The sequence below is a fragment of the Schistocerca piceifrons genome, chromosome 9 (assembly GCF_021461385.2).
Source record: "Schistocerca piceifrons isolate TAMUIC-IGC-003096 chromosome 9, iqSchPice1.1, whole genome shotgun sequence".
Lineage (NCBI taxonomy): Eukaryota > Metazoa > Arthropoda > Insecta > Orthoptera > Acrididae > Schistocerca > Schistocerca piceifrons.
The window spans coordinates 225,330,364-225,402,452 of NC_060146.1; the positions used below are offsets into that span (position 1 = coordinate 225,330,364).

At 44.6% G+C, this 72,089-nt stretch overlaps 1 long non-coding RNA gene across 1 annotated transcript; it reads right to left on the bottom strand.

Moving 5' to 3' along the window:
* Positions 1-7,870: 7,870 nt before the first annotated feature.
* LOC124717181 lies at positions 7,871-41,016 on the bottom strand. The gene is made up of 3 exons (XR_007005715.1): positions 40,979-41,016; positions 26,252-26,302; positions 7,871-7,978 (listed from the first exon to the last, which is right to left on the bottom strand). It is a non-coding gene; the product is annotated as an uncharacterized LOC124717181 (long non-coding RNA).
* Between the last annotated feature and the right edge of the window lie 31,073 nt (positions 41,017-72,089).

Sequence of the window (72,089 nt, forward strand, 5' to 3'; positions counted from 1 at the left end):
CATGTCAGGGGTGTACGTGGGTCGTACACGTACTACATATTCCCCAAAAGGATTGCCGTCATAGCGGATTTATGAACTTTCGACGCACAAAATTCTGGTTTTAGTGGGAAATAAACTTTAGCGACTTTTCAGGGGGAGTCAAACAGACACAAAATTTCTTAGTTTAGAAATTAATAATGTGCGACTAACCAAACACAAATAAATAAATAAATAAAATATAATTACTACATTCACGCAGTCATCCGATTTTCAACTTCTGATACTGGGAACTTCAACATCGAATCAAATAAAACGGGGATCCTCGGTACCAGGAACATTCTTTCAAAAACTATGGAACCTGTACAGGGAAAACAACGCAAGCTTTTTAGAGCCGCAGTGATGCTAGCGCTCGACTGTAGTGCCGGGTGAATGGCATCGGATAAGCCGAGAAACAGCTTGGGGCTGCTTTGGAAGACCAGTGTTCGCAATAGTTGGAAAATGTATTTAAAACTGAATACCGTATCCTGTTAATTTCAACACATAATAATGATATCTCACAGAAATAAATCACGTGCTGTTCACAGTAGCAGAGGCGTAATCCTATCATCGAAAATGCTCTTAGACGAGAAGTGCATTGTAACCTGACTTGTTTAGGTTTAAAAGGAACTGACTGTGAGTGTGTCAGCGAGCCTGGTACGAATTTCGTGATGCACTGCGCCGACTGCAGTTTGTCTAGCGTCTTCCTTTGCTGATTTCAGACTCTCGGCACAACTTCCACATTCAGCGACACTAGCTGCTACTTCTTCTTGCAGCCGCCCTCCTGCCATTGTTCTTGCTTCTATGCCTTACGAGTATCTATTCTACTTCCCAGGTATCAAAATGTGTATAGCCTTCCGATTCTGTTTCCCATCGGTGACATTTAGTTCTCCTGCAAGTCTACCTGTAACGCTTTCGTCTTATTTAGCCTACGTCCATTTCTTAAATTACACTTAGCACACGTTACCATATAAACACCAAAAAATGCAATTCTTCTTCACTTTCAGCTATACAACGCCTCTACATGCTCAGTGTTGTGCTAACTTCCTGTTCCTAATAAATATTAACAGCCTTTTACTTCCCTAATTCCACTTCTGGGAACGGAAAATAAAAGATTACTCCGCAGGGAACAACTCAACGCAGGGTTATTGTACCGCAAAACAATTTTACACCACCAATATCCGCTAGAGAATTCAATTAACTCTCCGTTTATATTCACATAATTTAAACTAATGCGATCCAAAACGCTTCCTTGCGTTCATGAAATTTCTTATGCTCTGTTAATTTTTACGATTTCTTGGCAATTTATACACGGCTATCTTAATTACGCACAAAAAGATCTACATACTTCCTTACTCAATCTACTATATACACCAAAATACGCAGATCTATCTGATTTTCTCTTTTAATGAAACTGAACTATTTTAGTAGGTACGGCTTGAAACTGGTGTCCAATAACATGCTTATTTGCATTGGAGAAACGGTCAGCCATTTACGCAGTAGTAACACCATGAAAAGATGGTGAAGATTTTCCAGTCTCGTTCAAAGTTCTGACAGTAAGAGTGAATCGAAATGTTAAACATTTTCTTGCAAGTCTAAAAGTGTAAATACGTTAAAATCAACGTTCTTTTAAATTCCTATAATAATTATTTACTTTCTCTCAAAAAAGTGATATTTCTTACCGCTGATGCAATTTATAGTGGCATTATAAGTCCGAAATACGGCCGCTTTTTGTTCTGAATGTGCTTCTCCACCTCATTTACACAACGCACAATTGTTTCGCTGTGTTTATCAAGGCCAGCCGCTTGGTGGCACTGCAGTAGCGAACCTGCACAAAAGCTGCGAAGCTGCGGAAGCTTCGTGACTCAACAATGAGCGAGAACAACAACAATGTAATGGAGCTCGACTGTTTGGAAGGTTGTGTCGATGTGTCGTTAGTTATTACTGTTTTTTACAGATCATCTGTTCTGACTGTGTAACGATAGTTGTGTGGAATTAACGCAGTTACGAAAAAACAATGGGAGTGCCGCCTAGAAGAAAAGCCTACAGCCAAAGTTATAGAAAAGATGGGAATACTATACGGAGTTCAAACACTCATTAAAGCCTGTGCCAGGTAACTCAACTAAAGCCCATTCTGTCCGAAAAGTATGCAAAAAATTTACGACTTGAAGAAGCATTTGGGAACGAAAACACAGACAAAAATATTAACTAATTTCTCAAAATAAGCAACTAACATGTTCCCCGGTACCAGTAGAAACATGTAAATCTTGTGGAAGAGCTGAGTGTGCGTTAGCTTTGCACACTACTAACGTAGCACAATTTACAACATCGACCACTTGACTGTAAAAATGCTTTAAGGATTCGGAAAATGACATGAAAAAATGACTTGTCATGACATGAAATTACATACAACCAAACGCACACAACTAATAAATTATATTCTAGCTCCTCATTTCAAAAAGGAACTCTTTAAGTATCATAGCATCAAAAATATATTTTATTATTAGAAGAGCTAACAGGTGTAAGCATTAGGAAATATCTCGGGATCGTCGTAAGATATTTTAATTTTAAAAAAAGATAGTGCCTGCGTTTTTAGCTTGCAGTAGCTGGAGACTTCTGATGCCGTTGTTGTGGTATCGGCACTGATGCGAGTGTTTAAGAGTTCGAGACCTCAAACTACAAAATTTAATTGCAGTACGAACCATAATGCGCCTGTCACGACCGGTTCCAGGCACAGCGTGTATACAATTCTGAAAATGCAACATAATCCTCCATATGTGATAATAGTACCTATTGTCTGTCTGTCACTCAATACGGCTGGCAGTAACGCACGCATCAGGAATCACTCTGTCACGAAACGCAGCGTTTCTGGTCCGTGAAACCTACACCTGGTTCTCATACTCGACAACGCGCAAACTTGGTATAAAATGTTTTTGAGCTAATTAATTGGGGTGATGCACTGAAGGCGTGCGACACACGATGGTTATCTGTCTAACCGGCTATAGCAAGAATTCTGTCGCAGTGGAATGAATTAAAATTGCATTTTATGACTACTGAAGATCGACGTTACACAGCGGAGATGCTTTATAATAGGTACTCGGCTCTAGATTCTATATGTAACTTTTGAAAACCATTCTCGGTGAGGTGCGACAGACAATCGAAATCTTTGAGAGTCACAAAGCAAAACCCGCAAAACTTAAGTTCTTTCATGTCTTTGCCACGTTCAGTCTGCCAAAGAATTCTGTTGCCGACGGCAGGAACAACTGACCGAGACCACATGCATTTCAAAATTAGAAATAACATCAAACCCGTCCCCTACTTCGGATATCTTTCTGAGTCATACGTACAGAAACTTTCAGTAAATCATAATGTCAGTATTGCAGGAATAAAAGAACGGTGTATTGATTTTAATGTGACATTAGGAGACGAAATCCGAAAACGACTCCCAGGCAATTAGAAAGCTTTAGAAAAAATGAAACTCTTGAGAGGGGAAGAAGCTTTGAAACAGTCAAGACACTTCATTAGTTTATCTTTTACGGGAAATGGGATACGCCGACGAAAAAACTCACAAAATCTTGCAACAGTGGCAAACTATTTACTTCGTTGACTGAAATCCGCTAAACGGGGACACTATTAGCTTTTGGACTAAAGTAGCCGAATATAGGAATGCGCTACTGCTGTTCTACCCTCACCACATTATTGCTGTTCTATCCTTACCACATTGTGACGCCGAGGTATAAAGTGTGTTTAGCTCCGTGAATGTTGTGGAAAATAAACTACGCAACAGACTGTAAATTATATTCTTCTCATCAGAAACGAAGTGAAGATTAAAAACATGAGTTGCTCGAATTATGAACTCTCAGAAGATGTTATTAACCATGCAGGTAAAGCAATACCAAGAGAAACTGGAGAGACTTAAACTACTTCTTCAGTTAAGGCAGTTTATGATCCTGGAGACTTATTATATGATTTTGAGAACAGGTAAAAGCATCTAGCTAATAATTATAATTTATTTTATGAAAGCGTAGTGTGATACCTACACCGTGACATGTTACATCAAAAGTCAAATCAACGTATATCCACCGCGAACAACTTTTACTATGGGACCAGCCCTGAAATCGCAAAAAAATTGTCTGTTTCATACATTTTTTGGGCAGCATTGACCTTTTTATATGGAACATACGATTTTTTTCGATTTTAGGATTGGTCTCATAATAAAAGTTGGGTAATGATTGCATTATCTGGGCTTTCAATGTAAAACGTTTAAAATACCACAGTGTATATATTTTATTTTATTAGTAATCTCATGCACATAATTACAACTAGATAATTTTAAACGCTACAAGTACACTTTTTATTTTCTCTTTTCACATTCAAACGCCTGAGACACAAATAATTTACAGTTCCGCTTGGGTGGAGCATTTAAGGGGGCATCGTTCACGAATTTAATTTTCTTTCGGATTTTTGTAACTGTGCTTATGTTAGGATTAATTTTGTTGTTAAAAACAGCAATACACTTTCAGTACCATACATCAATAAATTAATGTGATTTTTAGTGTTTCATACCAAGCTTGTAAAATAACGCTCGAATAAAAGCAAAATAGTATAATTAAAAAATCTTGTACCACGTGATTGTCTGGCAATAACTAAGAGTTGAAAATGATATAATTTCCCGACCCCACTCTACCTTTGCCCTTAAGAAAGTTTATCGAGACCTAGCGGATTTTTGGTGAACGTTATTTTACATGTATAACGGAATTTTTAACACCAGCTAGTGACTTTAAATTTTATACAACGGTACCACTGACTCCCATGAACGCAGTAAAGAAATACACTTAGTCGTAAGTATACCTGTACTTCCTGCAGCCGGTGAAAGGGTAAACAGTATTATTACTGTATTTGAATTAATTTTAACAGTTTCTGTGAAGATACACTTAAGTGGAGTAGGAGATGACCAGTAGAGAGTTGTTTAATTCAGTCTATAACACCGCCATATTACCCCCAGGACACTTTATACGCTCTGTGCAGTCACTTTTCCCGCACCCTACTCCTTTCAGTGCTAATGTCGAGATCTCGGAGTCTTTGAAGAGATTATTTTCGGCCTTATTGTTGAATTGACACTTCCCACCATTTTTTGAGAAAATGCAAATACTGGCGGCTATAAAGCGATACTAATGAAAATTTGTGTTGTGAAGCTGTTGCTAAATACCAAGTTTTTTGAAGATGTCCGTGCAGGATGCTCTAGAAGTAAACCATATTTTGTAAATACTATCCCTGACCCAAGTTTGTATATTCTGACATTGCAAATGAAAGATCATTCGTGTATATCAAAAACAAATGACGAACAAAAAATGAACCTTGTGGTTTATCATTTCTGATTACTTCAGTTCTGAATGCTTATAGCAATATGTCCAATAAGGAATTTACACCCTCTGTTCTCTGTCATACAGGTAAGGCGAGAACCACAGAACTCGTGAGTCAATTACTCCGTATGCGTGAGTATATCACGGATTACATTTTCATAACAATTATCCAAGCAAAAAACTATTTATACTGGAAATAAATTCACGCTTAATTGGTTATGCTTAATCATCTATCGATGTGTGGGTCGGTGGCTCAGTGTGTAAGTACTAGAAAACAAATAAAACGGTCTCGGGGTTCGATCCCCAGTTCTACCTAGGATTATTTCTGCCACTGGTCGCTTGTTTCACCTTTGGCCAACGATATGTTAACGTGAAACGTTCCAAGCTGCACCATATTCGAGGGTCCATGTTACACTGTTGGTCTCCGTACAACTTGCTAACTAAACCACTTGGTAGGTCGGAGGAAGAGAAGGGAAGGGAAGATGGCTTCCAAGAAGACTGTGTCTACTAAAGCACTGTGGTGTTGAAACCATCCTCAGGTCGATGACAGCTTTACTTTTTACAGTATATCCATGTCCATCATTGTATGCCTCTCATATAGAGCTTCATTTTATTGAGCACGAGGACTTACTGACAGTACAATCTATCACTGAGGGCCGAGGATGGTAATAGCTGGTAGGTCTCCTGTATGGACAGAACTGGTAAGTACCTGGTAGTTCTCCTGTATGGACAGAGCCAGCAAATGCCTGGTAGGTCTCCTGTATGGACAGAGCTGGTAAGTGCCCCCAGTAGCTGAGTGGTTTGCCGGCACTGTAGCTCAGAGAGCTGGCTGGTCTCTGTAATAAAAAAACTGAGTGAAGGGCTCAATAACGAACTTCAACGGATGTCGTGTGACGTCAGCTACGATCAAATGCAACGAAAAAAAAAAGAAGTGGTCAGCGTGACAGAATGTCAATTCTAAGGGTCCGGGTTCGATTCCCAGCTGGGTCAGAGATTTTCTCCGCTCAGGGACTGAGTGCTGTGTTGTCCTAATCATCATCATTTCATCCCCATCGACGCGCAAGTCGCCGAAGTGGCGTCAAATCGAAAGACTTGCACCAGGCGAGCGGTCTACCCGACGGGAGCCCTACTCACACGACATTTACATTTTACATTTAGCTGGTAAGTACCTGGTAGGTCTCCTGTATGCACAGAGCCAGTAAGTACCTGGTAGGTCTCCTGTATGAACAGAGCTGGTAAGTACCTCATAGGTCTCCAGTATGGACAGAGCTGGTAAGTACTTGGTAGGTCTCCTGTATGGACAAAGCTGGTAAGTACTTTGTAGGTCTCGTGTATGGATAGAGCCAGTAAGCACCTGGTAGGTCTCCTCTATGGATAGAGCCGATAAGTACTCGTAGGTCTCCTGTATGGACAGAGGCAGTAAGCACATGGTAGGTCTCCTGTATGGATAGAGCCAGTAAGTAGGTCTCCTGTATGGACAGAGCCGGTAAGGTCCTGGTAGGTCTCCTGTACGTATGGAGCCGCTAAGTACCTGTAGGTCTCCTGTATGGATAGAGCCGATAAGTACCCGTAGGTCTCCTGTATGGACAGAGGCAGTAAGCACCTGGTAGGTCTCATGTATGGATAGAGCCAGTAAGTAGGTCTCCTGTATGGACAGAGCCGGTAAGGTCCTGGTAGGTCTCCTGTACGTATAGAGCCGGTAAGTACCTGTAGGTCTCCTGTATGGATAGAGCCGATAAGTACCCGTAGGTCTCCTGTATGGACAGAGGCAGTAAGCACCTGGTAGGTCTCCTGTATGGATAGAGCCAGTAAGTAGGTCTCCTGTATGGACAGAGCCGGTAAGGTCCTGGTAGGTCTCCTGTATGTATAGAGCCGGTAAGTACCTGTAGGTCTCCTGTATGGATAGAGCCGATAAGTACACGTAGGTCTCCTGTATGGACAGAGGCAGTAAGCACCTGGTAGGTCTCCTGTATGGATAGAGCCAGTAAGTATGTCTCCTGTATGGACAGAGCCGGTAAGGTCCTGGTAGGTCTCCTGTATGTATAGAGCCGGTAAGTACCTGTAGGTCTCCTGTATGGATAGAGCCGATATGTACCCGTAGGTCTCCTGTATGGACAGAGGCAGTAAGCACCTGGTAGGTCTCATGTATGGATAGAGCCAGTAAGTAGGTCTCCTGTATGGACAGAGCCGGTAAGGTCCTGGTAGGTCTCCTGTATGTATAGAGCCGGTAAGTACCTGTAGGTCTCCTGTATGGATAGAGCCGATAAGTACCCGTAGGTCTCCTGTATGGACAGAGGCAGTAAGCACCTGGTAGGTCTCCTGTATGGATAGAGCCAGTAAGTAGGTCTCCTGTATGGACAGAGCCGGTAAGGTCCTGGTAGGTCTCCTGTGTGTATAGAGCCGGTAAGTACCTGTAGGTCTCCTGTATGGATAGAGCCGATAAGTACCCGTAGGTCTCCTGTATGGACAGGGCCAGTAAGTACCTGGTAGGTCTCCTGTATGGATAGAGCGAGCGTCGCCAGGCGCAGAGCAGACAGCCGATAAGCTGAGTCTCCGGACAGCAGCCTCACATTTCTAGCCCGTTCTGCACGCAGCCTCCTCTGGAACAACACAATACTTGGCTTTACTAGAGACAACATGGTCCAAAACAACTGTATGGGTGATGGAATACTATCCAGTCTGCGGGTTTCTTATCTATAGCCGGCCGGAGTGGACGAGCGGTTCTAGGCGCTACAGTCTGGAACCGCGCGACCACTACGGTCGCAGGTTCGAATCCTGCCTAGGGCATGGATGTGTGTGATGTCCCTAGGTTAGTTAGGTTTAAGTAGTTCTAAGTTCTAGGGGACTGATGACCTCAGCAGTTAAGTCCCATAGTGCTCAGAGCCATTTGAACCATCTTTCCTATAGTGGAAATTTCCCATCACACTACTTCCAAGCGATGCAGTGCCCTCAGAGTTTAGATTTGACACGGATTATTATATTTAGTAAAATAATGCTACATCTTCAATTACATTTCATCAGAATAGTGAAAAATTCGAAACTGAAAGAGGAGCATGGCAAAGAGATTCCACGTCACCAAAAGTATTCTCATCAATCCGCGAGGAAGCTTTCAGATCCCTTCACTGGGTACACAAAGAAGGAACAGAGGTTACTGCCACGTATCTGAAGCACCTCCGACGTGCGTTTGGCCTGTGGTGCAGGCAGCGCTCCAACAACGTGCTGGGACTGCTGAACCACTGAGGCAGACGCCGCCGCCCATTTGTACACTCTGCTGCGGCACCGTCGTTGGTGTTTTGAACAATTCTTGTAAGAGAATATTTCTGCTTTTGTTACGTACCGTGCTGTACACTGAAGCGACAGAATGAACATACTGTTATTGAAACGTACATGTTTCGGCTGAAGGTTGTCGCAATATTCTGTGTTTTGTGAAGCACATTTTGGTGACTGCATATTACAGGATTAAAAAAAAAAAATGGTTCAAATGGCTTTGAGCACTATGGGACTCAACTGCTGAGGTCATTAGTCCCCTAGAACTTAGAACTAGTTAAACCTAACTAACCTAAGGACATCACACACATCCATGCCCGAAGCAAGATTCGAACCTGCGACCGTAGCGGTCTCGCGGTTCCAGACTGCAGCGCCAGAACCGCGCGGCCACTTCGGCCGGCCGTATTACAGGAGTCGTCGCTGTTCTCCATCTACATCTACATGCATAATGGGCAAGCCACCGTATGGTGCGTGGCGAATGCTACCCAGCAGCACCGTAGCAGTCATTGCCTTTCCTGTTCCTCTCGTAAATGGAACGAGGGGGAATCGACTGTGAAAATGTCTCAGTACGAGCCGTGTTTTCTCTGATCTAGTCTTCGCAGTCCTAGCACGAGATGTATGTTGGCGGAAGTAGAATCATTCCCCAGACTGTTGCAGGTATTTACACAAAAACAAATGTAACTGGGGTAACGAACCAAATAAACGATAATTACGTTACTACTTTGTAACGAGCCACCAGAGACAGTGGATTCCTTAAGCAAAATACTCAGAAAATATTAGTGAACAAGATCCGAAATTTTATCGGTCGAGCTGGATTTCACCCTGCTGAGATGTTCACGTCTCACTTTGAGGAACAACTGACAGCGACAGGGGGAACCCGCTGGTGATCAGGGAGAAAACAGTTACCACCCAAGGTGCTCCAGGGGAGCAAGCAGACCACTGTCCTCACCTGAGCAGACTGGCATCCAAGTGCGATTCTTACGAACAAGCTGTGGAGCAGACTACACGCGCAGCTCCCGCAGCCTTCGGGAAACAGACACACCGTGCACTGACAGACAGAGATGTGACTGCGCTCCCATATCGCACTCACTAACAGGTAGTTGCCAAGTTGTCACTTCATCACTATTCCACTAACTAGTTCCTTACGACCAAAATGAGAAACAAATCTCCGTGGTCTTGCAACGTCAGTATATGAAATTAACACCAGAAAATTTAATAACTGACAAAATAAAATCCACACGAATCCTATGCAGGTGAAAATCTGCTGAGTACATATTGATATAACCAATACTATACCCCAGGTTTGTTCTAATTTTTTTTTTCTAAGAAAATTGCCGACTGAACAGAAGGAGTAATCCATGAGGAAATTCTTTGGTTTATTCTTAAAAGTGCGAGGATTACAGCTAAGGTATTTTTAATTCCTGTGGTAGCCTAATGAAAATGAATGCAGCAGAATACTGAACGTCTTTATCCACAAGAGTCAACAAGGTGCGATCCAAATGCAGGCTGCATTTCCATCTCAAATTAACTGAGTTCAATCTGTTAATTCTTGGGAATAAGCTCAAATTTTAGTAGTATGCGGAGAGTTCTGGAAGGACATGCATTGTTAACAGATTTGCTCCCTCTGTTCTTTTACATCATCAATGATGTCATACAGTGCTGTCGATTCCCCCATCTGACACAGGCCAGTTACGATAGGTATAAAAGACCGGAATTTCTTTTTTAAAAAAGCAGTAAGTTAAAAAATGCGGGACATTCAAAATAGTCCAACTGTGTTTCCCTCACCTGTACAGGTCAGATACAAGATGGCGATCCAAGGTGACTGACCTGGGGTACTGGCACACATCCTATGATGTCTAAAAAGAAGATGGCGATCCAAGATGGTTGACCTGGAGTCACGGTACAACTGCCTACGTGCCAGATCACTTGTGCTAAATATAAAACCTGGTGCTAAATTTACAATGGCAGGAAATTTTGAGTTTCCAATGATCTTCCAGTTCCATTGCCCAAAGTTAAAGTCCAGTGGCCAACAGCTTACACGTATTTCATTCAGCCTCGTGTTATTTTAAATTCAGATCAGTTCAATTCATTTCAATTTAGTTCAAATTCAATTAAATTAAAAAATCGGGAGCCCACTAGTCCAAAATTTAAAAATGTTGCTAGACATTTCCCTGTGCGCAATACAGTGTCGATTCTCTGTTATATAGAAATGGGGAGCCCCTGATAGATTGAAAGACACTGAAGTCTGCGATTTTTAAACCAGTAAACTATTGATCACCGAAATATATTCAGATGAAAACTTGTTCTGTTTAATCCGACATATGCATTTAAGATGAGAATGCAGAACTCACACTGTGCATGTGATAATATTTAATGGTCACTCAGCAGATACACGCAACTAAAAGGCTATATCGCTAACGTCGGTTGGCTGCGAAATTTTTAAATATGTTTTACGATAAAATATTATGAACTATCTGTGAGGGGGAGGGGGAGGGTAGAATATCAAAATGCATACATATTCCGTAATCAATGTTCGTGTGAAGCTCAGATTGCTCCGTTCATCCACGAGACCCAGAAGGCAGTGGATGCTTTGTTTCCTGGCTTTTGGTCAGTGTCTGACACAGTTCCATGATGCCATCACAAGAGTAAAATACAGAATATCACACCAAGGTTATGACTGTTTTGGAGAATTTCCAGCGAGCCGCTGTTCTAAAATCGATCCGTGATGAAGACCTTAGGAATGCGCCTGTGTAAGAACCTGCTGTGCGAGGCCCTATGTTGGAATGTGCTGTATGTTCCAACACGGCCAAGACAGACCTCGTGACGATATTGTACTGGGAGCTGGGATTCGAGGGCGAAGTACGCACTGAGGGGGTCCGGCACACAGCACAACAGAACGCCAGCCAGTTACACCGCATTTTTGGTAGAGGAAATTGTTTAAACTATGATGTCAGAGGCTGGAGGGTGGCGCAAATTATCTGAACTGTAATGTCAGAATGCCAATGGTTAAACTTTGGACAGCTGGGCTAGCAACATTTGTAAACTTACGGGACGTGGGCTGCCAATTCTTGGACAGAGCTGGATTGTCCGCCCCTGGTAACTGAGTGGTCAGCGCCACGGAATGTCATACCTAACGGCCCGGGTTCGATTCCCGATTGGGTCGGAGATTTTCTCCGCTCAGGGACTGGGTGTTGTGTTGTCCTTACCATCATCATTTCATCCGCATCGACACGCAAGTCGCCGAAGTGGCGTCAACTCGAAAGACTTACACCAGGCAAACGATCTACCCGACAGGGAGGCCCCAGCCATGGGGCATTTCCATTTCCAACAGAACCGAATTGAATTTAAAATAATACGATACTGTATGACATACGTGTCAGCTGTTGGCCATTGGCAAGCGAAGTGTAACAACGTAGGAAAGGCAATCCTTTTTGGAATTCCTGCCACTTTAAACTTTATAATTAACATTTTACTTACAAATGGTTCAAATGGCTCTGAGCACTATGGGACTTAACATCTGAGGTCATCAATCCCCTAGAACCATTTAAACCTAACTAACCTAAGGACCTCACACACATCCATGCCCTAGGCAGAATTCGAACCCGCGACCGTAGCGGTCGCGCGGTTCCAGACTGAAGCACCTAGAACCGCTCGGCCACACCGGCATGGCCTTTAACTTACACAGAAAGGGCATGTGCTTAGCGAGTCTGAACAATCCAAAGGCCTAGGTGTTCACATAGACGGTAAGTTCTCGTGCAAAGTTCATGTTTAGGATCTTGAGCAAAAACTAAATGCTGCTGCCTTTAACTTTAGAACAGTACCTACAGTAAGTAGTAGTTCAACTCGAAAGGGAGTATGCTTTGCATATAAGAAACCACTGAACAGTCAAGTTCGCATTAAATATGTCTGTGTTTAAGGCAATCAGTTTGAACAGTATTTCCTGTCATCTTCCGGTCATAAACGTCTTTTGATATAAAACATTTTCATTTTACGAGGAAGGTCATGCACACGATATCAAGTGGATAAAACTCAGCACATTATAAAAGTTTGTCATAATGTGCTGAGTTTTGTCCACTTGACATCTCATGCGTGAGGTTAACCATAAAATGAACATGTTTTGCATCAAAAGGTGTTTAAGAGCTGAAGACGGCAGCAAAGACCGTTGAAACCGGTTGTCTTAAATAAAGAAATATTATGTGAGCTTGGATTTTGAGTGGTTTTTAACAAAGAAAACAGATCGTCGTTCAGTACTCTCAAAATCAGAAAATTGAATATAGTTTGCATATTTTCATTTACTTATGACATACGACATTATTCTGCGGAAGCTCTTCCCGTTGACAAACGGTATTTTTGGCTCACTACCGAACAGTTCAAGCAATGTGCGGTGTTAAGTTTGCGAGTATCTTGTCTACCCCTGTTCAGGAGTCTGAGCGCTCTGACACTGGCCTCGCAATACACATTTCCTTTAATGTCGTTTGATGTGAACTATAGTAGTGTGAGTTCTGGTAGCACTTTCATTATTGTCAGAACTCACGAACAAAAATGGTTCAAATGGCTCTGAGCACTATGGGACTTAACTTCTGAGGTCATCAGTCCCCTAGAACTTAGAACTACTTAAACCTAACTAACCTAAGGACATCACACACATCCATGCCCGAGGCAGGATTCGAACCTGCGACCGCAGCGGTCGCGCGGTTCCGGACCTCACGAACAGAACAGAGTGCTGGCTCACGTCGATCTCGGCACAGACACCCAGCCTGCTGGAAGACGCAACACAGCTGCTTGTACTGGACCGCGAATGTCCCACATCTTAAAGACAAACACAGCCATCAAGTTATTCCCACGGATTTCTTAATCATTTGTGATGAACACCGGCGTTGCTTGGTTCGGTCTGCAGGAGCACCATTGAGTCTTATACCTTAGTCCATAGACGAAAATTCTCCAGCACATTTCTTATGGTAATGTCGTATGGGATTTAACATTAGGTGGACCTGTGAGTATCATCACAATATAGCGCTGCGCAGAAAACTCTCCAAACTGACTGTTATCGACATGTATATGCACAGTTCGTAACAAGGGGTGTGAGAGGGAAATTTTCTGGTACAGCTTCCCACGGTTTCATCCAACAGATGGTTACAGTCGAGCTCTTCTCTGGTGTGTAATTTACGATTACATGTAAGCACTAAAACTGCTTTTTGAAGGGATTTTTAGGTGATTCCTCACATCAGTTGTAAATGTTTTTACCTTATTCTTAAGACTTTAACATTCCATCGGATTTCTAAATAGTTCCAGTAAAGGAATCTGACGATGTGAGTGATATCTGAATGATGTTGGCCGGCAGGCCTGCAGAGGCGCTGGCCGCTGGAGCGTGTGGCTCGGCTTTCTGGAGACCGGACAGCATCACGCATTCCATAAACACTGACTGTCTGGAATACAGCTCGCGCCGTTCGTCCACGAGACCCAGGTGGCGGTAGGCACACTGTCCATGACGTCCAGCCGGTGCTCAGTACAGTTCCGAGATGTCACCGCATGAGCAAAATACGGAATATCACACGACATTTGTAACTGAATTTCAGAGTTGCTAGCAGACAGCATGTTGTTCTTAACGGTGAGGAACCTCGCTCTGTTCACTCACTAACCTGGATGGCGTCAGTTACAGTTGTCTATGCCGATACTTTGTTCGAGTCCGCAGCTCGTGGTCGTGCAGTAGCGTTCTCGCTTCCCACGCCCGGGTTCGATTCTCAGCAGGGTCAGAGATTTTCTCTGCCTCGTGATGACTGGGTGTTGTGTGCTGTCCTTAGGTTAGTTAGGTTTAAGTAGTTCTAAGTTCTAGGGGATTGATGACCACAGATGTTAAATCCCATAGTGCTCAGAGCCACTTGAACTACTTTTGATACTTTGTTCGACATAGTTGTGCACTGTCATCATACTAATAGAATACAGAACATCAAACTACATCTACGGTCAGGTTGGAGATTTAGAAACAAATGGCGCGTGGTTCCTCACACAGAGGGAAGTAGTTTTATACACTACTTTAGTGAGTGTTAACACAGCTCCTGACACCAGTGCCGCCTGGTGCAGCGTGCGTGATGGTGTTGGCCCGTGTCTCAGTGCTCTGTCTGGACGTTCGTCGACATCGTAAGCTGCTGTGCAGTCTCAAAAGTAAGGCCTTAGGAACACCTCTGTGTAGGCGCCTGCTAAGTGACGTTATCTGCTGGAATGTACTGCGTGCCCCAACCAACACCTTCTGATACACAGGCCTCACGGCGGAACTATGACGTCATCAGCGCTAGGGTGACACCTTCTGCCGCTGCAAGACAGCCTGTCCGCTGGAGCCGGTGAACGTGTATTTCTTTCGTGAAACCGTAACAAATTCACTGACCGTTAAATTTGCCCTTTACAGAAAAATTGTGCCGCCCTTGTATGATACCGCGCGCAATGTGGCACACTGATTACAACACAGTATGATCTCCTTCTGTTGTGTTTAAAATCGTATGCAAAATCTGACTTACTTGTTAAGGAAAACGTCGTTACAGAAACCTAGATCCATTAGTCAGTAAATGACACTAACGGAGATACTTCGTAACAGTTAACAGACAGGATGACGAAATTATTGTAGAGATCATAAGTTTATTACGGGGACAAAACTGTAATTCACTGCGGCATGAATGGCTCATCAATGATCGCATAGATATTGGAGATATTGTCACAGTGAAAAGTTTAATTACAAACGCTCATTTAACCAATGCAAAAGCGTGAAATAAGCCTAATTTGTGGTGTAAATTCAAGAACATAAAGTATAAATCTACTCAAAGAACTGGGTATTCTAACCATTGCTTCTCAGTATATTTATTCCTTAATGCAATTTGTTGCAAACAATATGTCTTTACTTCCAACCAATAGCTCAATACATAGTACCAATACTAGGAAAAAGAACAATCTACATAAAGACCTAAAATCACTTACCTTGGTCCAATATTCAGGAACACAAATTTTCAATAAATTATCAGCAATAATTAAAAACTTGATTTAAGATAAAGCACAGGTTGAAAAGCTTCTTGGTAGGTAACTCCTTTTGTACTCTACAGATGAATTTTTTTAACAGGGACTGTTAGAATAGCTGAAGTAAAAATGTCTGTTTGGTTTAAGCTCTGAGAGCACTTGGCCACAACAGTCAAGATTAGGTAATTTGTGTATGATATATTTAATAAAAGTTTATAATTATGTTTCGTTCTAACTGTGTACATTCTGTAGATATTAGCAGTTTCAGTTTACTGTAAAGTACTTGGATATCTTGACAATCTACTGGCAAAATGATCAGAGAAGTGAGTATTATATTAAAGTGTCCTATGTTTTTGTATTATATCTTCTGACATGTCCCACACCCATGAGACTCATATCATTTTTGAGTCTACAGTACAAAAACTGAATCTACTCTAACCTTTAACCCACAAAGCACAATCAGGGATTTTGTCTCTCTCATCAAAACTCTCAAATATGTAATAGAATATTCTTGATAATGATATGACATCATTATAAATAGAATATAGGCCTAATTTTATGCACATTCATTTTAAGCAATGCAGCTACACACATCAAGTAGAGAAAAGTAGGAATTAGGAGAGAATGACAAATGTAAATGTTTGTTAACCTGTCACAAAATTTATTCTAAACTACTTTACAGTTGACAGTTTTCTCTTTTTCATTTTACTGCCAATATGGCTGTCATTAATTTTTGTAACATAATTATTGAGAAATATATTACATGCTACTTCTACTACAGACTGAAGAATTTTGTCATCAGTGTGATCTACCTGACTACAAGAAAACTCCCTTAGGAAAAAGTCTTCCCTTTTAATTACATCAACAGCTAATCTTATAACTAGATTTCTCTGGGATGTGCATCTCATGAAGGAGAGCTCATGTTCTCCAGACACCAAGTTTTTAACAATCAAATGAGTGAAAATAACAGCATTAATGACCTCATTATTAGGGCAATACAATCCACCTCTATCTACCTTTCTTATAAGTTCATAGCTTTCGTCACTTCCTATTACTCATAATATTTTATCAAGCACTAACTATGTTTTACATGTTTCACACCTCAGCTTCTTAAGAACAGCTGTGGCACAGTATCCTGACAAGTATGTGAAAACAGGGAAGTGTTCCTGAACAGACTGAACTTGTTCTTCACAGAAATCCATTTTGCTTGAAATTTTCAAGGAAAGCAGAGTCTGAATTCTTAGCTTGGATTCAATTTCAAATACCTGTCTCAAAGATACCAAATACTGAGATCCTGCCATTGTTCAATATTTTCCAAATCTGCCTTCTAGAGCATCTGTCTGAACCTTACCTGGCAAAAGATATTTAAAATTCAGCTCCTCAGTGCAATACTTGGTCAGTTCTAGAAGGGCATGAGTGGTATGTGATATGGCCAAATGTGTATCACTGGATAATCCAAATGTACTATCAGAAATATGTTTCCATTTATCCAGCCATGATAGAAATCTTTCTAAATATCTGATATTTTCATTACTTGTGCTCGAGAGTGGTTTCAGCATTGCATCCTTGAAACAGATATCTTTACCAGGTGGCCTAACATTAACAATGTTCCACCATGAACAAATTAATTTAATGAATTTAGCAGTGCTCTCAAAACTTTCAATATGATGATGTTCCCCCAAGGCTAGTAAACCTTGGACAGTCATCTCATTGAAAACATTAAGCACAAGTTTGACATTTTGTCACTCCAGGTTACTTGGAAAAAGAGACTTTAAATTAAGCTTATTGGCAAATTTTACTATCTGTGTACACTCTATATCATGAAGTTTTTTAACTGAAGAGAATCTGGTCATACACAGCTGTGTATTTTCTGAATCTGTTTCAAACTGGGGGTACATAATTGTCTGATCAGGATCTTTTTTTATTAATCCAATTGTTTCTGACACATTTTAAAGTGTGAACAGAATCTAAAACATAAAAAAGAGAATCAGTTTCATCACAGGGGTGTTTGTACACAATTGACAGTTGAGGAGGGGAAGCAAAGAATGACATTGCCCTTTTGTTAACTGAATTGTTGTCACTAACAACACAGACTACCTTAAAACCTATTGCATGCAGTCCGGAAATTGTTTTCTTTATTACAGTGAAAAGTCCTTCACCATTTATATTTTTTACTGGAAGAATGTGGACTACATCTTTATATGAAGACAACAAACTCTGTATCATAAAAACCTGAGCACTAGTTGCCACACTTTTAGAATTGAATGCAGCACCCAAACATTACCTCCTGTGAAGTCTAAATAAGGTTTCAAGTGTATTTCATCTAACATTAGTGAAACAACATGAGCTGATTCACAAAGAAACTGGAATTTCTGTTTTATATACATCAGAAAATTGCCACCTAGCTGCTCAGCTGCTGGGTTTGTTTGAAAATGTGAACAGATTTTATGCAGGGTATTAGAATGAGGTAGCACAAGATACTGTGTAGTTCTTATAAACTTATAAGCATGTGGTGATATTGAAAATATGAGGGTCGGTCAAAAAGTAATGCCTCCCATTTTTTTTCTACTTAAAGAAATTAAGTTAAGTGAAAAATTTGAATTTGGCGCCATTCCTCAAACCTTCTTCTGCAATCCACTGCAGTAGTAACTTTCTGTGTCAACAGGTGGCAGCACAGCAGAAGTTTGTAAGATGGCCGACATCGATGTTCGTTTGAGACAGCGTTGTGTGATTGAATTCTTGAATGCAGAAGGTGAAACGCCCATACGCATTCATGAAAGACTGAAGAAGGTGTATGGTGTTGTGACAGTGGATGTCAGCACTGTTAGACGATGGGTTCGTCGTTGTAAGGAAGCTGAAGGGCAAACACCGTTGACTGACGAAAAGCGGAGCGGCAGGCCGGTGAGTGCAGTGACTCCACACAACATTCAGCAAGTTGATGACATCATTCGTGGTGACCGTCGGGTGACTGCAGATGAAGTGTGTCGCATTATTTCTCTTAGTAAAGGCAGTGTGATCACGATTATTAAACAATTGGGGTACTCAAAAGTTTGTGCACGGTGGGTTCCAAGAATGTTAACCGATCAGAATAAAGAGGCAAGGAAAACAATAGCCTCCCAACACCTGCAGCGCTTCCGTTTGGAGGGAGATGAGTTTCTGAAAAAAATTGTGACCGGGGACGAAACATGGGTGCATTTTTTTGAACCCGAATCAAAGAGGCAGTCAATGGAGTGGCGTCACACAAGCTCGCCGAGGAAGAAAGAATTCAAAACTGTGCGATCGGCAGGGAAAGTTATGGCAACAGTTTTCTGGGATACAGAAGGTGTGATTCTGGTTGATTTTTTGGAGCAGGGATGCACAATAAATTCTGTTCAATACGTCACAACCCTCAACAAACTTAAATCACGTCTTCAGCGAGTTCGCCCAACAAAATCAATGGCAGATGTTCTTCTTTTGCATGACAATGCAAGACCACACACCAGTCGTCACACCTCTGACGAGATTGTCAAAATTGGATGGGAAGTTTTGCCTCATCCCCCATACAGCCCTGACCTGGCACCATCAGACTTCCATCTGTTCGGGCCACTAAAAGAAGCTCATCGTGGGATTCATTTTGAAGATGAGGAGGCCGTCAAAACATCCGTGCGTCAATGGCTTAGGAAGCAGAGCTGTGATTTTTACCGTGCTGGGATACATGCCCTTGTTCAAAGATGGACCAAAACTGTAGAGATGGGCGGAGATTACATTGAAAAATGACAAAATGATCCTCAATGTTGTGGTTTTCAACCTATGTAATTGCATTTAAATTTCCTGACAATTAAACGTAGAAAAAAAAATAGGAGGCATTACTTTTTGACTGACCCTCGTAGAATACTACAAAATATAATACAGTCTGTTGAGTATCTGTAATGGCTCTTGTGGACTCCCATTAGATTCAATTGCTCACATAAAAAATTTATTTACTTTCACCCTCATCAAAATGTTTTGCCATATCTTTCAAATAATCAGTAACGAATAGCAAGTGGTCTTTTCCAGTGCTACCACTGTTTTTCCTAGTAAAGTTCTCCAAGTTATCAATAGTGTTAAGTCATTTAAATTGTTTATAGTTAAAGGGAACTTTCTTGTACCAAGTTTTGAGATTACACTTTTACCTTCATATAAAGACATACTCAGGTCAGTAGTCACCACAACAGAACACCAAAGTGTAGGAATATCTTTGACGTCTATTAGCACAAAAGTTACGGAACTTACTGACTTCTTCAGATGCCAGTCATTAGGCAGCTTGATAACCACGAAACACTTAACAAAACCATTAAAGTCCACAAAATGTCTTTCCTGTACTGAGCATGAGTTGCTACTCTCGCTGCAATAGCTATTTCTAAGTCTCTACTTTCTAGACGCTTTCGTCTCTCATCTCCACTTTCCCTCGAATAAGAAGCCGACGAAAGATACTTCGGACAGTTAGGCAGAATGGATAGTATGGCTCCTGTTTTAGGGCGAGGTTTTGAAAGTGGCACAGAATATTTCTTCCCTGTGGAACTGTCGAAATATTCTCTACGTTTCAGAATGAGGTCTTCAGTGAAGTGGAGCTCGCAGACCTTGAAATGATGAGAAAATCTTTTATCAGCTACATGTAATAATCCCGAGGGGAACTAATGCTAACACATGGGATTAGTGTCAGTTATCTTCAGATCAAATCGATTATTGTTCACTCTGTATTTCAGGTTAAAAGGCTAAAGCTATTCTTGCATAAGTAAATCACAGTTTTCTAGTGACTCAGTAATGTATGTAACGTAGTTGATCTTCTAGAGAAGGGCATCAAATCAATCGAATTCACGTTGTTAATGAACATCTAAAGAGCGTGCTACTTAAATATGTGATTAGTTGCTCCCGCTCTCTAAATTAAAGAACACACACCCTGAGACAATCTAACTGAGTTGTAAAGAACCTGAGCTTACCTTCGAATTCTGTGTAACCTGGAAATTTTTACGATGTATTGCAGATATCCATTTCTGCTGTAGTTTAGAGCTTTTGGGGAAAGAAAACACCGCTACTCGTGGCCCATTTTCGTAATTTCCTTTGCAACGTGGAACACAACGCTTATAGGGTCGACCGAAGCGTCCGATCCCACCCGTCGGCTTTGACCCGTGACGTAAGGCTGTTGTGTGTGACGTCAAGACGGCGCGGAATTTAGTTTTTGAGAGTGGCGTGTTTGTAGGTGTCGTTTTGATGCGATCGGTGGTGCTCTCTGGTGGTGTTAGGTTATGTTTTTGGTCTAGTTTGCGAGTGTAGCGTCGTGTGTGAATTTTGGTAAATTGCTTTTTTTATGTCTTTGGTAGGCGTGGATATGACTGACAGGGTCAACAGTTTTCGGTTGTCGGCTATGAAGGGGGACAGTGCGTTGTCTCTAATAAAATTTCTTCAACTATTCGGATTTTTGGATGAAGTCGTGAAGAGTTCAGTATGTCGTGAATAAATGAGGCTTACTTAAAGTTCCGGCGTCTAGGACGATGGACGGCTGTATGTGAAGATGTAAGGATAACAGATCAAAAGAAGTGTTCGATCCCAATGTGTGGCCGTGAATGTTGGGAGCTGCTGTTGAGCTATGTAGGTCAAGGGAAGTGTTCGATCCCAATTTATGGAATCGGGAGCTGCTGTTGAGCTATATAGGTCAAGGGAAGTGTCCGATTCCAGATGATATTGTGTTTAGTGGTATTTGGGGAGTTTTGTGATGTCGGTTTTTTCGACTTTTGCGTGGTTTTGTATGGGGGTGGGTGTCTAAATTTGTTTATATTTAGTTTGTCGCCACCCAAAAACCCCCTATTTCCCGCGCTTGTCCCGCTAGCGTCATTAGGCTTTTTGTGGAACGTGTGTGTGTTTCTTTTTCGACGTATTTTCGTCCTCATAATGTGTACATAACGACTTTATATGCGCCATATTGGAATCGTAGTTTATGGTCGTTTCCGCCATATTTGTGACGTCATGGGTCAAAACAGACGGCCGGGATCGGACGCTTCCGTATTTCCCACTTATACACCATTTCGAACGATTAAATCAAATCTCAGAGTTAAACGGAGATGTAATTTCGACGAATCAAGCACTATACTTTGAAAGTAAACAGAACACAAGTTTTGTTTCCCGGGTAGGTTAGCCAGCATAAACACAGAATTTCGAATTGCTTATAAAGGGAAATCCACACAAATTTAGCACATCATCTCACGGTGCAGATTTCTTATCGCATTTTGCTTTGTAAACGGCGCTACTTTTTCTTGCAGTGCTTCATATGCTCATTTTCAATTAAACGAACAATGTATTCTACCGGTATGGCTATTAGATCCAGTTTTGGCCACCAGCAGCGCTAGTTGTAGCAAAATCTGGCTTTGCACCCGTGGCCTAGTGGAAGTGACGTCACATGGCCTACTCGTCTTGGCTGGGAGGCCTGTATGTGAGAAGGTGTTGGCCCCAACACAAATACACCGTGAGGGGACTGTCGTTGGCGAATGTCGGCAGACGGGAGCGCGGAGTGCTGGAGGCAGATACGTAGCGTGAAGGAGAAAGCTGTTGCTGATGTCGTGTGGGGCCAGAAGGGCTGAGGCTGATGTGGTCAGCTGGCCTCAGGGGGCGCCACTGGCACAGCACAGCTGGAGTTGACCCGAGGGCTCCAGTCAGAGCGCAGCAGCCGTGGTGCTTGAGTGAAAGAACACGCCTCACGCTTCTTTACCAACTACACATCGCAATGACGAGTGCTGGACAAGTGTACAGGCCGCATCAGTGAGTTATACAGATTTAAACTTTACACCTAGTAGTCTACAATTTTGACAGCGAGCAGACTGTCCATCAGTTTAAACTTGTGGTAAGTGAATTTTCTCACAATTTTTAAGTTACAATAATTGGTATGGAGGAGGAATAGTTTAATCTATAATGTCAGGGGGTGGGAAGGAAATCGTTTAAACATAGCACAACTGGACTTCGGGAGAGTGTAGGGTCCTCATTTTTGAATTGAAATAACATGATGCCGTATGATATTAGGTGTCGGTGGTTTTGAACTTTGAAAAACAATTGTTTGAATGGTGAGGTCATACGGGAATTGTTTAACTTAGGACAGGCAGCATGGAAATCCACACTTTGATCAAGTGACTGCAATAAACAGCCCTACATATCTCTACAGTACTGGGCTCTTTCTAGTAGGTCAGCATCTTGGTTTCTGACACCAAAGAGCTGTGGCAATAGTCCCTGGTCATCTATCTTGGATGATGATCTTTATAGTGAGGCTGCACCAGTATCCCAGGTCCATCATCTCGCATCCTGATGTGACAGAGTTCTCTGAGTGTGCCCTGCATTTTCGACATTTTAGTAGGGCTGCACCCGTATTCCGGTTCAGCCATTTCTTATTCTATAATCAGCACCAGTCACCTATTTCTACCACCACGACAATCTTTGGTTTTTGAATTTCCAGCCAAATTTATACTTAGGACAACAGTAGAACTTCCAGAGTGACATCACAGATGAGGGGCAAAACGCTGGGTATTTATGAATTTCTTGCCAAAATCTGAACTTCCCGCCAAAAAAAAAATTGCACTTCCTGTCATTATATGGCAATTTACTTGAAACAGCGGCGTGCAGGGGGAAGGGGTCAATGATGTCATTGATCCACTAATTTGGCCCAAGACCAGCCCAGTGTAGCTGCTTATGAACTTGATGAGAGTGTGAGAGAGGTGAAATTCTGCCATTGTCTTAGGGAGGCACAATGTCGTTTCTGTGAGAGTAGCCATCGTATAGGACTCCAGGTAATGGCTGGCAGGGGTAGCAGGAACTGTGACGGCGCTACGACATGTACCGACATTCAGCAGCCTCGTGTGTTACCTCTCATGCGACACACATGGCTTCTGCCTCCACGAACTGTCTGCGTTATGAGGAGATATTCCTGTGGTTGTCCCGGATGGAGCGTGTATGCGACCAGCTGTCCCAGCGTCAGTATCCGGGGTATTAAGAATAAGTTACAAGACTTGTGGACCAGCTTGCCTCAGGAGGGGATGAGACACAAGGCCACAAGGGGTGAAGTGTGACACTGATAAGTGGCCTCATGTAGTCAAGTTCTTTGCAAATTTGACGTGGTTTTGTTACCTCTGAAATAAAACCACATAGCCTCTCAACCTGTGGATCATTCCGGATCCTCGTCGCCTTCTGGGAGATTGTCATTCTTTGTCAGGTAGTGTGTGTGACATGCGTCAACAGTAATTTCACCCACATCACTACGATGGTAGTGGTGCCATATCGAGGCCGTAAAGCTCTTGGCCAATGAACGTTTGTGGCCTACCCATCACTTTGTGAGCACGCTGCCACTGAGGGGTCTCTAGAGCATTGTGACGTTGCAAAACGGCTCTGAGCACTATGGGACTTAACATCTGAGGCCATCAGTCCCCTAGTACTTAGAACTAGTTAAAGGTAACTAACCTAAGGACATCACACACATCCATGCCCGAGGCAGGATTCGAACATGCGACCGTAGCGGTCACGTGGTTCCAAACGGTAGCGCCTAGAACCGCTCGGCCACCCCGGCCGACTGTGACGTTGCACTGTGTTTTTACATACACATAATTAACCTACATCCAGATACAGCTGTCTAGCATTTGCTGGTAGATGAACCATACTAAATTGGGACGTGTCGAACGTGTCCATTAGTTCGAAAACCTAAGGCACTATTGCAGAGAATAATATACCAACATGTTGACATTTTACACTAGTAAGCCACCTTTTTTTTACATGTGCTACTTCATACTGCACTGAATATATATGCAAACCAATTGTTCAGAAGTATCTGTATATATACTGATGGACTTACATGCGGGGTGCGTCTGACCTTCAAAGGTGTGTGTGAATTCCAAGGGACGAAACTGCTGAGGTCGTCGTCCCTAGACTTGCACACTACTTAAACTAACTTATGCTAACAACAACACACACCTATGTCCGAGAGAGGTCTCGAACCTCCGACGGGAGGGGCCGCGCAATCCGTGACATGGCGCCTAAACCACGCGGTCACTCTGCGAGGCTCTGCCCTTCACAATTATACTGGCTTGAACTGTATTCAAGACAATTTTAATGAAATATCTGAATCTGCGGAGGAGTTTCAGGTCATTCTTCCTCAAGAGTCGAAACTAGAGAAGTTGGTGGTGTTGAATGCTGACGTCAAAGTCACTGTCGAAATTCTAACTCCGTTGGGTTGATGTCGGGACTCCAGGCAGAGAACAGTTCATTTCGCGAACGTTATTGTGCCGATTTATGAAGGGATGCATTGTCATGCTAATACAATCCCAGTTGTTCCTGTACTGCACGTATTACACGACAGAGAAATATGTGTACATATCCTTCCGCGTTTAGTGTTTTCTTAAGTATGGTGACGGACCATTTCCTAAGCACGAGAAACATCCCCATGCCGTAAGACCACCTCTTCCATACTTCACTGCTCACATTTTCCAGGCATTTTCGCCCAACTCAGACCCTTCCATTGGATCGCCACAGTGTGCAGCGTGGTTCGCCTCTCCACAGCACTCGCTTCCAGCCGTGCACTGCCCACTGGCGTCGCTCACCACTGACTACAGAAACCTGTGACTTTTTGGGAGCTGCCCTCTGTAACGTCCTGCGCTCAGTCACCGTGCTAGTGGACTGTTGATCTCAAGCGAATTCTGCCAACGCTCGGCGGTCCCTGTCTGCCACTATGTGTGCCCTGCCTGGTCCCGGTTCAGCTGCGGCCGTTCCTTCGCGTTTCCATTTGACAACAGTCTACTTTGGCAGCTTTAGAAGGGTTGAACTTTCTCTGACCAGTGAGTGTCTGGTCCACGGTCGAAATCACCGAGTTCCGACGACCGCCCCTTTTCTGCTGTTACTGACTGTTTCTCTGTTCACAACAGGCTGACACTCTACGCCTCGTTTTACACTGGCAGGTCCACCTCCCGTGACATCTAGTGGCCAATTCCGCATTACGTAGGGGTGTTCGGACGCTTTTGAGCAGATACTGTGTATATTCATATTCGTAGGCTGATAGCAGTATTATATATTCACAAATACTTCTATGCATCTGAAGGAGTTGTGAAGGAGATTCAGTTTCCGTTTGCATTTAAAGTAAACTCAGTATTCCCAACTATCTACAGAACTGTGCGTAGGACGCTCTGCAGCGTGCACTGCAATACGCCTCAGTGCAACGCTTTCTTCCTCAGTGGCGAGTTGTCCCAGTATATTATGCCCTTAGATACTGAATGAAAACAGGAAACGTAAGTCAACTTGTAAGAAGAGAAGGACGACAGTTAAAAAAGTAAAGACGATAAAACCACTTTTCGAGCTCAGAGAATTTTTGTGTAGCCATTCCGCTCGTTGGGAGTCCCTGTCCTAACGCAGTCTACTTCTTAAACTAAACGGTCTCAATCAACAACTGCTTGACTGCCTTCACACATCATCTTAGATACACGATCACGATTCCGTCAACCCAATCGCCGTGACATTTTTTCAGCTATCACTGAAAATTTCCAAGTTTTGTGTAGAAGCTGCGAATGGATTTTACAGACTGAATTGCATGAGACAAGACCTATTTTCTTAATTACCTTGCTTACCTTAAGGACGTCGGTCTTTCTTTTCAGACGCTGGTATTCTCTGTGTGGCACCTGGAAAAGAAAGAAAGTAAGAAACTTTGACTGAGACGTGATGTATAGCGTGAACGATTATGCGAATGCCAAGAACCGCAAAGACGGCAACATGGAGGAAATCACGAGACGGCACAAGACATTGGCAATTAAAGTAGTGTGAAGTAGCCCAGTTCGTAGGCACAGCAGAAGAAAACGTACAGCAGAGAGTTAACCGCGAGAAATATTTATACAAGGTGGATTGCTGGTGGATGCTGATTGAAGCAAATGTGCAATGAATTTCCCAGTCCGTTTTGAACCGTCCGATTGATTTTGTGCGCCGTTGATTTAATGTGGGTGTGATTTGAGTGCAGCACATCAGGCCGGAGATGAAACCACAAGCAAAGCAAAGCGTGGAAGGAGCAAAGTCTTGGCGATCTCATCTGCTGGAAAAGTTGTGGTCTGTGCTTTCTGGGTAGCACTGAAGACTCGCCTGGACGAACTGAACGGAAAAAAGGGCGAAGAGAGGACTGGTTTGCAAAGGAAACTAAAATAATTTTTCTTCGGCACAACGTACCACCACAAAGTTGCTCTTTGCAGTGAGGAAAAAGTATGGATCTGACGTACCAATTGAAAACATGCGCGGAAAAACGGGCTAACCCTCAAACGTAAAAAGTAATGTGGTATTTAGGCGTGAGGCCAATGTCAATTTTGATAGTTCCCGTACACAGCAACAGATGGCATCACTTACCTCTAAGCTTTTACGTTTGAGGGTCAGCCCGTTTTCCGCGCATGTCTTCAATTATTGGCCCAACCAACGTTTCGACTACGTTTCCAGTCCACTGATTTACGCTTATTGCTACATCTACAGAAATTACTGGCTGGGAAACATTTTGATTCCAATATAATGGACCCGCGGGCGATTATTTTAGACAAAAAGCGCGCACCAGGAACGGAGTTTGGCCACTGGAAAAGCTGTACACTGTGCATTCAGCTAAAAGCGGACTGTGTCGAGAAATAAGCGCGTTCTCATCTATGAGGCCGACAACTTGAATGTATACATTTATTAAAATCACTGTATGTACGTTCCATATCTCCAACGAAACCACTAGATCGATTTCAACCTAACTTGGTAAGTTTATCTATTACTGTCTGGAAATAACTACTGTAAGAAAAAGAACCCCGTTCCTCTCACAGGGGCTGGGGTGGCAGTGAAGTGACATATAAGCATAGCTGAGGAATGTCTGGAGCAGTTTCAACCAAATCTTGTACATGTATGACTCATTATCTGTGCAAAAAGCACTGTGGCTGCAATACACCCTTGACAGCCCTAAGGATGCGGTGTGAACGAGAAGCCGTAATACGTAAAAATATTCCATAACGACCGACATTACTATCGAATCCCTAGTTTTCAGGTTCGGTAGGCTCTTTGCGACAGTGCCGATGACAGGCAAAGAAAGCGACATAAAAGCACACATGTGTAATGCCTGAAGCAATCTCAACAGAGCTTGGCGCACCAACACTCGCTGCCTGGAGAAAATTAGTGTTACACTAAGACGCCCCTCGCACCGTTGTGGCTGAGGTACGGGGTGACGTAAAAGTATAACTAAGGGACGCGTTGGGCAACGACATATGCGTAGATGCGGAAGCCGTGATGCGGTTTGCCGCATCCTTACCGTGAATGTTCTGACTTAACAACTATCTTGCTTATACCATTTCTTTGCGTCTGAACCTATTTTACATCGCCACAAAAAAGGAAAAAAGCACACAAAATGTCACATACATACGATATAAGACCCAAAGCTCCTGAAGATGGATTTACAGGATCCGAAATGCCGCAGTAATAATTTAAATAACTGTACTTTGTGAGTGATGCCGGAATTCGTACATGGGCCTACATCCATTTAAATGGACACAGTCAACGCTATTTCCAATATAAACCAACAAGACCTACTTACTCTCGTACCGATTTGAAAAAATTGTTACTAATGAGAAATCCTCTGCCTGCAAGAACGGGACCAACGACGACTGAAGAGAATCGTTCAGCTTGACAGAAGTGCAACCCTTCCGCCAACTGCTGCAGATTACAATGCTGGGATATCAACAAGCGTTAACCTGAGAACCATTCAACGAAACATCACCGACATGGGCTTTCGGAGCCGAAGGCCCACTCGTGTACCCTTGATGACTGCACGACACGAAGCTTTACGCCTCGCCTGGATCCGTCAACACCGAAATCGGACTTTTGGTGACTGGAAACATGTTGCCTGGTCGGTTTCAAATTGTATCAAGCGGATGGACGTGTACGGGTATGCTCATGAAATCATTGACCCTGGATGTCAGCAGGTGACTGTTCAAGCTGGTGGGCTCTGTAATGTTATAGGGGGCATGTGTAGGTGGAGTGATGCGGAACCCCTGATACGTCTAGACAGGGCTGTGACACGTGATGCATACTGTCTGCACACCTGCATCCATTCATGTCCATTGTGCATTCCGACGGACTTGGGCAGTTACAGCAGGACAATGCGACACCCCACACATCCAGACTTGCTGCAGAGTGGCTCCAGGAACACTCTTCTGAGTATAAACACTTCAGCTGGCCACGAAACTCCCCAGACGTGAACGTTACTGAGCATATCTGAGATGCCTTGCAACGTAGTGTTCAGAAGAGGTCTCCACCCCCCTGTACTCCTACGGCTTAATGGACAGCCCTGCAGGTTTCGTGGTGTCAGTTCTCTCCAGCACTACTTCAGACATTAGTCGAGTCCATGCCACGTCGTGTTGCGGCACTTCTGCGGGCCCTACACGATATCAGGCAGGCGTACCAGTTTGTGTGGCTCTTCAGAGTACAAGCCGTGACACTGAACCGTAATGGCGGCCACAATTTCAAACATATATAGCATTGTTCAACACTGTAATTAACTAACAACATTCGTTACACACGGGAATTCGTTATTATATGCCTCAGTTCTGCATGAGCGGCCACAAGCTGGACGTGGGCCAGATTCCTGGAGGCCGGACTTCTGAGGGCCGGCTTAGCGGCTGATTACTGTGCTAACACAGACAGTTTTTTCTTGCATGTACATACATTAGTTCGTCAGAAGAAGATAACTTTCCGGATTAAAATTGCGACTATAACATACATTTGTTTACACTCAAGCTAATACAGAGAACAGGAACTTAAATACATTTTCCACTTTTCAGTGAACACATAGTCCGTAGTGGGGCGATCACTCTGTTGTAGAAATAATTCAAAAGCCAAGATCGCTTAAATACTGTTTACTGTATAACCGGTTTCAACACAATAAAGGTGCCATCATCGGATCTGAATGTAGCTTAACCATTTGGATATAACGATACATGAGGCAGACCAGCTGATATAAAAATCATTGTCACAAACATTAAGAAACAACTGCTCTCCTGGTCATTCTTTTCCATAAGACATGTAAAACCGAAGTCACAAGGTCAAACTATTTGGTACATGGCCGTTGCTCGACTGACAGCGGTCGGCATGTGACAATGATTTTATATCAGCTGGCCTGTCTCATGTATCGTTGTATCCAAATGGTTTATAAGCGTTAATCTACTTCCAGATCCGATGATGGCACCTTTAGTGTGCTGAAACCGGTTATCCAGTAAACAGTATTTAAGCGATCTTGGCTTTTGAATTATTTCTATTTTTCATTTTATTTCTATTAGGTTGGAGCATAAGTTGGTACAGTTTTTCTGTAAGTTTAATAAACACAACAAATACACATAACAGACACTCTAGTCATCAATAGCATATGCTCCTTCACTATTTATAACAGTCTGCCAACACTGGGGTAACTTTTGAATTCTGCGACTTAGAAATCATGTGGTTCTGAAACGAAGAATTTGTCGAGCCGTTTACGGAGCATATTTTCATCCGCAAAAGGTTTTCCTTGAAGGCTGTTCGATAGGGAGCAGAAAAGGTGAAATTCTGAGAGTGCAAGATCAGGTGAATAACGCAGACGCGCAATGACTTCTCACACCAACTCCCGTGTAGAGTTTTCTGTCCGTCTAGCAGGATGCCAGCGGGCTTTGTCGTGGAGCGGTGTCACTTCACGCAGTCTTCCTGGTCGTTGTTCTCGGATTACGTCTCAGCTGCTGACAATGAATGCCAGCAGTGGTGGTTACACGCTCGACACTGCCACTGTTCCACCAGATGCATGACATTATCTTTTGTGGATGCGCGCAGGTCTTTGTATGAGTGGAGTCTGGAGAGGTCCCGAACAGACAGACTTCGTGAACTGCACTGAAACATCGGCCATCTCTGCAGTGACTATTCCTTCACTGAAGATGGTGACCACCTGAAATTTGGCCTGGTGCTGCAATCTCTTGCACCATGACACCCATCCCACCAGTACGCTAAATGAATTTTGTGATATTCTCTAACATTTTGCATGGTTTTCCCGCAATTTGAATTGTTCATAAACTTGTAATAAACTGTTTGAACATGATACGTTTTGAGAGCCCTGTGTTCAGTGATTACTCTTTCAGCCAGTAACGCTGCTTGAAGGAGATTCCACAGGTGACACTAACAAGTTGATCCTTGGTCTCAGACATTGCTGGAGGTTTCTGCAATGAAGAAGATGTCGCTGTTTGTTGCCCAGCGTTGTGAACAATTTCGGAATGGAACTGTTTAGGGTACTAGGCGCACCAGAAATTGTAGCAAGTCACTGTGCACGTCATACAGACGAGTGGGGTAAGTCGGTTATACCTCCAGAGCACATCCCTCACCAGCATCTGCAGCAACATCGTGGATATTTGCCTTCAATCTGGTGACTTCCCCTTTGGACACCCGTACTCATCCTCACTCATTCAGGGGTTATTTGCCTTAGTGTACCTATGCATGCACTGGCTGCAAATCCCGAGCAGCCTGTCAAATAGTAAAGCATAAAGTAGTCTGACCCTTCTACTATTCAAAATTAGCCAGTCAGTGCCCCAATCACTTAGACTGTTGCTACTCTCCCAGGGCGAGAAGAAAGACTACATGTCGATAAAAAATCACGTCCTGCCTACTTTCTGTCCTAATGTCGAAATATTACGGTACATGCCGTTTTTCTCGTAGATGTCTCGATTCGTTTACCAAGCGTAATTATCTTGAAATGCACGTCACTGACTGCTGGTACATTTGGAAACACTTATCGAGGATAAACAGTATTAAAGTTTAAGACTGACCGCCGCTGGGAGCGATGGCTCTTCGTCCAGTACGCTGACTTGGAGTGCCTTCTGGCTCCTGTGCTGTGCTTTGAAGACGACGCCACCTCCTCCCAGACTAACTGCACAGGACTGCACGTACCGCATACAGCATCATATCAAGTTGTATGCTCGAATGACTCCAGTAACAATAAATTCGAATCATATGTCGCGGATAATGCAGCAAGATGGTTGCTCGATGAGCTCGAAAGAAGTGCATGGGAAGTTGACGGGATTTATCGCAATAATTCCCTACGATCAGCTTGCAGGAAAATGGTGGCTTGTACGAGCAAGTGGTCGAGTCGAGACGCCAATGTCATCTAAAGGGGAAGTTCCTCACAATGCTTGCAACTTGAAGCAGCAACCGCCACAGCAGCTAGCCGTCTGCTACCACAATTCACCACTTGGGTGACTTTGTTCACCAGGGTCACGTATACTGATGACGAGGAAGGAGGCCTTCCCAAACAAATACCTGGGTTCGATGGAGAGGCTCCACGAAACCACATTACTTGACATATCGCATTCTCCAATAAACTAACAGGCAGCAACATAATCACTGCAGAGTATGAGCACGCTGTGAATGTTTACCAGTGTTCGGCATCCCTAATTTAGGAGAATACGCAATATTATGCATGAAAGCAGATGTAAACCAGCTCGTGGAGAAGTTCTGGACTGTATGCCTGGGCACATAGTACCTGGAACCTGTCGTCTATTACAGCGCTTTCGTGGTATGAAATGTTAATGAAGAAATGTGTCAGCATCAAACTATTGACCGATGTTGTCATACTGCTCTTCTTCGAGCGTTGGATTTGCAGTGACTTTGTCACTGTGTGCACATGTATGCCAAGGTGAATAAGACGCAAACGAATGAGACCAATTACAGACCGTCTGACAATTTAAGTTAAATCCATTACCTGGATGTAAACAACCTCTACAGACAAACCACGCAGCAAAGTCTACCATTTAAAAAGTTCCGATGGATGTACAGATCGCCAGATTGAAGGAAAATGTCCTTGGTGTGGCTGGAGATGCCGGTGAGGAACATGTCCTCGAGGTAGAACTGACAATTCCCAACTATTTACACGACGGGGACGGTCACTTGCTACTACGTCTGAGGCGCCCAGTCCCACGAAATGGCTCCATCCCGAAGCTGTTGACAATGCTGGGGAGCAAACTGTGACATATTCTTCGTGACAGAAGCCTCCAGCAATGTCTCAGGTTAGGGATGCAACTTGTTGATATCACTTGTGGGATCTTCTTCAGGCAGCGTTGCTGGTTGAAGGGGTACATTTGTGTAAACACTGAAAGGAGGGCTTTTGCAACATGTGATTTTGAAACACAATTTTACAAGTTATTGAACAATTCAATATTCGGAAAAACCGTGGAAAATGTTAGAGAGTATCGTGAAACGCATTTACTTTTCCGTTGGGATGGGCGCTATGGCGCAAGAGATTAAATTGCCAGGCCAAATTTCAAGGCAGTTAGCAATCTTCAATGAATGACTACTCACTGTGGAGATGTTCAAGGTTCCACCGCAGTTCACGAAGTGTGTCTACATCAGTATGTGTCTTTGGAACCTCTCCAAACACCTCCACTTTCACTATGACTCAAACGTAACAGATAGCAAATTATTTTATTTGGATACATGCAGTTTCATCTACTGGGTGAAAGGTTTTGGTTCATATGAAGTAATTAGGTATAATGACGAAGAATTCGACACATCTGTTATGCGGCTGATAATCCTTTTAGAGTAACACCACAAAGCAAAAAGGTTCTCAGTCTGAGGAAAGACGAGGCGAATGGTCCGCAGATAGTGGAATATGTAGGGCTTAGATCGAAGATGTACTCATACCACACAGGTGCAGATGCCACCCGGAGGCAGGCTAATGTTGCTTCAAAGGCTCTCACGACGGCGGATTACGAAAGCTGCCTACTCGAAAGCTCTGGTGAGCTTCACCAGGTAATCATTCAGTTAAGAGGTCACGACGTACATACTGCACGGAAGCTGCGAGCAGGGCTATCCCACCATGACGACAAATGATTCCCCTGTGGGGACAGCATCAGCCACTACAATACTCTCACTATTCATTGGACTCATTGAGTGTGTGGAAGCGATTTTTTTTTGTTAATAGTTGATGTGTACGTGCGATTGTGTACAGAATAGTCGCATGAACCAATGTCATTGTTTGCTTGTGTGTGTGTGTGTGTGTGTGTGTGTGTGTGTGTGTGTGTGGTTGGGAGGGCGGGGGGGGGGGGGGCAGGAAGTCGTAGGTTTTTGTACATCCACAGCTGCTAGTCCTCGTCTCTCATAAGTATTCTTTACATAGAAAAAATGATGAGAAGGAAATGATTAAAACGTAAGTACTGCATACAGAATGATCAGAAAGAAAAATTGTAAATATTGTACGTATTAAATGACCATGAAACGAATCAGAAAGAAAATGTAAATATTGAATGAATTAACAATGTATACAGAAACAAAATAGGAAACGTCATATTTAAGTTCCTCTTCTGAATACTAGCTTCAGTGTAAACAAATGTATCTGATAGTTATAAGTCATCAGAAAAGAATAACTTTGCAAATGAAACCAATGTCTGTGTGTGTGTAAAAATTAGCTTTGCAAAATATTCTATATAAGAAAAACATAACATAGTTAGATAGATCACTAAAAAAGAAATAGCTTTGTAAATAAAAGAAAAAAAAATTGGTGAGCAACAAAAAGTTGTTACAAAATTTGTATTGGAAAAAAGAAATTGTTAATAATAAGCCAAAAAGTTAACTTGTCACATAATCGTTATTATGTAAAAACAATTTCGCTATAGATGCTCAGACATCGAATGGAGAGCCCTGCACGCAGTTGGGCTACTATTGCAGATACGCTGATGACACGTTGTGATTAACAGAAGGAACTAATTATGACACAGATGCAACTGTAACACAGTTCAATAGTGAACATGCAAAAATAAAATTTGCGGTTGAAATCTGGTATGCGAAGTTCCATAAATTTCTTCAATCTACATATCAGGAATGAAAAGAGTAAACATACCATACGAATTTTTAGAAAGAACGCTTGGTACACTGATGTCATTTTAGCTTACCATTCTAACCATGTCAGTCAACATAAAAATGCCTTTTTTAACTATACCATTAATAGCCTATTTAAGCTTCTAGTATCAGATTACGAACGAAAAACAGAATTTGAGGTTATTAAATATATTCCAAAAATGAACAACTATCATAAAGATTATGTAAATAACATTTACAACAAAATAACAAAGGCAAGACAACTGCAAGGAATAAATGTTGTGACTAAGAAAGGTAATGATGGTAACAAGATGTTCATTACGTTGCCATATTATGACGCTATTAGTACCAGATCTATTTCTAAAAATCAAAACGATGTCGTTTTTTTTCCAAACGAAAGTAAACTTGGTCATGTGCTACCTAATGAAATACATAAAACTAATTTTCTCCACGAATCAGGAATATACAAATTATAATGTCCTACTGCAATGAATGTTACGTAGGGCAAACTGGGAGAAGGCTTGAGGTCAGATTTCGTGAAAAATTGACATTAGAGAGGAGGGACAGAGTTGAGGAGTGAGATTTCGCAGCCCGTCGTGTTGACACAGGGTACGGTACTCTACTGCTGCTACAAAGGCGACCGATGACGGCAGGGTTCTGGATCTGCTAGAGGAGGAGGAGACGTCCTCGTGACACATTGCTCAATGAGCGGCCAGCAATGAGAAGAACCCATTTTCTTTTTTCGAAAGCCGCCTAGTTGGCAAAAACAAGGTGCTTTCATAGGTCCGCAGAAGGACACGCAACACCTCCTAAGTACGGCCCTACGTAATGCCGTGTCGTAGCTCATTCAGTAGGGACAGTATTCGTAGCTCACAACCCATCTGTTCTACCACTAACACCACACCAAGTTACGTATGTTCCTATAATAGACAGTGATGAGCATTTATAAGTAAATTTGTACGTTGTATTCCTTGACATCGTAACACTGGTTTATACTTGACAACCAGATAAGTTACTTTTTGTAATATAAGCCCAGTTGGGAGGGATAATTATGAACTCAATGTGTGACACGCATCTACAATGTATAACCTGTTTTTTTAATTAGTACTGATTTTAGGTTTTACACAAAACAAATGCTATTACTATTTCAATTTACGCCACCCATTTGTGGATTGTTTCTTATGGTTTTGTGATAATTGCTGAATGTATTTTAGTATTTCCGGATGCCATTGTAGTTTATCTCAAGCTACTATATTTTATTTTTTAAATATTCTTTAAAGAATGTGGTACACAAATGACAATAATGAAGAAGGCGTTAATTACTACTGACGTCACACACTGAGGTTAGCTACATGGTAACATAGGCATCAAGCTCAGTTTAACTGTTTGTTATCTGTAATGGCAGAGTGGTACCTCGTGCGATTTTATTTACGATAAGTCATGATGACTTGGATATAACTGGTACATAAATTTATGTTTTACAAGCTGATGTATTTGTGATCTACTTTTAATTTATATTTTGATGTCTGATTCTCAACTTGTCATTTCATTCAAGTAGCATTGAAGGTAGCTACACAGTAGCTGAAATCGATCTGCAATAAACAGATTGCATCTCGTAAGTAATATGTTGTAGAATTTACACAAATATCTAGAGGTTGTAACCACAAATGTCATTATTTGATATTAAGTATAACAAATTCTGCCTATAATGTTGAGGTTTTGATAAATAATCTATGTACGGTGGCACTGGACCGGAATACTTCCACAGCACGCAAGTTATAATACAAAACGAATGAAATACGAGAAGGGTCTAACTACCGACATATAGTTTTCTGTCATTTTATTGTAACAAATCGTAAAAAAAGCGACGCGTTTTGAAGAGACTCTCAATGTACCGCTACTATGAAACAGCTTATGTTCGTAGCACATATGCTACAATTTGAAAACCACCAAATACGGAGTTCAACGCCGTTTGACTTAATCCAATATGGCATCTCGTAAGTTCAACTTGTGTCGCATCCGACTGGGGTGCTCCTCTCTTCCTCTCTTCATGCTTCGCATTGTAGTGGGGCCTGAGATTCCGCGTCGTGACGTCACCAAACGCGACCACCGTCTCGTGCCGTGAGAGGACGCCTTCAGCGAGCAGAGCGCTGAGGTGGACGCCGTTCACATCCCTATCCGGCCGTCTCATCCACATTTACGTTTTCCGCGGTTACTTACATCGCCTAAGGCAAATGCCAGGATGGTTCCTTCCAAAAGGGCAAAGGTCATTTCCTGCCTTAACTGTACCAAACCCACACTTTTGCTCCGTCTCTAATGACCTCAACATCCACAGGTTCTTAAACCACAGTCTCCTTTTCTTCATTTCTTCCTTTCTCGTTTCACATCCGGCTGCATTCCCAACTCGCACCCTATACCAACTAGCCCATTTCCCACACCTTCTGCTCTTCCTGAGGCAGTTTTGAACACCTAGCGTAAACCAGAAAATACAATCCCAGCACTCTCTATCCAACCCTCTTATCTCGAATCCAGGCACCTCGCGCCCATATCCCACCTACGGCACAACTCTCCGTCTGGTCCATTCTCCAGTGTTCAGCAGTTGCCCCGTATTCCCATTCGCCTGTTTTCGCGATCACGGCAGCCATCCTCTTTCAGACCTACTGTTCCCGCTCTCCGTGTTATTCTCAGCTGTCCATGCTACCACTTTCCTAGCGGCAGATCTTTCACTATTGCTTTTGTGCATCGTCCTTGCTCCGTTTGTCGCAAACGGCCATACCACTGAAGACCTATAATCTCAGTTCTTTGTTTCACATCCATTATCTCTCTAATTTGCTCATTTCTTCTCCGCTCTGTTCTTGAGATTTCTGGCTGCCCTTCTTATTCCGTCCATCTCTAGTGTCTATACGCTACTTCTCTGCAGCTCTCCCATCTACATCTACATCTATATACATACTCCACAAGCCACCATACGGTGCGTGGCAGAGGGTACCCTGTATCACAACTAGTCTTTTCCTTTCCCGTTCCACTCGCTGACAGAGCAAGGCAAAAACGACTGTCTATACGCCTCCGTATGAGCTCTAATGTCTCGTATCTTTTCTTCATTGTCCTTATGGATAGCGTATGTTGGCGGCAGTAGAATCGTTCGGCAGTCAGCTTCAAATGCCGGTTCTCTAAACTTTCTCAATAGCGTTCTTCGAAATTAATGTCTTCTTCCTTCCAGGGATTTCCACTTGGGCTCCCGAAGCGTATCTCTAACACTCGCATGTTGATCGAACCTACCGGTAACAAATCTAGCAGCTCGCCTCTGAATTGTTTCGATGTCTTCTTTCAATACAACCTGGTGCGGATCCCAAACACTCGAGCAGTACTCAAGAATAGGTCGTCCTATATGGGGCCTCCTTTACAGATAAACTACACTTTCCTAAAATAAACTGAAGTCGACCATTCGTCTTCCCTACCGCAATCCTCACAGGCCCGTTCTATTTCGTATCGCTTTGAAAAGTTATGCCCAGATACTTAAACGACGTTACTGTGTCAAGCAGGACACTGCTAATGCCGTATACAAACATTACGGGTTTGTTTCTCGTACTCATCCGCATTATCTTACATTTTACCACATTTAGAGCTAGGTGCTATTTAGCACACCAACTAGAAATTTTGTCCAAGTCGCGTTTTATCTTCGTAGAGTGACTTATCTTCGGCATCCCACCGTACACCACAGCATCATCAGCGAACGACCGCAGATTTCTGCCCGCCCTGTATGCCAGATCATTTATGTATATAGAATATAGAAACGGTCCTATCAAACTTTCCTGGTCCACTATGCTGCATTATATGTTATTTACTTTACACTATTGTTTGCGGAATCCTTTATTTATTTTGATATTGCTCTGCTCCAGACAACTCCTTCGTTGTTCTTTATGGTCTTTGTTAGGCGGCGAGGATACACCTCTGAGCATACTGTAACAGGTCGACCATCCCTTACGTGTTCAGAACAACACGTCTTTGCCTCACGCAGGTCGCAGTAGGCACTATCGATAGTCGAGCGCCCAGTGCTAGCCGAGCAGCCCGTATTTCGGCAGGACGAAAAATGCCTCTGAGCACTATGCGACTTAACTTCTGAGGTCATCAGTCGCCTAGAACTTAGAACTACTTAAACCTAACTAACCTAAGGACATCACACACATCCGTGCCCGAGGCAGGATTCGAACCTGCGACCGTAGCAGTCGCGCGGTTCCAGACCGCAGCGCCTAGAACCGCACGGCCACTCCGGCCGGCCTCGGCAGGACGGGCGACCGCGTTTACAATTGTTTAACGGCTGTTATGTCACCCAACGCCGTGGGCCTCACCTCCAGCAAGTATGTAAATGGCGTTAATTGAGTTATTTTTTTGATGTGTTTGAGTGTTCATCTGTGCACCGTAATAACGCGACAACTCCGCCGGACACTCACGATTTGGACTGCAATGGGGACTGTGTATTCAGAGCCACGTGAAGAATATTGGCGTGTGACGACATTAATAGGCCGCCTGTGATGAGTTAACCGTTTTTATATTGTCAGACGATGGGAGTAACTGCCTCATTCCTGCTTTTTAGGCAAAAGATATAGAACATTAATAAAAAAGTATGTACTGATCATTGCTACCTGACATCCTAATTACCTTTGTTTGATTTGATACCAAACAACTGCTGTTCAAATATTAACAGATCAGCCTTTATCAGTTGTACGCGCTCAAACTATTTTAAACTGTTAGGCTATAATCCACCACTATTCAGTAACGGTCGTTTTCAACTCGAAGTGTTTCGACCCCAACCGGTGGCCAAGCGTCACCACTGACAACAGAGAGGTCCAGCTGATGGGCGAGCTGTCTGACTGTGGTCCGCTCATCGCCTCTGATGAGAGTGTCCGCACGCCCCAGCATTGCTGGAGTCACAGCTGCGGGCGGCCGGCGTGCCTCGGACAGACTTGCGTGACCTTGTCGTGACAGTGACAGGCGCCTTGCCCACCGACTCACTGTGCTTCTGCTGGGTGCCGTATCCCCGTAGACATTCTGCGAGCGCCTACGACCGCCTGCGATGCTCTGGCTTTCTGCCGATGACGGTTCTCTGGTTGGAACAGCCCTCCTTTACAGGCGCCATCTTGAGGACTACCTGTAGTGCCGCCACCTATAGGGACTTCGTGAAAGAAGAGGAGCTGAAGCGGGAATACTCCACGATGTCTCCCCCAACAAATTCCGCATTTTTTGAACCGAAACTTGCCGAAAAAAAATTCTGAACGGCCATCGTATACCTGTTTACTCCATAGCTTCACACAGTGCGTACATGGGTACAGAATCAAACGCTTTTCCTAAACAGACAAGTATTGAATGTAATTTTTGACCCTTCGAGAACGCCTTGTCACATACTTGTCTAAGGCTAAAATATGACTTATTCAAGAGCGACCAATCGTAAAACCTGCCTGGTCCTCTCGCATCTTTCCCTAAATCTGATTCTCCAACCGGCTTTTCAGTGCAGCATCACAAAGTATGCTGATGGACGGCATAAGACTAAACCATCTATAATTTTTCGATGTTTTTTGTTTCCTATTTTTATAAATAGCAGATATGTTAGAAAAATACCAGTCTGTTGGTACTTCGTCTCCCTCCTGTATCTGTTTCAACAATTTAAATGTCTCACCACAGTTTCCATCAGAACTCCCTTCGGTCCCCTTTTGATTTCTTGTTTTTCTCAGCATTTCTTTTACTTCATAGTGTAGTACAGGTTCTGCATAACTGTAGACTACGAAAACGTGCTGCTTTCTTTTGTCTCAAATGGTTCAAATGGCTCTGAGCACTATGGGACTTAACATCTGAGATCATCTGTCCCGTAGACTTAGAACTGCTTAAGCCTAACTAACCTAAGGACATCACACGCATCCACGCCCGAGGCAGGATTCGAACCTGCGACCGTCGTAGCAGCGCGGTTCCGGACTTAAGCGCCTAGAACCGCTCGGCCACACCGGCCGGCTTTCTTTTGTCTACCAGAAGTTCTTCAATGTCCTTTTTGTGCTGTCCAACTGGTGAAGGTTATACTGTGGGGGCGGGATAGCTAGCCAGCCTCAAATCCATCCCGACACACGAGTACAGCTGTGGCACCAGCCGCGGCCTGTAGCTCTGCGTCCCAGACACAGGCCAGTGTACACCGGCCCTTATCCCTCGTTCTGCTGCCTCACACCCAACGTTATACGACTATTGCAGTCACTCGGGATCGCATAATTCTAAACATCCTTTCATCTCAGTCGGAAATATTACTGTTTTTAAAAATCACGAACGTCACCGTTACTTCGTAGCAGCATCGACACGATCACTTTTAACTATCCTTCTTATCACCAGTGTCTACTGAAAACACGTGAGGGTGTCATCTGCGTATTTTGCTAAAAGACTCGTTTGAGATTCCTCAGCTTCGCCCGCTGCCAGCCAGGAATGACGGCACTCACCGTGCAGCCGGCGGCCCTCTGCACCAGCGGCAGGCGCTCCTCGTCTCCGGCGGCGCTGACGTCACACGACGGCTCCTGAAACACCAACAGTTCCCAGTTTTGATCCACAATGCGTGACGTACCTCCTAAACAGACAGGTATATTAACGTTCAGCTGCCTCCAATTGCCCCACCAATATATACAACTCAAATTAATTGGGCCGCCAGCATCACTTTGAACTACTCACCCCAAGAGGGAAGGATGATTTTCTAAATCCGAATCATCAGTTCCATATGTTTCGAAGACCCGGCAGCCGTTCATAGGACCGACGTTCTGCAGGGCCATCAACGCCGGAAGACTGGCAGTGGCAACTAAGATTAGATGAACACCTCTGCCGTTTAGTCATTACTACACGCAGAGGGTAAGACGCTCACTGGATGCACAGCACAACAACACAGAATACCTGAAAACACTTAGAGAGGGAAAGACTAAGTACTAAGAGCGGCACGCCAATATAAATTAACAGTGAAGATTTTTTATTCGTCTCCGGTAATTCGCGTCCCCGTGCCTCCACGCACTCAGAAGCGCAGTCTCAGCAGCAGCCTTCGAGTCCCGCCCGGACACACTACAGGGTTCCTCCCTGGGGTACAGCTGTCCAGCAGGTCCTCGTTAAGCCACAAAATTCAGTAGCCAGTGCCGAGCGACGCTCGGGGTGGTGTAAACAGCAACGCCACCGGACGGCGATCTGGAGTGGAGGATGACGCTGCGCCCTGGGGCAGGCAGCTGGGAGAGTCTGGCTCTGGCGAATGCCTGGGAAACCTTGTCAGCCATCACGTCTGGCACCAACGCTGGTGTTACGGAATGGAGGCGTTTCTCTCGGTCGAGCTGTGCTCCTCTTACTGCACTTAAGAAAACGCTAAACGCGGAACAATATGAACACATTTCACATACAGCACTGTGTACTGCGTACAGCAGAACGACATTGCAGAGAGGACGATTCTTTGTATGCACCCTGTCGTAAAGCAACATCGTTGAGCCAGTGGTTTGTCCACAGTAACATTCGGGAAATGGACTGACATGTCCAGTGCCCTCAGATGAAACGACTGGAATGTCTCGGGAATGAGTCAGAACGTAGACTTGGCTCCAGACCCCAGCGTCCAACATCCCTAGGTTGTCTGATGTCTGCTGTCGAGCAAGAACGGGCAGCCATTCCGCCTCAGAAGTTCAGACACCTCCCCAGCACAGTTGGAGCCGTGATAAAGGCGAAGGGTCGACGAACCATACGGGTCCTTTCGGCCACACGGCGTAAAGTAGCCAGCGTGTATCCGCAGTGTGCTCGCTGCTACGTGCCGGGCATTCCTCCCCCCTACTGCTGCCGCTACAAGGCCGAAGCCCCCCGCTGGCTGTCCGCCCGATTTCTCCCCTCTGTCGTTGCAGTCGCCATTTGGAAAACTCGGCTGTCGCAATGCGCTCGACTTACGACAACACTGAGTGTACACCACTGAGCAAGAGCATGCTGCAGCGGAAAAACAGGTCTAGAGCGAAAATTGTGGTCAGTGGTATAGAACAGATTGGTGACTAGCCGATGCAATAATGTGGACAGGAGGAGTGGAATAATTCCAGTATGCAGGAAACGAGCTCACACGAAACGCGGTAGAATGAGAAAGCAGAGTAGTATAAAAGAAGAAAGTGTAATTTTATGAACTGATATCGCATACTCGTACGGAAAGGAGGTTACTTTCAGAGTATGCTGACACAATAGCTCCATATTTAGCAATTATATACAATCGCTCGCTCATAGAAAGATCCGTACCTAAAGACTGGAACTTGCTCAAGTCACACCAATACACAAAAAGTGAACAGACAAATTGCTGTGGCAGTTTAATACCGGCGAACGGTTGGGGCGTGATGCTGAGCGCTCTGATTGGAGGAAATCACGTATAAGGTGTGAAGTGTCAACCATCGAGTGATTTTAATCCGACTATAGTTGCGCAGAGATGAACCAATTGGCGTAGCGCACGAGAAGATGGAGGCAGCATCAAGTCAGCTGATAGACTGCCGATATTAAACTATGGACAAGAGAAATAATATCTAGACTAACAAGAAAGTGTACGGATACAACCGAATGCATCATGCTGCAGGAATAACCATTATTGCTCGGTTACACGAACTGCAAAAATGTCTACCAGTATTCACCTGAAGCCGTCTGAAATGCAAAAACAAGACAAAACTACTTGTAGGAAGTCCTGGAAAATTAGATGCCTGGTTCATATTCATTGGAAGAAACTTAAGGATGCTGTTCACTCGCAAATATATATATATATATATATATATATATATATATATATATATATATATATATATATATATACAAATCACTCGATTGACCGGTTCTTGAGTGTTTCTCGTCTGTTTGAAGCCTTACCATGTGGGATTAACAGTTGAGACACGTAGTGTCAAAGAAGAACGGCGTTTTTCGAGGAACTGAAGTTTTAAATCGCATTTCCCACCCGATTTACCCCTAAAAGAAATTCGGTTTTGAGAAATGCCTCTTCGGAGGGTGTCTACACAGTACACAAAGAATGTTGCCTCTGAATTTCTGTTTCTCGGACGTTCGTTTAGCCGGAGAGCCGAGTCGCTAAATCGGTGAGGCACCTCATCTCCGCACAAAAAACTGATTACCGTTTTCATTCATTAGAGTAGAATCCTGCAAAATTCTGCCTCACTTGATGTATACGTTACATAACAGATATTTCTTCAATATATGACGTTTCTATGTCAATAGTTTCAAATCAACGTTGACAAGCCAGCAAAACTTTGACCGTCATTTAATCCTCTCACGGCTGAGTTTAGAAAAATCCATACTTCGGATGCACCGACCTCACAAAAAAAAAAAAAAAAATTGTTTCCTCCAAAATTCATGTTTCTAATGGCAGTGGTTTAGGCTGTACTTTGTCAGACCACTCAAAAAGTTTCTCCTTTTATACAAACAAATACAGTTTAAGTGCAAAAAATGGTTCAGATGGCTCTGAGCACTACGGGACTTAATTTCTGAGGTCATCAGTCCCCTAGAACTTAGAACTACTGAAACCTAACTAACCTAAGGACATCACATACATCCATGCCCGAGGCAGGATTCGAACCTGCGACCGTAGCGGGCGCGCGGTTCCAGACTGTAGCGCCTAGAACCGCTCGGCCACCCGGCCGGCTTTAAGTGCAAATACCGCAACAAGTGTAAATATCTTTTAATAAATGTAGCCAATATTAATCAGTTTCCTAAAGTGAGGCATTAACTGAGCCCATAGCTAGCAACAGATGCATCCAGATTTACATACATAATCCGCAAGCCACAGTAAGGTGAGTGGCGAATCGTTCACATTCGACATTCGCTTTACCAGTCCACTCGCAAATACAGCGAGGGAGAACCTTCCGCACGAGCCGTGATTTCTCGTATCTTGTCTTCGCAGTGCTTTAGATGAGATGTCAGTAAATTTTCTTAATAGCGTTCCTCAAAAAGAACGTCGTATTTCCTGCAGGGATTCCCATCTGAGTTTACGGAGCATCTCAGTAATAGTCGCGTGTTGTTCGACGCACCGGCAACACATCTGGCAGCACGCCTCTGAACTGCTTCTAAGTGACAGGGATCCCAATCGCTCGAGCATTACTCAAGAATGGGTCGCAATAGGGTACTGCACGAGGTCTCCTTCGTAGATGAACCACACTTTCTGGAATTCTCCCAATAAAGCAATGTCAACTCTTCGGCTTGCTTACTACTGTCGTTGCATGCTCGTTCCATTTCAAATCGCTTTGCAACGCTATGCCCAGATATTTAACCGTACGAAGCAAGACACTACTAATGCTGTATTCCAGCACTGCAGGATTGTTTTTCCGCGTTTAGAGCGAGCTCCCATCCATCACACCAAACAGAAATTCTACCCAGGTCACGCTTTCTGTATCCTCCTGCGACCACGCTTTGCCGCACACTCCGGTGTCCTCGTGTCGCCACTAATACACTCGTACTACATCCGCTTTAGGGAATTCGTGTGAGCATATACTTTGGCTGCTGTCAACACCAGCTTGGTGATGAGCCACATGTTTCAGAACTCTCAGCGTGGCTTCCGTGTCCTGGTCCTGTCCACGTTTGCCGGCAGATTCGTCGCTAACTGCCACCGCCTGTTCCAGAGACACACCGCTCGAGAGGGGCGGCAGGTTTTTAGATCTAAGGGCCCACTCCTCCTCGGGCCCAGTCAGTTCACGGCACGCACATCCTTCTTATCTAGGGGATCTTCCGGCCGACCACAAGACGAGGTTCTGTGACGACAAAATATTTAGGGGGTCGAAATCCATCTTTCGTTAGGAGTTACCTTCTACTTATACGTCTGCACGTACACCGCGTTGTGACCTGACAGTGCGAGGCGGAGGGTACTTACGGTACCAGTAACCGATTCCCCCCCCCCCCCCCCCTTCTCTGTTCCAGTAGCGCAAGGCGTGTGGAAAGATTGATTGTATTAGCTCTAATCTATCGAATTTTTCTCGTCGTCGTCGCGAGACGTATGTAGGGGCAGTAATACGTTTCTCGAGTCTTTTAGGAAAGCGCTCACTTCAAATTGCAACAGTAAACCTCTCTTGTAGCGTGTGCCAGTCTAGTTTGCGGAGCAGACTAAACGGTCCTGCGACGAAACGCGCCGCTATCCGCTGGACTTCTAAGATCAGTCCTGCCTAGCTACGGTCCCAGATTGATGAACAGTACTCGAGAGTCGGTCGAACAAGAGCACTGTAAGCCACTTCTCTAGTGGATGACTTACATGTCCTATGGATCCTTCCTGTGAGCCTCATTCTGCCTTCTGATTTTCCTAGTATTTGTTTTAAGCGGCCATTGTATATAGTTCAATTCTTTTATCTTGGCGGTTCGCGCATGCCCGCCCAGACGCGGGAGATTGTTGCGTTGCCAACTGTACGCGCCAAAAGAAGCAGCGCCATAGTATAGCATAGCTCGCAAACTTACGTTTAGGGGGGGAGCGCGCAGTTTATTAAGTAAAGCCACCACGACCGCATTAACCCTTTCGCTGCTACAGAGACGTGCTCCCCGCAATCCGCGATTTTGTTATCATTGCACTGATCGCCTGTGCAGGCGCATGGTGTTTTGACAGCTTTGACACACTTTATCATTCGATTTCACATAAACTATTTGGCCCAAAAATGTGATTTTTGCACATCTTCTTGACTGATGCCTTCCCCCCATAAATGACTTAATTTTGTTTCGATGTTCAACGCAGTTATTGTGCAGCATTAGATGTAGTAAGCCATTGCACGAAATTTTGAAGAGTTTGCAGAGGTAAAAGTCCATAGCGTATACTTTCTGTATGGTCGATTTTAGTTGCCACTAGAAATTTCAAAAAATTACGTTCAGACGAATAAAATTCATGAAGTAAGACACTTCGATATTGTTTTTAAATAAAGAAAATATTAAACACCAATCAAGGTTTGAACTCTGAACCTTTCGCTTAGCAGCCCTACACTTTAACCATTACGCTAACGCAGCTCGTCGTTCAATAGGACTTCTGGAGGTTTCTAAAATGACACGCAAGATACCGACAAACACCGTTGGTAAGACTATGAATTACTCACGTTTCGTCGAAGTACAATAGGAAATAAACAATTACCGCTGTTCTTTATTGCGAAAAAGCGGTTAGTGAGAATGATACAAATACCTTTCCCTGCTATCGCCTGAATTAGGAGGCTTATTGCTTGTTTGGTTTAATTAATTAATAGAATATGAAGCAATTGGTATAAAGAATGCTTTTTCCAAACTTTCTGTAAAAGAAAATCTGGTATCAAGACATTGGTTTTGTTCAATTACTTTATTTACGACTGAACGTTTCTAAAACTGAAGACACTCGTCTGTGCTCTGCGCTGCAGTCGAGCTCTGGCAACGTCGTTTTCTGTTCGTTGGCTGACTGTGTTTTGTGACGTCAGATGCGCAGGACGAACCTAAACTCGGCCGCCGTCACTTTAGTAACCGATTTCTTCTCATGTTACATTTATTTTTGTTCAGGATCAACTGCCAGAGCCTGTACCATTCACCTGTCCTCTCTAGATTCTTCTGCAGATCCATACTGCCTTCTGGCGTCGCTACTCTCTTGGACAACTGCATCACCTGTGAACAGGCTCATGGAGGTTCCGTCAGCAACAGTCCATACACACCGGACACTCATTAAATTACCTTTACATCTGTCGATTTTGTTCCATTCAGGCGACGTACTGAGCTCTGTCAGCACGGGAGTCCTCAATCCAGCCGCAAATCTGCTCCGATACTCGATAAGCTCGTCTTTTTTTCACTAAACGGCAGTGCGGGACGGTGGGTGTCAAAAGCCTTTCTGAAGTCAAGGAACACGGCATCAACCTGCTACGGCGCTGTGGATCTCAGAGGGAGCCGAGTGTCGCAAGATCTCTGTTTGCGGAATCGACGTTGATTTTTGTCTCGTCACTAGTCCACGGTCATCGGACCATTGTCTATGTTGTTCCTCGAGTTAGGTGTCTGCGGTTGTTCTTCTGGAAGCTTCCATATAAAAGTCAGACGTGACCATCCACTGGTTGTCGACTGCAGGAAAGAGGCGTGCTCGCGCGCACACAGACACGTTGCTGGCGTGGCCCGCACGCTTCAGCGCGCCGCCTGCGCTCGCCTCGGCCTTCCAGCAGATCTCCCTCCACTACAGGGAGCGACTCCCGCACACACCACCGGCGCAGCGCATGCCCCGCCTCCGTGCCTTCCTCTCCCGTCAGCCCCTCGGTCCATTACTTCGTTTCCTCGCCTCTCTCAGCACCTCAACCGACGCCGGTATTTGAGCGGTTTTCACGTTAAAAATTCAGGTCTCAACACCGTATAATATCCGACCACTTAAGACAAGTAGTCTCTCAGGTGATCTGGAATCACGTTTGGCACTAAATTATTTCACTTCTTTTCTTCGTCGCCAAAAATTTTTCCTTAGTTTTTCAACTCTCATGCCCGCATAAGTGCTTCTAATCGACGTTCTCCTGAGGTGGGGGGGGGGGGGGGGGGGTAAATTTATGACACTTAATATTCCATATTCTGAATACCTGAATGCGTATAAAGATTTTTGTACCAGAATTAAAGGATAAAGATTATAAAATGTATATATGTGGAAATTAGATGTCGCAGTACATATTTGTGTGAGGTTATGTAAGAAAAAGTGCTAGTGGTGTCAGAAACGTCCCCACTTTTACGGTAAGAAGAAACATTGTCAGCAGATCTTTTTTTCAGTTTTCATTTTTTTTAAATTTCTTCACTCCATCCAAATTCCCTCGACAAATACCAACAGAACTGCCAAAAGCTGCTGACATCCTTAGGGAAAATAACAATAACGATTTTTCTGGTGTTCCAAGTCGTTATGATCACACACATAAATTCAATAGGTTCTGCAAGAGATTTTTCCCCTTACCTTGGATGTACTTTTCTGCGGTCATTATATCTCGTCAGTATAATTACAGCCGAATTTTTTCTTAACGGCTGGTACATTTGCGCAATTCCCATCAAAAAATTAATTCGCTAGCAACTGACATGACATATTGAGGTTGAACAGTGGAAAACACAATTACTGTTCCGTTACGCTACGGGCGGTAAGTCACAAGGAACGACGTTAATTGTAAAAAAGCGAGGAGTGACCATCCGGGGCGTCCTAAACTGGAATGACCGCTGAAACTAAATCTACGAGAAGCCGAAGCTAGGCCGGCATTCACTGGCAAAATCTTAAGGAAATATAATTCATCCGCGTAAGAAGTGGCTTACAAAACACTTATTCGAGCGAATTAAGAGTATTTTTCCATCAGTCTTGGTTCCTTACCAGCTACGATTAACTGGAGGGATAGACAAGTTCCAACGAAGAGGGGCATGTTTCATCACGAGATCGTTTAGTCGGCGCGATGACGTTACAGAGGTGATCAAGTAGCAGACGCTACAAGACAGGCGTCGCGCATCACGGGAAGAGTTACTGTTGAAATTCCGACAGTATGTTCGAAGAAGAGTTAAGCAACACATTACTTCCTCCCATATACGTTTCGCGAAACGAGCATCACCAGAGAATGAGAGAAATTCAGAGTCCTTACGTAAGTTTGTCGACAGTTGTCCTTCGCACGCACAACTTGCGAATGCAACACAGGAGTGGGAAAACGAGACTGGTAGCAGAGGAGCCCACCGCCACACAGAGTACACATGTAGACGACAACTCGCTACTCGCTCCCACAACTTTACTTCTGCCAGTAGCTCACCCCTACTTTCCAACAGCAATAGTCATACTTCACGATTTTTTTTCCAGTTGTACAATAACTGTAAGGTCTGACGCACGAAGGGTTCGCGGTTCGTGTTTCTTTACGCGGAACTGTCGTCAACTTCGCTGTGGTCGGCGAGTTATGGGTGACGTTACGCAATGTCGCACACAACGGGACGAGGAAGGTGGAAGCGTGCGAGCTGGAGACCGCGGTAATACGTGTAATGAAGACGCGGGCCGCGGCCGGCCGGAGTTTCGCCGCGAGTCGGGAAAGCGGCCTGCCTTTTCTTTGCTCCTCCTTCGCTCCGCGCGCCGCTGAAGAAATGCGGGCGGCGCGGCGCCGAGCTGCCACCGTTCGCCCGCCGAGGTTTCCCTCGCTTTTTTCGCGCACCCTACCCGCTTTCGCCGCCAGCTGCCACCGCACAGTGCGCTAATGGCCGGTTCATCGATACGCCTGCGGTTCAGCGGAAACAGCCCCCATTCCGGGCACTTGGCGCCCCGGGGAGTTGCTCCAGCCCTGCCACACCAGCGGGCCTTCCGCATGCGCAGCTGAACCGTCTCCGTAGCGTGCTGCCATTTCCCACTCTGCTACAATTACGTCTCGTACTCCGCAAGCGACCATTTAAGATGTGTAGCGGAGGGTTACTCCGGTACCACGATCATTTTCCTCCTCTCGTGTAAATATTCCAGATTTCGATTCAAGAAACGCTGCCAACGTGAGCAATTTACACTGAAGAGCCAAAGAAACTGGTACACCTGCCTAATATCGTGTAGCGCCCCCGCGAGCACGCAGAAGTGTCCCAACATGTTGTGGCATGGACTCGACTAATGTCTGAAGTAGTGCTGGAGGGAATTGACACCATGAATAGTGTTACACTCAGAAGAGTGTTCCTGGAACCACTGTGTAGCAATTCTGGACGTGTGGAGTGTCACATTCTCCTGCTGGAACTGACCAAGTCCATCGGAATGCACAATGGACATGCATGGATTCAGGTAATCAGGCAGGATACGTGTCAGAGTCGTATCTAGACATATCAGGAGTCCCATATCACTCCAACTGCACGAGCCCCACACCATTAAAGAGCCACCATCAGCTTGAACACTCCACTGTTGACATGCAGGGTCCATGGATTCATGGGGTTGTCTTCATACCCGTACACGTCCATCCGCTCGATGCAATTTAAAACGAGACTCTTCCGACCAGGCAACATGTTTCCAGTGATAATCAGTCCAATGTCGATGTCGACGGGCCCAGGCGAGGCATAAAGCTTTATGTGGTGCAGTCATGAAGGGTAAACGAGAGGGCCTTCGGCTGAGGAAGCCCATATCGATGATGTTTCGCTGAATGATCCGCACGCTGACACTTGTTGATGGCCCAGCATTCAAATGTGCAGCAATGTACGGAATGGTTGCACTTCTGTCACGTTGAATGATTCTCTTCAATCGTCGTCGGTCCTCTTCTTGGAGGACCTTTACCCGGCCGCAGAGATGTCAGAGATTTGATGTTTTACCGGATTCCTGATAGCCACGGTACACTCGTGGAATGGTCCTACGGGAAAATCCCCACTTCACACTACCTCCGAGATGCTGTGTCCCAACGCTCGTGCGCCGACTATAACGCCACGTTCAAACTCACTTAAATCGTGGAGACCTGCCATTGTAGCAGCGGTAAACGATCTAAAAACTGCGCCAGACACTTGTTGTCTTATATAGGCGTTGCCGACCGCAGCGCCGTATTCTCCCTGTTTACATATCTCTGTATTTGAATACGCATGCCTATACCAGAGTCTTTGGCGCTTCAGTGTAGACGCAGATACCCTCGGTCTCGGGAAGCAGCTTAAAGAGCTTAATAAAATAAGGGCCCGGTACAGCAGGTACGCTAACTTAACAGCTCCACTTTTAGCAGTCACATACAACCGCTTGATGCACAAAAGATCTGTACCTTAAGGCTGGAAAGTTACACAAGTTTCACCAATACTCAAGAAAGGAAATAGGTGAAATCCGCTGAATTAGACCCACCTCGTTGGAGTCGATTTATAGTAGGACTGTGGAACGTTTACAGTGTTCGAACATTATGTGCTACGTCGAAGGTAACGGTCTACTGACAGACACTCGGCACGGATTCAGAAAATATCGTTCTTGCGAAACACAACTAGCTCTTTATTCGCACGTAGTAATAAGTGCTATCGACAGGACGTCTCAAACTGATTCCATATTTCTAAATTTCCATAAGACTTTTGACAACGCTCTTTGCAAGACACTTCTCATGAAACTGCGTCCCTATCGCTTCAGTTGTGCGACCGGAGCCGTGATTTCCTGCGGGGAACGCCACAGTTGGTAAAGAATGATGAAAAGCCATCGAGAAACACGGGTGTGATATGTGACGTTCCCCAAGGAAATTTCATACGCCCTGATCTGTACAAACGATTTAGGAGACAATCTGACAGTCCTCTCAGACTAGCTGCTGACAATTAACGTCCAGTGAGGTCGTCAGAAGATCAAAAGCAATTGCAAAATAACAGACAAGATATCTGCATGGCGCGGAAAGTGGCAATTGACCCTGAACAAGAAAAGCTGCCAGATCCTTCCTCTACGTGATTACTAAAAGAATCCGTTAAAACTTCAGTTACATGGTAAATAGTACATATGTTTTGTCGATTGAACTAAACATCTACCGATTACAATTACGAATAATTCGAATTGGAACTATCGCACAAAAATTGTTGAAGGGAAAGTGACCCAAAGATCGCGTTTAATTAGCAGAAACCTTAGAAGTACAACTGATTAGAGACTGCCTACGCTGCACTTGTCGGTCCTCTGGCAGAGAAGTGCTGCACTGTGCACCATCTGCAACAGATAGGATTGACGGAGGACACTGAAAATATTCCAAGAAGGGCAACTCGTTTTTATTAGCGTGAAATGGTGGATACAATGCCACCAATGTGGTATGGGAATTGTGGTGATAATCTTTAAAATAATGGCTGGATCTAATGATGAAATTTCAGTCACCCACGTTCTCTTGCAAATGCGAAAATATTTCGTTGGCACTCACCTGCACAGGGACACACGGTCATTGCAACAAAACAGGAGAAATCAAAGCTTGGAGGGAAAGATTTATATGCTCGTTTTTTCCCGCGCGCTGTTGGAGAGTGGAACTGTAGAGCAATAGCTTGAAGGTTGTTGGTTCGATGAACCCTCTGCCGGGCACTTAATTGTGAATTGCGCAGTAGTTATGAAGGGGTAGCTGTAAATGATCTGACAAATGCCCTATAAAACCGTAGGAGACGGGACCTGTCAGCTGCCCATGTCTTTCTGCTGAGGCATTTTAAAATATTTGATGATTTGGACCCCTTTGTTCTCAGGTCTTTCAGGTGAGGGAGCTACGTCAATTTCTAGTAGGTCCAAAAAGCGCACACGGTGCTTAAAGTTTAAAATCGTGTTCCGCACTCGTGAGATTCGATGAGTGAAAACCGCGACGAGCACGGCTTAAAAAGTTGACACAAGCAGTCTTCTCAGGTGAGAACCTAACAGGAGTTTCAGTGGCCCACATTTGTTGCCTGCTTACGGTCAGCTGGAGTTGCCTTGTAGCCGTTGTAACACAGGAGCAGGAGCAGAAGATCGCTTTGTCGTCCGCAAACAAAGAACCTGCGGAAGACATGGCAGTGACAGCGACTGCAAAGAAAACGTGACGCCGAGCACCCTGCCCTGCCTTCTCCTCGGCGGGGTCCCTACTCTTCTGAACACAGCGGTGGCCAAACGAAGCGCCGTCACGGCGGCACCGGTCGGCAAGGAAGTGGGAGACGTCCTCGCGGGCCCCATCCGTGAAGTTTGCGAAGGATCCTGTATGACCGAGTGGTGTCGCAGGCGGTACGGTTTCTTAGGATCGAACAACGCACCAACCAGAGGGTTTGTCGTAAGAAGGACTCCTGTACCGCCGTCTCTGACAGAATTAAGTTGTTCGGGGCAGAACGGCAGCGCGTGAAACCGCACTGCCGGAGACAACAGGTGAATGCTGTAGCGGGGACCACATATAGCAGTACAATCATCAGATTGATTATTATTAGATCAAATTACTGTTAAAACATGTACACTGAACTTTATTTTAAAAGGTACCTATGCACTTTATAAGAAAACTGGTCATACAGTTATATATAATAACCAAGAGCTGCAGCTATGTGCCACATAAATAATAATATTTATAAATTATATAGCACACAGGTGCAGTTTACGTATCTCGAAGAAATAGGATGCTTAGCTTCACAAAAAAAAATATGTTTCCTCACCAGAGTAGTAAATAAACTCGAGCTACCCCAAGCCAATCAATGGTCTGTCGCAGTGGTCACCTGCGACAGCTAGATACAGTCAACTGCAGATTTATTCGATGAGATTTCGGAATTGCAGCCGGATCACGTTGACTTCTTGCCACGATATTTCGGTTGGCAATCGTCCAGCCATCTTCAGGTGAGCGTCCGTCACTGGAGACTGCAAGTTCCGGGAGTCAACATTATAGCAAAAAACTGGCCCCTAAACGCATACGCATTGGCCTCCGCCACAGGAGCGTCCTCTATCGAAACCCGCGCCCTCTGGAGCTACTGTTGTATCTGTGGAGCGCAGGCGCATGCGTAAAGGTGAAAACTACATGTCCGCCCTCTGCCGGAATGCGCGCCCGCGTCGCTAAAAACAGACGTCAGATGTAGCCAGGCGCGTCGTTATGAATAAACTGTCTCCTCCCAGAGGAAACGAGATCACCGGGTCCCAAGCCTTGTCCAGTTGAAAATTGCCGTCACGTTATATAAGATTTTGCGCTAGGCGTATCTCTACAGATTCTTTAATTACTGAGTCCCAGAAAGTTTTTGCTGGGGCCAAGATTTTTGTGGCAGAAAAATCCATAGCTTGTCCTGTGGTAATAAAGTGCTCAGCTACGGCCGACTTGTCCGCAGCTCGTGGTCGTGCGGTAGCGTTCTCGCTTCCCGCGCCCGGGTTCCCGGGTTCGATTCCCGGCGGGGTCAGGGATTTTCTCTGCCTCGTGATGACTGGGTGTTGTGTGCTGTCCTTAGGTTTAAGTAGTTCTAAGTTCTAGGGGACTGATGACCATAGACGTTAAGTCCCATAGTGCTCAGAGCCATTTTTGAACGGCCGACTTACTGGGCTGCGAAAGGCGAGTGTGGCGTTCGTGTTCAACGCTCCTTTCACGTACTGTGCGTGTCGTCTGACCGATGTAAGCTTTGCCACACTGGCAAGGAATTTTGTAGATCCCGGCCTTCCGCAGACCCAGATCGTCCTTTACTGAACCGAGAAGGGCACTAATCTTCAAAAATGGCTCTGAGCACTATGGGACTTAACATCTGAGGTCAGCAGTCCCCTAGAACTTAGAACTAGTTAAACCTAACTAACCTAAGGACATCACACACACCCATGCCCGAGGCAGGATTCGAACCTGCGACCGTAGCGGTCTCGCGGTTCCGGACTGCAGCGCCCAGAACCGCACGGCCACTTCGGCCGGCCACTAATCTTCGCCGGTGGCCGGAAGATTACTTTAACATGATGTTTCCTTAGGATCCTGCCTATTTTAGATGAAAGGTTGCAGTTTAATATGTGATTCGTTTTCTATTACGTGACGACTCAGGTGGCCTTCTGCCATTCATCGCGTTGGATAATCTGTAGTTGAGAAGAGATTCTACTTCTACACTAAACGGTTAACGTGCATCACGGCGCCCGCTTCCAGCTGCAGGTTGCCCATCTAAAGCCCAGTCGACGCTGCAACACCGTCACAGGTCTTTGTTGCGGGGCTACCCCTCCCCTCGCCCCCAGCCGCAATGGTTGTATTGAATAAATCGGAGAATGTACTTTATCCTGGAAATTTCGGGTAACATTCTCGGGTTCGCATGAATGAAACGAGTCGGAGAATACACTTCACCTAGGAATGTTCTCAGCTTGAGTAAAGGAGCAGGGAAGTTGCTCAACGCGAAGATAATATCCGATTTCGTACAAATAAAACCAGAGAAGTTTCTCACAAGCGGAGACCATTGTCCGCTTCTTGAAGTGAGCTCTGTAACACACTTCGAGCTGAGATTCAGTTTTACCGAGTTTTTATTATGAAAATGGCACAATTTATGTTGCTCGAAAGACCCAATGAATATAGAAGAAATATATTCTAGAAATTTTAACAGGTTTAACAATAAAAAGATTACTTTGCTGGCGAGTCACAACAGTAGTTACGTAGCAAAATTAGCATCTCCACTCACATTAATGTCGCCAAGTATCAAAAGCGTGAAAATGGTCCCCAAGGATAGATGAATACTTTGTGTTGAAACATAGTGCCTTCCATAATGACGAGGTCACACAGGGAATGCGACAGAAACTTTCCCCAGAGCATAACGCGTGCAGGGTGTTTGCTTTCAGACGGATCACGCCGTACACGCCAACGGACTTCTGTGCGTTGCAGCGTAAGACGTGATGCGACTGAAAAGGCGAACTGTCGCCACTCAGTGGACGTCTGTGTGGTAATGGCGTGAAAATTCCAGCCTTTGTCGGCAATGAGCAGCAGCCAACGTGGGTCCACGAACCAGAAACCTACTGCGGAGGCGGCGTTCGCTGTACGTTCGTTGACGAGACGCTGTTGGCAGCCGACTGGTTCACGTGACCGGTGAATTCCTCGACAGCTGCACGTCTCTTCGCCCGTACACACCTCAGCGGACGTCGTACACCCCTGTATCTATGGTCCGTGGTACACCTCAGTTGCTTGGTGGCGGGCATTTTGCCATGCCCGGTGTACTTGAGCCACAACGGCACGCGAACAGTTTACAAACTTAGCCGTTTCGGAAATGCTTCGCCCCTTGGCCCGAAAGCCACCGGTCACGCCCTTTTGGATGTGAGACAAATCACTCCGTTTCCCCATTATCACAACGACTGCGCTGTTTTCCCCTGCACGCTTTGTATACCCTCCACTGCTAGTGCTGCCACCTGTGGGTGGTTACTACATGTTGACGTTGAACGTAGGCGGTGGCCAGATTACTGTGGCTGGGCCGCGGATACCGTCAAATTATTGGAAATTTCAACAAGGTGGCCTTATCAGTTAGTAATTCCCAATGAAGTTCATCTCGGTTACTGAGTCCGTATCACAGAAAATGAATACTGTTGCAGTATTGAGAGGTCTGTTTTTGTATCGCTTTTGATGTTCCCCCCAGTACCGGTCGGCCTGCTGAAGTTACGTCTTCTCACAGCACAAGTCTAATCTTTTGCCATGTTGGAAATAAGTTGACGGATCACAATAATTAATATCAGGGTAATTACATACCCAGCGATTTCTTTCTCTTACCGAAATCGCATGGGCGACTGCTTATACAGGGTGATTCAAAAAGAATACCACAACTTTAGGAATTTAAAACTCTGCAACGACAAAAGGCAGAGCTAAGCACTATCTGTCGGCGAATTAAGGGAGCTATAACGTTTCATTTAGTTGTACATTTGACTAGGCGTCAGCGTCAGTTGATGCTAAGATGGCGACCGCTCAACAGAAAGCTTTTTGTGTTATTGAGTACGGCAGAAGTGAATCGACGACAATTGTTCAGCGTGCATTTCGAACGAAGTATGGTGTTAAACCTCCTGATAGGTGGTGTATTAAACGTTGGTATAAACAGTTTACAGAGAATGGGTGTTTGTGCAAAGGGAAAAGTTCTGGACGGCCGAGAACGAGTGATGAAAATGTAGCACGCATCCAGCAAGCATTTGTTCGCAGCCCAGAAAAATCGACTCGCAGAGCTAGCAGAGAGCTGCAAATTCCACAATCAACTGTATGGAGAGTCCTACGAAAAAAGTTAGTTATGAAACCTTATCGTCTGAAATTGGTTCAAGCACTGTCTGCAGCTGATAAGATTAAAAGAATCGATTTCTGCGATTTTATCCTTGCTCAAATGGAAACAGATGAATCTTTCGTTTCAAAGATTGTGTTTAGTGACGAAGCAACTTTCCACACTAACGGGAAAGTCAACCGTCACAATGTCTGTATATGGGGCACTGAGAATCCGCGGGAAACAACTCAGTATGAACGTGACTCGCCTAAGGTGAACGTTTTCTATGCCATTTCAGCCAATAAAGTTTTTGGTCCCTTTTTCTTCGAAGGTGCTACTGTAACTGGACTACAGTATCTGGAGATGTTAGAGAATTGGCTGTTCCCTCAGCTCGAACAAGAAGCACAACAATTCATATTTCAGCAGGATGGAGCGCCACCACATTGGCACTTATCTGTCCGTAACTACCTGAACGTCAACTACCCGAGGCGATGGATCGGCCGCCAGGCAGCCCGTGACAGAGCACTTCATCACTGGCCTCCAAGAAGCCCTGATCTTACCCCCTGCGATTTTTTCTTATGGGTGTATGTTAAGGATATGGTGTTTCGGCCACCTCTCCCAGCCACCATTGATGATTTGAAACGAGAAATAACAGCAGCTATCCAAACTGTTACGCCTGATGTGCTACAGAGAGTGTGGAACGAGTTGGAGTATCGGGTTGATATTGCTCGAGTGTCTGGAGGGGGCCATATTGAACATCTCTGAACTTGTTTTTGAGTGAAAAAAAACCTTTTTAAATACTCTTTATAATGATGTATAACAGAAGGTTACATTATGTTTCTTTCATTAAATACACATTTTTAAAGTTGTGATATTCTTTTTGAATCACCCTGTATATCTGACGCGAGAGTAAATCATTATTTGATCAAAATGACAGAGTTCCGGTTTGGAGTACATGAAAATGTGATGTATTCGTAAGTCTTCGTTCGGATAATGTGTTCGGCTAACTTCAATAATGAAAGAGTTTGGCGCAAGTCAAAAATACGGGAACATCGTCAGAAAACGCATTTTCGTAAACTGTCTCTAATCGTCTTAATAATTAGTTGGCACACATAAAAATGTCTAAATATGGTGCAACTCTTCCAGAACACACTGATGCCAGTTCCACATTTGTACTGTGAGCAGTCTGGCTGCTTCGGAGAAACGTGAGATCACGCGCGCGTGTTTGTGCCGGACGCGGCACACGGCGCACACCGACAACATTCTCTAAGAGGAGAAAGAACTCCCCCGTCAGGGAATATGCTTTCAATTTTTTATTCGTACTAAACTGGGAACTTTCTCAGGGACTGTGGTTTTGCTCTGAGAACCCTCTCCGGAGAACGTTCTCTTATATACTGATAGAACCCATCGCCTCGCCCCTGTTCAGGACAAGCCCACAAGGAAAGAGCCATGTCCGCACTGCAAGGTGCAGTGCTCGAAAAGTCTCGGGAACTAGCCTATGCAGGACTCTGTTTCGCTTTAGCTTCTTTTAAAAATCGAAATAAACAAAATCGGAAAAGATGGTGCATACGGAAGCCATTCAATACTACCACAGAGAACTGTGCCGTAATCTCGTGGATGCGTTAAAACTGGAAGATGACAGTGGGTTTGTCAATCTTTTAAGGATGATACACACAGTGATTTTGAACACTTTCTGAGAATAGTTGAACGCGAGATTAGCTAGCTGGTGGAGTTTCCTTTACTAGTCTCACGTATACTTTCGTGATTTCTATAGAAAGTGTATCCTTATTTGTCCCAGAAGTGTGAGAAGCCATCACCAGTGTTTTCAAAGCATACATTGAGATACCCGGAAAATTGTCACATTTTTTCTAATACAAATTTCTCTTTGCTTTATTTTTTATTATTTGTCCATTGTACGTACAAAATTTCAGTGAAACATAGTACATAAGAAACACACAAGAATGAAATAAAACCATACAAAATTATGAAACATAATAATGAGGTATTGTGTAAGGTGGCAACGGCCTTGCACCTTACGTGAGTCCATTTAACGTGACACTTTAGGTTTTGTTGGAGTAATACTCTACGGTTTAGGAGACGCTGTAGGAAATCTATGTGGAAACGCATCGGCACGCGATAATTCCGCGATTATGTAATTATAAGATTTTGCGGAAAGGCAGTACGCGAGATAGAGTTCGGCTACCTCCCCGGCTAGCCGCCGAAGGCCACAGCCTAACGGTATGAATGGTGAACTAGGGGACTTCTGTAATCCGTTTAGAGAGGCCACAGCGGCCGCCAACCTATGAGGGACGCGCGGCTGCAGGTGTTCAAGTGTTTACCAAAACAGAGCAGTGGATAGCTGGACGGGCTTTCGCGTGCGTGCTATTGCCTATGTCCCACTAATTTCACGCATTCGAGTAACAAGTGGGGCAGGCCAGGAGTTCCGAATAACAAACTTTCAATGCAAGAATCTGTGTTCACTACGACGGGGAATCTTGCCAGGAAAATCTCGAGTGGTCTCTTGGGAGAAAACTTCCAGTAAACGTGTTATTGCCCACAGGTGTGGTTCTTAACAGCCGGTGAGGGCGGAGTTTACTTCTGAAATTTTGTAGAAATAAAAGAATGGTGGAAAACAGTTCTGTTCCCAGGACGTACATTGGTCGGCACTGGCAAACTGGGTGTTTTCAGAGCTTCTAGTGATGTGATTCGCCCGGTAGAAGTTGAGGGGAGAAAACAAAGGTGAAGAGAGATCTTGCTGGTCTCTCGGTAAGGGTCTTCCGTTCTGGGCTCTCATACTGAGAGGACGTTAGCCAAGTCGTCTCCCGTCTCGGTCTTTCGTTCTGAGTGGACGCTAGCCGCGCCAGCTCTTTGCTGCCGGGAAATAGTTGCAAATAGAGAAGTTTATGTACACAGCGGACTGTTGTCCGAGTAGTGTAGAAGTGTACTTTCCGAGACGCCACACGCCAACCGCACAGCCACGCCGTCGCCGTCGGAGACCACCGCTCCAACAGGAATATTACGCTGAGATCGCTCCTCGCATGTGCTAGCAGTAACGTTAAATATTTGGATCACGTGCAATTGCTGTTTCCACACAGGTTTCACGGTACTTTGGGGTGTAGTGGTTCTTCGTATTTTACGTTTTGTGTCGATGTCAGTTCCAACCCTCGTATATGACACCCTACAAGGAGTTGTTCATTTGAGGACCTTCAGTTAATTTCTAAGGAACAGGGCGCTCTGAAAAGTAATGCCTCCGAATCTTTTATTTGTTCTGAATACCGGCTGTGTTACTCAGTCGCTTTCCCGCTACACTGATGCATGAGGGATCCGACTTGTAGCGTGTAACGTAACTATGCAGGTGCGTGAGAAGTTGAAAGCACGAATTCGAAGAGTTGTTTCAACACGTGCAGCACCCTCTTCTTCAGCGTGACAATGCCAAACCAAACACCACAACCCACGCCTTGGGTTCACCGTCATCGATGACCCTCCATACGGTCCCGACTCGGCTCCGTCCGATTTTCATCTGTCTCCAAAACTTAAAGAATACCTTCGACTACTTCACTTTGATAGTGATGAACGGACGGAAGCAGAGGTTAGGTTGTGGCTCTACGGTGACGGTATGCACCAACTGGTCTCTCGGTGGGAGAAATGTGTTCGTCGCCAGGGTGACTACGTCGAAAATAAATACATAGACACGAAGAATATAGACGTAGAATCTTAATCAAGTTTGTTTTATTTGAAAAGCTTTAAGAGTATTAACGTAAAAAATTCGGAGGCATTACTTTTCAGTCATCTGCATACTGGAAAACTTTAAGTGAGCCACGTCAGACGCCGGCAGTTACTCTAATTACCACGTGCCACACTGAACTTCTCCCGCACACGTCCACACTGTGCATTGTTCCGGCCGGCCGGTGTGGCCGAGCGGTTCTAGGCGCTTCAGTCCGGCACCGCGCTGCTGCTACGGTCGCAGGTTCTAATCCTGCCTCGGGCATGGATTTGTGTGATGTCGTTAGGTTAGTCAGTTTTAAGTAGTTCTGAGTGTAGCGGAATGAGCCGCGTGGGATTAGCCGAGCGGTCTGGGCGCTGCAGTCATGGACTGTGCGGCTGGTCCCGGCGGAGGTTCGAGTCCTCCCTCGGGCATCGGTGTGTGTGTTTGTCCTTAGGATAATTTAGGCTAAGTAGTGAGTAATCTTAGGGACTGATGACCTTAGCCGTTAAGTCCCATAAGATTTCACACACATTTGAGCATTTTTTTTTTTGTAGGGAAATGATGACCTCAGAAGTAAAGTCCCATAGCGCTTAGAGCCATTTGAACCATTTTTTGCACTGTTACAGAGAATCCCATTCACACCTTGCAGCGGTCTGGACTCTACAGTGCGTCCAGGCAACACGCGCGGGTTTTGCGGGTCCGATACGCAGCAGTGTCGGGTCAGCCGCGCTACAGACACGCGCAACGTCGAATCCGGGTGTGGAGTAGGCTCAAAGACTTGCAGGGGCAACAAAAACTCGATTCTCAATATTTTACGCTGTTACTGACCAATTTAAACACTTAAAATGATGTCGTAATCTACTGATTAACAGGTATAAAGGTTTAACGCAGCAGGTGTGTATTACGGTCTGACAATGTGCATATCACCCGAGGTGGAATAAGTCTAGCCGCGCCAATTATCCACATTATAGTTATGCAGTGTTTGATAGTGACAGAATTAGCGACTTCTAACGAACTTTACATATAATTTCAAATCTTTTCTAAACCTTTTCTCGCATTCACTGAGGTGACAAATCACGGGATAGAAATATGCACATATAGTACAAATGGCGGTAGTATCGTGTACACGAGGTATAAAAGGGCGGTGCATTGTCGGAGCTGTCGTTTGTACTCAGGCGATTTATGTGAAAAGGCTTCCGACTTGATTATGGCAGTGCGACGGGAGTTGACGGACTTTGAACGTGGAATGGTAGTTGGAGGTAGATTCATGGTACATCCCATTTCGGAAATCGTTAGGGAATTCAGTATTCTGAGATCCACAGTGTACCGGGAGTGTCAAATTTCAGGCATTACCTCTCACAACGGACAATTTAGTGTCCGACGGCCTTCACTTAACGACTGAGAGCAGCGGCGTTTGGGCAGAGACGGCAATGCTAACAAGGAGGCAACACTGTGTGAAACAAACCCACAAATCAACGAATATCTCTGTTGGGACAGTGCGGCGAAATATGGCGTTAAAGGTCTGTGGATGCAGCACGACATCGCCTGCAGCGCCTCTCCTGGGTTCGTGACCATATTGGTTGGCCCCTAGGGGAGTGGAAAATCACGTCGCGGTCAGGTGAGTCCCGATTTCAGTTCGTAACAACTGTCGGTAGGGTTCGAGTATGTCGCAGAGCCGACAAAGGAATGGACACAAGTTGTCAACAAGGCACTGTGCAAGCTGCCGATCGCTGCATAACGGCGCGGGCTGCGTTTACGCGGAACGGACTGCGTCTTCGGATCTAACTCAAACGATCAGCGACTGGAAATTCGGCTACTTGTAGACCATTCGCAGGCAAACAACGATGGAATTATTATGTATGGCAATGCGACACGTCGCCGAGACACAATTGTTCGCGAATGGTTTCAAGAACTTTCTGGACAATTCGAGCTTACGATTTGGCCATCGAGATCAGCCGACATTAATCCCATCGAACACTTATGGGACATAATGGAGAGGTCAGTGAGTGCAGAAAATCCCGTGCTGGCAATAATTTCGCAATTATGGAAGGCTACAGAGGCAGCATTGCTTAAGATTTCTGCAGGGGATGTAACGTCTCCGCTCTGGCGTACGTTAACTGTTTAAAGCCTATACTATGATAAGTTGACGGGCTCCACCTTTTTAAGAAAGGATTTTAGTACATATATTGACCGCGTGTACCTGAATGGAAGCAAAATCGGACTTATACCCAGTCAGTAACAACAATGATACGTCAAGCAAGTATAAAGTGCAACTACACGTTAGGACGGGCAAGGAATATGCACAGCAGATGCTACCAATTGTTAATAATACGATCGCCAGCCTAATTAGGCATTAAGTGAGTTTTTTCCTTGTACAAGTGGGTGTACGTACAAGCATAACAACACGTCGTAATACTGCATTATATGGTAAATTTTAAAACCAGAAAAATCTACTGAACTAATATTTTCCCTTTCTGTACTAATTTGGACAAGCTGTAAATACACAACATTACACTACAATGATTACTACAAACTGCATTTTGTCTATTGATCCGACTGAAATCGGGCATAGATTACCCTAGAAATAGCACTTTTGAAACACACAAACAATGTCAATTTTAATAAGAGTAAACACAGATAAATTTAGGTTTTATATTGACTTTAACTTTGCAGGTCAAATCAGTTCAGTACACTCCAGAATTTAAATGAATAAAAAAGAAAAGAGTGGAAGGGGGGGGGGGGACCCTGAAACTGTTATGATCACTGTGTTGAAACTATTAACTATTGGAAACATTAAGCACTCAAGATTTACAAAATATGAGTTACTACTCTTTTAGTCTTATTACTTCCTCATTTAACTACCATTATTTTTGTCTCAAATTATTTAAGCTTCATTACTAAACCAATTCCTAAATTATCTTCCAACTTTGTCAGACCTTTGTTCTTTGCTTATATTTTCATCAACATTAAAGCTCCTTAAACATCTTTCTAGCATAGATAGGTCTGCAGGTAATTCTTATTAACATAAACTTTAAATCTTCATTTCGGGACACTCGGATTGCACAACATGTGGAAAGGACCCTGTCTCGGTTAGTGATGAGGATAATTAATTGATAGGGCAATTCTGGTAAAAGTTAAGTTATTATTGAATAGTCAGGAACAAAATTAACACTGGTCCACACGAATACAATTCTAAAGATTCAACCTGTTCGAGTCGATGCGGCGGTTGGCGGGCAGCGAGATGGTGAGGCGCACAGCACACATACAATTACAGCTATGGCTCTTGCTGTATCGGCACTTTGCTTCTTCTTAGCGTCGCAGTCCTTTTCAATTCAGTGCGTATAGAATATAGCCATGCTGTATAGTCGTCGGAAACGGCACATCCGAGGCTCAATGAAATCACGTTTTCCAAGATAGCCTCCTCGATCCGGAACGTGTTCCTCAGACCGATGCCCAACTCCGACTGTTTTGCTGAGCCCGTTATGCCGTGCCGCGCCTGTGTGCATTTTCCCGCGCTCGCCTGCCATCCACCTTTTACCGCTCCCCTGTAGATGGGGTATTCACCAAAGGTTTTACATTCCACATACCCTAATACATTGCCTACGCATGGACCAGGCTCACAATTACAATTTCAAACATGTTACAATAGATTCAACAAGGGTTACACTTCAATTCTGTTATAGCATTGCTTGAAATTTGACATAAATATTAACATTCACATCGAAAGAAATGAAATCAAAACATTGCTTACATTAATTCATCGAAAATCAGAAGAAAAATTATTATATGTACAGTTGTTGTCGTTACAGGGAGTTCCAACGACTTGTTGAGTCCATACCAAGCCGAGTTCCTCCACTATGCTGGTGAAATGGAACTCCGACACGATAATAGGAGGTATCCCATGACTTTCGTCACCTCAGTGTTTGTGCTTAACGTCAAATATTAGACACATTTACTCACTTGTAGACTAATCAGGCGTTTGAAGCTGTTTTATAAAACTTGAACTGTTTAAAAATGTGTGTGTGTGAAATCTTATGGGACTTAGTGCTAAGGTCATCAGTCTCCAAGGTTACACACTACTTAACCTACATTATCCTAAGGACAAACACAGCCACCCATGCCCGAAGGAGAACTCGAACCTCCGCCGGGACCAGCCGTGTTTACAGAATTGAGAGTTTACTGTTTATGGTGTGGTCCAAAGATCGTGGTGCCATAATGAAGTCCGCATCTCGCATCGGTACCACAGAAGGTGGCGAGCAGCGACGAACGAGAGGAAGTGGGGAATCCAAGCCCCGTCTCGCTGCCCGCAACGCCACCGCACGGAGGCCGATGTGTAGCGAGGAGAGGAAGGCTCGGCCCAGTTCGTGATCTCTGGTCTAGGTAGGACCCGTGTCTTATTCACGGTTTAGATTCAACTGTCATTCTTAACTTTGTAAACTTCGCACGTCGAGAGAAAAGTTTAATAAATGTGTGCATCAACTGATGCTTTAATGTTCAAAGACATTTGTAAATATCCGGCGTATTCCTGTGGCAACGGATTGTACGAAGTTAAGTGAATCTTTTTATCAGACTTGTAATGAAGGGAACCAATATTTCATACGTTATAGTTCCACCTCACCATCTTCCGGAGGAGCTAGAGAAGCGACAGTTATACCGATCGACTTTAGTTTCGTCAGGCCGCAACACGCGGAGTGGTGACGGCGCAGTGTGATTTGGACAGTGCGAACAGTGGCCAGCAGGTGTCCAGGCCGGAAGGGCGCCAGGCAGAGGGAAAGCTATCGCCGGGCGCCGTCTTCCCACGGCAGACCGGCGGAAAAACTGGCGGAATGGCGCGGTGAGGCGACCACAGCCGATGGATGGCTCGCTTCTCTGTTCCACTCCAGACGCGCCGCCCCGAGCGATTAACAGACGTCCAGAGCCGCTGGTTGGCGCGCGCGATCCAAACGTAGCATCAGGATCCATTTCACGTTGCGACAGTGCAACGTACGACGAGTCAGAGAATTATAAAAGCTACAGGGAAACCGTAAAACCGCGCCCTGCCGTCATCCTGTCGGTGGTTAGGGACGGGAGACTCGGCACCCGGTGCAAGTGGACTCTGCTTAGCCGGCAGCTGATAGGCTGCGCTTACGCGCCGGGCACTTTTCCCACGGCGGCAGGTATCTGCTGCCACCTGCTCCAGATAAACTTTGAAAATCCTCTATACATTTGCAACTTCATGTCTCGCCCACAGCATTTTTCCTCTTCGCAAGTCCCGAGATTACGTTTTAGACACTTGGGACGTTTGCACTACGATTCGTCCCATCAAGCTGTCTGAACGCTCTGTCGGCGTCTCCGTACCTCTGGACGCCTGTGTCTGTCATCGTTCACCGGTGTGGAACCAGACGGTGGTGCAGGGTCCAGCGGGTCTTCAGCGTCCCGCGTCGGAATGCTGCTCCTCGTTTTCGGTTTGGGAGGCAGCTCGTCGCTTTGTCCGGTGCCGGTGTCTGTGCCAGCTGGTTCACGGCTCCCACCCTGATGGACATCACGGGTGAGCTCTACTCAGTTACTTGCCACGATGTGTAACCGCCACGTCTTAAAAGGATAAGTGTTTGCACAGCTATTGTGTCGTCATTACATGTATAGAACTTACAATAGTATCCTTCTGTTTCACTTTTCGTGAAATGGAAGCTGACTGTAGGACCGAGTAACATCTTTCGAATCCATCGTGTTGTAAATTCAAACTTATCATACTCTTGCTACAAGTCCTGTACTCACAGCATGTAATGTCGATCATGTGTTCGAGAAACAGTGCAGACATACACATGCTTTGAAGTATTTCGTACAATCCACGCCATTTCATTCATTATGTTAGGCCATTCTGCCGTGCCGCCATCTTGCTCGCACCTGTTGCTGCAGGCTTCATCACGCCTGTGCTCAGCAGATGTGGCACAAACACACCCACCAAAAAAAGTTAAGCGTATAATTGGTTTTCGAATCTCGAAATGAGACTGACGTCTTACACTGTATTTTTGTTAATACAGAATACTACGCAAAGGGAAACTACAGTATATGTTCTCTTCGAAACTATTATGAAATGGAAAAGGGTCCTCTTCCACTCTTCACGCACTCTTGAATACGACGAGGGTTGCGCAGTACTAAGTCATTGCACGCCTCTTGAGACATATCGTCCCACTCCTCAATGGCAGCATTCCTGACAGTTTCAGCCGTTAACGGAGGAGTTGACGACTAGAAATCACTCTTTTGAGCAACCTCAATGCATGCTCCATGTAATTCATATCCGGTGAGCCTGCTGGCCAACCCATTCTTCGGATATCGCGTCCTGTCAGATACCGACACACTCTACGAGCCCGATGAAATCGGGCGTCATCATCCTGTAGAATGAACCCTTGCCCTACAGCCTTTGGAAAACCACTGGCAACGGGCCCGAGAATGTTGTTTTCATACAATACACTGCAGTAGTCACGGTGCCTTCAGTTGGAAAGGGTGGTGTGTGGCGGCCACGCATCTTACCTGCCCACGATACCACCGCATCGTTGCACAGTCACTGAGGCCTCCACACGGGAACAGAGTTGTCGTCACGGTGTAAGCCTATTCGCACTTCGTCTATGAACAGCGTTTTGGTCCATTGGTCTCGTGTACTATGTTCACGTGCTCCAGCCCATCTTACACGATCAGGCCTGTCATGTGGACGGAATGGTGGAGTCTTGAGAGGTCTTTGGCTTTACAACCGCCGTCATGGAGACTGCGGCGCACAGCTCGGGTACTTACGGTAACCCCTGTGGGCTCTCCAAGCTCGTAGCGCAGAGTAGTCGCGGTCTCCGCGCAGATACCGTTAAGTATCGGTCCTGAGCTGCTCTAGTTTCGCGTCGACGGCCTTCGCGATGTCCATCCGCTACTGAATGTGTACCATGGAACTTTTTCCACCGTCTGGAGACAACACTTTGATTACGGTGAACAATTTTCGCAACGTCAACTTGTCTCAGGCTTTGTGCCACCAGTGTGATGAATTTGATACGGCCTGCAGCCACGGAGAGCGTGTTCCGAGGCATTGTGCTACACTGCGAGGCACTCAGCTTTGGTGTGCTGCGTTTGTTTACAAGCCGCGACTGGGCGGCCCCGGATGAGGCACAGTGGCAACGACGAGCGTGTTCGCATTATCTACACGACCACCTTCCTACATAAACTCAAAAGGAATGTTCACAGTGACTGTTGGTGGGTAATTTGGAAATGTGATTATCTTTGTCTGATGAATGTAGTTAACTGCAAACCATTAGCAATAAATAATCTGTTCTCTGCCTGGGTTAAGGTGGAGAAGAGAAGTAAGTCATCGGACACTGTTCTGCTAGATTGACGATTTCTAAATACAGTACACGGTGTTCTGCTGTATTTGTATTACAGATGTTTTCTCTCGATCACGTGACAGCGAGAGCTCACTATGTGGAACAGTATGTCGATAGTTTGTTCACAAAGCGTATGTTTACCTACGAAGTTTAATGAAGTGTTTGATTTAATACTTCAGTGATTACAGATACTAGGGACCTTCCTCACCACAGCTCTTGGTTACAAGTTGAAGCAATACACACAGCACAGGGTGAGTCGCCAAAAACTGGCACCGCGGATATTGCGGAAATGGAAAGCACTATTGATGAGCGGTTTTCTCAGAATGGACTAGTGGTCAGGGACTCGTACTGTTAGCGAATCAACAGATTGTAATAGTTCATATGAAGTGTATTTTTTATGCTAACATACACTTTATAAATTGAACAATGCTTGTTGGATATTAACAGCCTAAAAGAAGGGTAAATTAGAGTGTGAGGGGTGTTTATTGTAGGCGGCTAGCGTGAGTCTTCTAGGAGGTATCCTATTTTCCATGAACAACACAAGCGCATACACTAGTTGCGTGGATTCTGACCACCACAGACTGTGTTGGAGACGACGCGTCCAGTGTGGTGTGGGACGACTCCTGCAGCACACGTGCCCGCATTTCGGCGGAGACGTCCGAGCAGGCTGCAGGCCGCCGGATGTAGGTTCCTCTTAGTCTGCCGAGGAACGTTTTCTGGCATCCGTGTAAGATGGTCTGTTAGGAGGTTGCGATAGTTCTGCCAGTTCACTGTTCTGTCTGTGAAAAACGGGCCTGTGAGCTGATACTTCACTACCCCACACCACACGTTTACACTCCATGGACGCTGACGTCCCACCTGGCGTAGCCAACGGGGACTGTCTACAGACCAATAGCGCATGTTTCAGTGGTTTATCTGGCTTCATTACCGATACATCTGGAGTATCCTGTCTTACTGCCCATGTACAGAAGTTAACACGATTCTCATAGTCGTTTCGACGCAGCTTTTGATGGAGAGAGATGTGATAGGGACGGAACATATGTCGATCGTGAGTGCATAGGACACTTGCCCGCCCCACGCCACTTCCTCCGCGACTGCGCGGGAGCTAACGTGCGGATCAACTGCAACAGCAGCAAAAGCACTCATTTCCCTCTATTCCGTCGCCACGTGTTACACCACCACTTTTACGTAACTGGCTGACGACTTTCATAAATAACTTCCGACAATGATTACGTCTATTGGGATATCTTACAGCATACACCGTACGAGAACGAAGTGCATTCTTCCTACACACTCTGCTTTTCCTGTATTGGTAAATCCGATCGTCCACTCACGAGCTAATGCTTGGACTGTCACACACTAATTGCCTAGCAAGTCGCAACGCACTCAAGGGACACGCAAGCACACTGTAAGCAAACGTAATAGCATTGTACCTAAAAACTACGCAGTTTGAACGGCACAAACAAGTGTCGATGAGGAAACTTTTCAAAATACGATATCTAGTAAACGACTGGCACTAGAATCGTGCAACAAACATCACTGACATTCTAATTTACCCCTTTTGAGTCTGTTAGTGTCGATAGACGTTGTTCCATTTAAAAACGTATATGTTTGCACAAAAAACTTCTCTCTTTAAGTATACGGCACATCAATAGCACTTTCCATATCCGCAATATTTGCGGTGCATGCTTTAGGTAATTCCTCTTGTATAACTTTTAGTGATATTCTTGATGAATAATTATCTACTATTTGATATTGGAATATCTAGGCATGCAAAATTCATTTCCGCTGGGCCTACATTTAGTGTGTGTGTGTGTGTGTGTGTGTGTGTGTGTAGCTATTTTGTTGAAAATTATTCTTGGTTTTCTGGGGCACAAATATTGATATATTAGAGCACAGGTTAACAGCTGACCACTCTGGTAGTTGGTGGGATCGACGAATCGGCTGGTAGCCCAGCTGAGGAGGGTGGGAGGTGTAGGGTCTCTGCATCAGGCGTGCCGTTGCCATTGAGTTACAGGAAGGGATGGAGCAACTGCTCTAGCTTAATATTCTGGCAATATTCAGAGCACTACACGCGGAACACTAGCTCAGTTGGAGAAGTATGGGCGAAGAAAGCGAGGACAGAATGTTGGAGGGAGCGTTCCAGTGCTGGCCTTGGGTAGCAGCAATTGTACGATGTCTCCCACCACACTCGCGTCCACTGAGTGAACGGCGCGGCTCTGTGACTGACAACTGACAAACTGGCTCCCTCACGTCCATTCACTCCCCCTCCCCACCCGTGGCCGGCTGCTCGGCCACAAGTGGCGTTTCTCTTGGTGTGCGGACATTTGCCACGCTTTTAGCTGCTCCGAAGGGTTGGGTCTCTTGTCTCCCTCTCCTCCTCCTCATCGTTGTCGCGCAGTAAAGGTACCTACTGAGCCACTCCGCTGGTTTACTTAACATAGGACGAGAATCTCTTTGGATTTTCTGCCACACTTCTAGAGAGACTTTCGTTGTGTAAACTATTAAATGCATCTCGCATTGAAATCCGCACCAAATTTCGAGCCTCAGTAAAACTTCGCCAATCTTGGAGATTTTGTGTTCGTCTAAATTATACGTGCCATTTTCGGTGCTCCTGCAGCAGCTTTCTGTCGTGTTTTGTGTAACATGGGGGATCAGTTCCGTCTCTTATTAATTTATTTGGTATGAATCTCTCGAGTGCTGTTGATACTATTTCTTTGAACTGAAGCCACATATGGTCTTCACTTACATAGTTTGGAAATATTGGAGACTGTCTCTTAGAAAGACGTCAAGCGAATTTTTAGCTGCTTTTATAAACAGATACATTTCGCGTTTAGTTTTGGTGAATTTCTTTGTTACGGAATTGAGTCTCGCTCGACTGTGTGTTCACTAATCCCTGTATCCGTCGTGATGCTCAGGGTTATTTGTGGCTAAGAGGTCAAGTGTGTTTTCGTAACCATTTACAATTTGAATGGCCTCGTGAACTAATTGTTCAAAATAATTTTAAGAAACGCATTTAGAACAATTACGGAAATTGTTTTCTATCTACAACAGGGTCTGAAAATGTATTTTTGTCAACATGCGGAAAGTAGATTGAAGTCACTGCCAACTACAATTGTGTGAGTAGGGTACCTATTTGTGATGAGACTCAAGTTTTCTTTGAACTGTTCAGCAACTGTTTCATCTGAGACCGGGGGTCGGTAAAAGGAGCCAGTTATTAATTTATTCCGGTTGTCGAATATAACCTCTGCCCATACTAAGTCACAGGAACTATCTGCTTCAATGTCACTTGTGAGCTCAAACACACATTACATTACTTTTCCTTAACTTGTGCTCCTTGTTTCTGTTGTAGTGCAGATCATTACAATTACGGCTTTTCCCTCCAAAACTTAGGATGCTTTCTCTGGACCCTTTAAATACCAGGGCTAAACAATGTAGAATAACAACGTACGTTACAAGCATAGCATTCTGTATTACTTCGTTTCCTTATTTCTAACATTTTAAAATTGTACGTCGACTTCAGATGGCATGTGAATCATAGATGTTCTTATCTCTATTTATTGAACGTATTTTCAGTCATGTTTTGAACATTGTCCCGCTACACTTTATTAACTAATGTTTCGCCGCAAGGGATATCAGATTTTAGAGAGTAAATTAATATGGAGTATGTCGTTCTTCTTTTCAAACATTCACATTTCCACTTCTTCTTTCCTTATTGTCTTTTGGGCATGCAGTTGTAGTAATTAAAGTAGGCACAAATGCAGTGATCAAAACGAAATGATTAGCGTACATTCGCATTCTCTTTACAACGTAGATTTCTTGTTGCTCCCCTGCCGATGGACTGTTTCTATCTCGATCAGTAATCGTCAAAGGAAGCTACCCTACAGACAGAGGGATCTATAATTATACTTGACATAGTCGTCGGTATTGCTTTGGTTTCCTAAACGTTATAAATATTTCGATTTCCGAAAAGAAGCTCTGTATTTCGTCAAGATGTCGAAGAAGAAAATC